The sequence below is a fragment of the Ochotona curzoniae genome, unplaced genomic scaffold (assembly GCF_017591425.1).
Source record: "Ochotona curzoniae isolate NIBS_2020 unplaced genomic scaffold, NIBS_Ocur_1.0 contig_1274, whole genome shotgun sequence".
In the NCBI taxonomy this organism is placed as follows: Eukaryota; Metazoa; Chordata; class Mammalia; order Lagomorpha; family Ochotonidae; genus Ochotona; species Ochotona curzoniae.
Window position 1 is genome coordinate 33,207,316 of NW_024465023.1, and position 72,089 is coordinate 33,279,404.

The 72,089-nt window shown below is 38.8% G+C and overlaps 1 protein-coding gene across 1 annotated transcript; it reads right to left on the reverse strand.

Moving 5' to 3' along the window:
* Positions 1-27,894: 27,894 nt before the first annotated feature.
* On the reverse strand, positions 27,895-51,904 carry LOC121171702 (selenide, water dikinase 1-like). Its single transcript, XM_041003434.1, is given in 3 exon segments — positions 27,895-28,416; positions 28,418-28,741; positions 51,752-51,904. Coding segments are annotated over 3 exon segments (999 nt in total).
* Between the last annotated feature and the right edge of the window lie 20,185 nt (positions 51,905-72,089).

Here is a 72,089-nt window from a genome sequence, read left to right on the forward strand (position 1 = left end):
AAAGATTGAGGGGTAGCCTGGAGTCAGGACTATTTGGATATGGGGCCAAGAATGATAGGGATTCTGACTTTGACATAGATGCACCTGAGAGTATTCATAACATAGTCTTGAATTTTTAAAATCCCCTCTAAAACTTGTGTCCTAACGGCTCTGGCTCAGCAGATGCCCTAGATCACAGAGCCATGAAGTCAAGCAGGCACAACTTGAACCATGTTCTGTTTGCCTCCCATTACCCAGTATTGCTTGCCTCCCCAAACCATGACTTCCTCAAATATTTCATTCTTATTCCTATCATATGTGGAAATTAGACTCACATCTTCCCCTACTAGGATTAAGTAATGATTTGAGAACTTTTGAAGCATGGCTATCATAAGTGCAAACCGGTCCATCCCCAGGTGATATAGCGGAGACATAACGCAGAATATAAGGGAAAGTGACCAGCCTAAGCTCACACAGCTCCTTTTCTTGTCAACTAATGGGATAATTATTTAATTGCTTTGTGCATGACTGTAAAAAATGAGGATAAGAATAGGATCTACTGCATAAAATGCTTTTAAGGGTATAAATGAAATAATGTAAGTAAGATATTTATGGTAGGTAATGTATAATAAGCATTCAATAAATGGTTAGCTAATTTCATTGTTACTATATAAACTTAGAAAGCCATAAAAATCACAAGAAAAGCATAAATGAATTGTAGTGGCTAGAAGGAAAGTGGCAAACCTATGTATATGCTCTCTGCCCCCAAAGGCTGCCAACAGTTGTGGCCGGGCAAGGCTGAAGACAGAAGTTTCTTTCTGGTCTCCTGCATCAATGAGAAAGACACAAACATTCAGTTCATATTTTATATTAACAAGGAATTGATTGGAGGTGAAGCAATAGGGACATAAACCTTTCTTCACATGGGATGCCAGCATCACAGGTTGGGCTACAATGCTAGCCCTGAAATTATTCTTTTTTAAAGATAGATTTTAAATGCATTAGTCAAAAAATGTATTAGTATTTAGAGAATAAAAACCCTTCACAAGTTGATGGAAAGAGGAAGGATCTCTATATATTGGATTATACAGAGGATGCTATTTCATCAAAACTTGAAGGCTATGTATGTTTTAGATAGAAACAGAAGAGATGGTAATGTGAGCCAGCTGGATAGTTCTAGAAGTAGTCAATATTGTGGTTGGACTGTAGCCGTTTTATTATGCAGAGAAGCAGGAGAGGCAGGTAGGTCACAACTCAACTTTGCAAGAATGGCTGCAGGAGGGTTTTTGCTTTTACCTAATGGTAGTGCAATGCATTTCAAAGATTCTGGACAGGGGAGTAATAGGAACACATTTTAGGATTATTGTTTTGACAGCTGTGGACAGGAGTTAGAGTCTGTTCCAATCATTCATAGGAGAGGTGAAGAATATTTGCATGAGAACAAGGTCAAAATATTGAGTTAGTAAGTGTTCTCAAGAAATGATGTGAAGATAGAATCTGTAGAACTGGATAACTGATTGAAATTTAAAAGGGTGATGAAAGGATAGGAAACTTTGTTTTCAGGATGCTAATAACAGTTGTAAGACCATTAGCAAAGTTACAGGCAGCTAGATAAGGTGACACCCTTAAGAAAGAAATTAATAGTTCTGTGCTAGTCTGTTTTGTTTTAATGGAAACATCCTGTAGGGACTTTAAAAGTTATTCAGGCTAACCATGCCACATGATGGCTTAAATTTCCTCTACAATGTCTTTTGCAAGTGCCTATCCACTTACTTTTCACACAGTATCACTACAAGAAGATCTCTGCTTCTCAGGGCAGCTTATTTCCTTTTTGGCATGCCTAATAACTCTTTCTCTTAATCTGAAATCTGTCTCCCATTAGCTTCTAAGCACTTATGTGGCTTTGCTAACTGCAGAGATTAATTAAATCCTATTCATCCTCTACATGTAAAGTCTTTAGATATTTGAAAGCAGTCACAATACCTTTAACCCAACGGTGTCTTCAGGGATTACGAGTGGAGCCTAGGAGACAAACATATAGGGCCTCAGTTTTCAGATTTACTGTCTTGTAGAAAAGTGTATGAACATTCAGTTAAATGGATGATTACTGTCCCTGAGTAATCCACTGCCATGGATGAGCTATTAATCTGTAGTATAGGCACCTTAAAATGGAATAAATTCCATTAAACTATTAACCTGCAGAGATACAGATTTAAGTAATAAATACTTCTAGGAAAAGAGGAAATGTATCTGTAGTTGGCAGAAGGATCTTTAAATCAAGGAAAGTTTATTCAAAGGAAGTGAGTTGCAGACAATTTTGAAGAACCGGAGAATGACTGCATGTTGACAGGTAACAATGGGGGTAAAGAGCACTTTTTTAAAAATTATTTATTTTTATTTGAAAGGCATATTTGCAGAGAGAAGGAGAGACAGAGAGAATTATCTTCCATTTGATGGTTCACTCCCCAAACATCAGCAATAGCCAGAGCTATGCCAATCCGAAGACAGGAGCCAGGAGTTTCTTCCGGGTCTCCCACAAGGGTGCAAGGTCCCAAAGACCTGAGCTATCCTTTGCTGCTTTCCCAGGCTACTAGTAGGGAGCTGAATGGGAAGTGGAGCAGTTGGGACTAGACCTGGCACACATATGAAATGCTGGCACCACGTGTGGAGGATTAGTTTGCTATACCACCATGCTAACTCCTCAAGAGCACTTTTTAAGAAGAGTTCATATACTAAGTTTTGGTGAAAGAAAACTGTCAGGAATAACAGTATTTCTGGCTAGGGTGGCTATTTTTATGGTGGTGTCATTGACCAAAAGGAGCAGCACAGGAGGAATCTGCTTGAAGAATGCTGGTAGGAGGTAAATTGTAAACAAATTTCATTTCAAACCTTTTAAGCCTGGTAGGCAAATAAAAACAAGGAAATTGTACTAAACTACATATAGAATTTGTGTATGTGTGTGTGTGTGTGTAAGTGGCTGCAGTACAAACCCACATAATTCCCTTCCAGCACACATACTGAAAAACAGAGGATATTGAGCTATAATTCATGTTTCCTAATATGTAATGAATAATGCTTTGTGTCTCAATCACAAGATTATTTTTAAGAATCACAGAGTACTGGGAAATCATTTGGACAACATTCTCTTAAAAGGTAAATCTTGCCATCATCTTAGAGAAGATACTGCCATTAAGTCACTTTTGAGTCATTTTGTTAATCTAAAGAAAAAAATATAAAATATCAGAATAGGAATAAACTTTTGGAATTTGTCTACTCTAACTTCTTCACGTTGACACGGGACAGTGAGACATACATATTCGTGATTATTTGAATAGAAAATGAAAGAGTCTAGAATAGGGATTAGGTCTCCTAGCTCCTAGATCAATCCTCTTGCAAGATTGGAAATGTTACATATAAGATCTATTTTGATGAATTTGCTACTTTACCTGTAAAAAATATTTTTGTACAGGCAAAACAAAAGCAAAAAGAAATCATTCAACATCAGAATCAGTTTGAGTGGATGATGGTTCTACCTGATCTGTTTCTCGCCATGTCCTTTTTATGATATACCTGGAATGTGCTTCCTGAACCCTTTGACCATGAATCCTTGCTGGTACTCCATTTGAAATCAATTTAAGGTAAAAATGACACAACATTGATATAGAGGTAAATGATAAGATAATTGCATAGCAAAATAGGTTATTGTGGAGTAAAATAAAATGTAATTGCAAACAGAACTTGAACTCCAGGATGTCTCATTATTTTTATTACAACCTTGTATTTGTATCTACAGATTTTCTGCTTGTCATCACCAGGAATAAGCTCTATCGACTGTTCATTGTTTTCTTCAGAACTTTATCTCTACTTCAGGCAATTAGCATTGAAGCCACTCAATGTACAAACACATATTGCCTTTGCAAAATGATGAAACAACGACTTCCTTAACTAAATTTGTACATGTCCTCCCTCCACAGTGGCCATTGGTTCTACTCAAAGATGAGAATTTGTGCATTTATCGGTTGCAAGTATTGAGTATTAAATATCAGATTAGATTATCTTCAGATATTTCCCATTTATACTGATGTAAGTATCAGGAAAAAAAATCAGAACATTCAAATCCAGATACTTGCTTCCCTCTCACTATTTGACCCAGACCAATATTTCAGTGTGAGTCCTATATTATTTATAAACTAGCAACAGTTCTGCTGAGGAATGAGTGGTGACTTCCTCCTTGCTCCTTACTTTCCTCCCTTTTTCAAACAGGCAGTGGTATAACAAAAGGAATATTTACTACACAGGGTGAGCAAACCTAGTAGAAATCAGAATCATCCCTCACCCCGCATGTATTAAAGAAGATCTCTTGACCGGATCTTTACTCTGTTAGACCTATCTTCAGACCATAGAAGGTCTCCCCAAGAGGCCACTGAACTTATCTGGACAATAAGACGCTGAACTTTATGCTAGGCATGTGTTTGCAAGCAATGAATCTCAACTGAACTTGAACTATGGTTATGCAACAAGGTGGAGGAATCCACCATGGGGGGAGGGGTATGGGAGGGGTGGGGGGAATCCCCAGCGCCTATAAAACTGTACTACATAATACAATGTAAGCAACAATAAAAAAAAAATATATATATATATAAAAAAAAGAAGAAGATCTCTAGCTTTGCCTGTCAATAACAGAGCACCCCTCCCTCCACTTATTAAGAGAATATCCTGGAGAGAAGACATTCCTGCTGCCCAGCAGTAATGAGGATCACTCTTCTGTTACATCAGTGGAAGGCAATGGGAAGAGCAGTTCAAGACATTCATATCTATCTCAGGCTGGGAGGTATCAGTGGAGGCCTAATAGGGGGTCAGAACTTTAACTTCTGTCAAGGAGCATCAAAGAGTTCCCCTTAGGATGGGGAATTTGATTTTCTTCTCCCACACGGAATTAATGAAGGAGTGATGCATCCTTCTTTCCTTTCTAGAGCATAATGAGAGAAAGACAGCTAAAATAGAAGGTTTGAACAACATTCTTAACCTCATAGCAGAATTCTGCAAAAAAAAAAAAAAGTTCAGGTTTCAATAACATTTAAGGAACGGTTAAGATCTCAAACTAAATTTAACATGATAATGAATAATTCTAACACTCAGATAACATAGATGCTGACAGAATTTTTTAAGCAGCTATCATAAAAATGCTGCTATGATCAAGTATAAACACCCTTAAAGTAAGTAAAGAAAGTTTTGAAAATAGAGAAGTTTCAGGACAGAAGGTATGAAGAAGAGAAACCCAGAAATTTTAGCACTGATGAATAAAATGAACAACATGAGGAGTACAGTAAATGGAATCTATAGCAAAATAGAGGATACCAAAGAAAGAATCCATGAAATGAAAGATATACAGCTAAAGACTAAGCTGAGGATCAATGAGAAATCAACCAGTTAAAATGAAAAAAAAAAAATCACAGATATCTGCAACTATAACAAGAACTAGCGTTTGTATTCTTAAATTTCCAAAGGCAAAACAAAAATGTAGTAGCACAGAAAAATAACTTAAAAATAACGGTGGAAAACTTTGCAGATTTGGCAGAAGACATAACTTTGTAAATTTAAGCAGGTAAGGAAATGCCAAATAAGATGCACTCTAAAAACTCACACCAAATTTTATAGGCACAATTTCTTTAGAATTGAAAAATATTTAAAGAACAAAAAATAAAATTCAACTTAGCTATAGATTAGGCACAATAGTATCAATTCTCACCCAGTCGATCTAAAGGCTTGTTGCAATTTCTCTCACAATTCTGACAAGATTTGTTTAAGGTATTACTAAGATGATTGTGAAATTTATGTAGAAGACCCAATGAGCCAAAACAGATAAACTTATTTTCTTTTAGGAGAATAAAGTGAGAGAAATCAATGTAACTAATTTCAAAACTTATATGCTAAACAAGATTGTGTGATATTGGCATAGAGATAGACACAAAAATTAATGTCAAATAACAGGGAACCCAGAATAGACCCACACAATTATGGCACTTATATTGAAATCCTGATTCTAAATGTGATCATTGGAAGCATGGCCTCTGTTGTTAAATTGGGTCATGAGATGGAATCTACATGACAAAGCTTATACCACTTGTATAAGAAGTAGCCTTTCTGTTCAGCTAACCTCAGCTAGTCTTGTCTTCCTATTCTTGCCTAATAAAAGGCCCAGAGCAACTGAAAAATCTATATAAAACACGTGATGACTTAGCATCTTTATGAAAATTAAACTAAAGGTGCCCCTGCCTCAGGTAAAGGCTGCCTTATGTTGTGTATCTTAGCTAAGTGGAGGTTAGAGCTTGAACCTTTATTTATCCATGGAAAAATCCTCCTGATGGCAAGTCCTGGCAAATACTTCTCCTAAATCTCTTTTCATAGACATAATTTGAAGGAGGATGGGAGAGAAATAGAGAGAGAGACAGAGAGAGGTCACCCATTCACTGATTGACCCTCCAAATACCCTCAGGAACTCAAACAGGGTTCCCCACGTGCATGGCAGGAACTGTGTTTATTAGCTGAGACACCATTTTTGCATCCTAGGGTCTATATTAGCAGGAGACTGCAGTCAGAAGCTGGAGCTGGATATTGAAAGCAAGTATTCTGATATGAAACATAAATGTCTTAAAAGTTTGCTGAAATACCTGTCTCTCCCTCTAAAAATCTTAGTTCCATATTTTCACATTCAGTCAAGCACCCTCCAAGGGAAATGATATCACAATTACATTCATTTCTAAAAATCTTCTCTAGCAGATTGGAAGTGGTAAGGGACAGGGAATGCGGCTTTTTTGTCAGTCTTCCCATGGTCCAACATAGGACTTGGAACAGATTTGGTGCTAAGGGACAGTTTGTTGAACCTATTTCCTAGTCCCAGCATCTCCTGCCTTTCTGAAGTTTAAGGGCTGAAAAGTCACTTTATGGATTTAGGTGGGTGGAAAACAGAACAATGTTCAAATAATAAAAGTCCTTGGATTATCGTACTGTAGCTAGCACAGAGACTTCTTAAGGTGCCCTGGACTGAAGGCAATGATGTGGGCACTCTAGACTACATCTTAGAGCTTTTGATAAGATGAATTGAGATGGAGCCATCCATGCCTCAGGCACTCTTTCCCAGTTATCAACCATAATGAGCTGGCCTTTTTTTCTGATTTGAGTTTGAATTTGTATTCCTTCATCTGAAGATCACTTTACCACTCAGCCCTTTATTTATTATTTAGCTCTTCTTTGATTTTTAGAAACATGTCCTCTGCCTTAAAAGCTTGAGGGTAAAAGTCCAATAAAATGTACCATTAATTAAAGACAATTAAAATGATGGACAAGGATCACCATAGAGATGAAAAATAAATAAGACAAAAATAGCTGCCTCATCTGTTGCATGTTTTTTTTCAATACATTCAGACTGGTTCCCAAGTTCCTTGGCATACATGCTTTTATTGAGCTCTTCCCATTTGCAGAGTACTTGAGGAATTTCTGATCAATTTGACAAGAATGGCTACAAGCACACAGAAAAGGTAACCAAAACAACGAGAGGCATCTCTGTAGTCATCTTCTGTAAGCAAACCAACTTTCCTATGGAAAAGATGAAGATTTTCTTCACTTATTGGTAGGAATAGTGGACTATGGTCCTTTGCTGTCAGTCTTCATCAGGGACCTTCTCGGTTGAACCTGAGTTGCGTTACTCAGGGTCATGTTGTCAGGGTCAGGGTGAGGACATATGCCTGAAAGGAGTGACAAATTTGGGGATGTAAATGCCTTATGATGTTGCCCCAACTCAGAAAATTCTGATGGATCAAACCATACTCAGGTCTTACCTCCTGCAAGTTACAATTTCAAGTGTACTCCTAATATACCATCTTCTTGCCAACATGTGGTTTTCCTTTCCACAACCATTGGTGTCTTTTGCCATGGTTCCCAAAGTGGATCTTGAAGATACTTGGCCCTTCTTCTACACTGAGAGTTTCTCATGTACTATGGCTTTATGTTTTTCAGATTACCTGGCCCACCACAGTATGTGTTTAGTAAATTTGGATAGAATCTAATTTAATAGCACTAATGTTATTCGTGAAAGCAACTCATGGTAGGATCTCAAACATCCTTTCTCCCTGCTCTCTGCTGTTACACTTCTCAGTTTAGCAAGCCAAAATGGTGTATTTTATCAGGCTCATTTCTCACATGTGAAAACTAAGACTCATTGAAATTTGCTATCGTCGCTCAAGTTCACCTAGTAAGCAGCAGGGCCCAGGTTCAAAGTAAGGTTTGGCTGATCCCAAAGCTTGTATTTCATATAGCTCCCAAGAGGTACTTGCTCAAGATAAATATTTCTTCCCCAAATGTTTGTGATATACCAGTTTTTTTTTGAATCAGACATAACTTTAAATGAGAATCTTGTTTGAGTTCACTGGAGAGAGAATATCAAGGGGATTTTTAAACATACTAAGAAATGCTATGTGATGAATTATTTTAAAATGATTTGTTTTTATTGGAAAGGCAGCTATACGGAGAGAAGGAGAGACAAAGAAAAGATCTTCGTCTGCTGGTTCACTCCCCAAGTGACCACAACAACCAGAACTGAGACGATCCAAAATCAGGAGCCAGAAGTTTGTTTCGTGTCTCCCAAGTGGGTGCAGGGTTCTAAGGCTTTGGGCCATGCTCTACTGTTTTTCCAGGGCACAAGCAGGGAGCTGGATGGGAGGTGGAGTAGTTGAGACACGAACTGGCATCCTATTAGATCCTGGCACATGAAAAGCGAGGATTTAGCCACTAGACTATCATGCAGGGCCCCTGAGGGATTCTCTCTCTCTTTGTTAATATTAATTAATTTATTTGAAAGGCAGACTGATAGAGAGGGAGAGACACAAAGACCATCGACTGGTTTACTACCCAAGTGGTGGTAAAGGCCACAGTAAATCAGCCTAAAGTTAGGAACCAAGATCTCTATCCAGGTCTTTCACCACATAGGTGACAGATGCCCAAGCACTTGGGCTATTAACAGGGAGCTGAAGTTGAGCAGTCAGGATTCAAACCAGTGATCATATGGGATGCCAATTATCACAAGGAGACTATTCATTGCACCATGATGCCAGCCCAGGAATTTTTTTTTTTAATGTTTGTTTTGTTAGGGCGTTTGTTGAGTCAGTTATTATTTTAATAGATTATTGATTTGGTGCTGTGGTATTGTCACCTGCCATGCAGGCATCCCATATGTGCACTGATTCAAATCCTGGTTGCTCCGCTTCCCATCCAGCTTTCTGTTAACGTGCCTGGAACCACATTGGAGACCCGGAAAAAGTTCCTGGATCCTGCGTTCAAAACAGTCTAGGTCTAGCTATTGCGTTCACTTGGAACACGAACTGGTGAACAGATAATTTCTCTGTCTCTTTGTAAATCTGCCTTTCAAATAAAAACAAATCTTTAAAAAAGACTACTTACTTGAAAGACAGTGACAAAAAGGGAGACCCTGTAACGATCATTCCCGCCCTTCCCCAGAGAAAGAAGAATGAGCAAGTGAATGAGACAGATTGAGAGATCTTCTATCCACTGATTCACTCCTCAAATACATGCAACACTCAAGATTAAGTCAGGTCAAAACCGGGAGTTCAAAAATCATCCCAATTTCACGCGTGGGTGGAAACACAAACAAATAAACAAACATACTGCCTTCAAATGTTTTAGCAGGAAGCTGGATGAGAACTGACAAGTAGCCAAAACTCAAACCAGACATTCCAACCGGAGATGTGTGCTTAACACACTGAGCCATAATGCTAGCTCCTCAATCATTTCTCAACAGATTTTTATTACGAAGTTTCTCTCCCTCCCCCAGATACAAGAAGAAGGTAAGGAAGGTATGGAAATAGTGGTCTTATCCATTTTCCCCCAGTCCTCAACCCTTCCCACCCTAATCAACTATGGAAACACCCTCAAAATAATATATATGTATAGTAAATAGGGGATCAGATAGCAAGTACACCAATATTTGCTTAGTGAGCAACTGTTAATAACCACTGAAATAAAGAAATAAAACATTATAGTTACCTACACCTTTCCTGTTTATCCTCGGAAAGTTTTAATCCTTGCCCCCACACTGACAGTAAAAACAATAATTGACATTGATAACAATAATATTCATACTTTGCTTTCTAGCGCTATATAGACAAATGCAACCTTAAACAGCGCTGAGCAAGGACTGTCTGTCCATCTGTGGTTTGGGGGCCCGGTTTGGTGCACCATTTACTTTTTTTTTTTATCTCAGAATGAAACTGTGAATATTTTTGCACTTTAATTTCTTTTCTCCTTAATATATTAGAAATGACAATGAAAGCTTTACATGTCAAGACTTATGTGATTAAACACAGTAACATGAAATAGTTTCAGCCTTAGCTGCATTACACAAAAGGCAAAGAAGAAAAACAAATTAGCTTTGAAAATAAATCATTGGGCCCAGCGGCATGGCCTAGCGGCTAAAGTCCTCACCTTTGAATATGCCAGGATCCCATATGGGCGCCAGTTCTAATCCCGGCAGCTCCACTTCCCATCCAGCTCCCTGCCTGTGGCCTGGGAAAGCAGTCGAGGACGGCCAAAAGCCTTGGGACCCTGCACCCGCGTGGGAGACCCGGAAGAAGTTCCTGGACCCTGGCTTCAGATCGGCATAGCATCAGCCGTTGCGCTCACTTGGGGAGTGAATCATCAGATGGAAGATCTTCCTCTCTGTATTTCTGACTTTCCAATAAATAAATATATCTAAAAAAAAAAAAAGAAAATAAATCATCATAGATTTTTTTAAAACTAGGAAGCTGAAAAAAAAAGCATTGCAAGGTAAATAGTTGTTTTTTTACTTAAATGTATACCTACATGTGTGATTTTTTTATGAGAATAATTAAAAATAAAGTTAATGTGTGTTCTTTCTCTTTTAATCAATTGGAAATTTTACACTTCTTTAGTAGTTATTCTTAAATATTTATTACATGTTTAAGTTTGTATTTTCTATCAAAGTTTAGAACTTTCAAAAGAGACATGCTGGTTTCTCCTCCATGTCTTTAATTTTACAGTTATCTGGGATTTAAACTTGAAGTTATTATAGATCTTTTAACTTCATTAAAACATCTATAGCTTGTATTCACTTTGTGTCAACTATTGTTTTTGTATTCACATTTTCCTCTTTCTAGCATTTTTGTTTTCAAATGATTACTTCCCACAAAAGGTTCAATATTTGCATATTTAAAGCCTTTATTCAGTTCTCATATTTCATACTTAGTTTGGATAAGGACAGAGTACAAGTCCAAAAAATTTGCCCACAATAAATTAGCATTTTTAAAGTCATCTTCTAGCATGCTAATTTTTTATTCTTTAGTTTAAAAAAAAAAAGCAGTTTTAGTTTTCCATATTTTGATCATTTTAAAAATATTATGGTATTTTTAAAATGTTTTCATTAACAAGTAAAATTCACATTTTGGGGGGACACAGGGAATATTTAAATATATATAGACAGTGTAATATGATTAAAACAGGAAGCCAACCTTTTGCATTTGTTTATCTTATTATTTTGTTTGGAAACTACTGATCCCTTTCTTCCAGTTCTTGAGGCAGTGTATAATATATTATTATGAACTATCCTCATCGCACTCTGCTGCCCTCCGTTAATACTAGAAATTATTTCTTCCTGAGGCTGTGATGGAGATGCCGCAAGCAGTAACTTAACCGCTACATCAAATATCTACGGTTGAAGATAAATTTCTGGAGCATCTCCATTTACGGAAGAATTTACTCTGATTTTGTGGATTCATAAACTTCTTCAGGTATCTGAGAATACTTATTAGAATTTTTTTTTACAAGTTATACTAGAATTATCTTTTTCAGAATCTGTCATTGTAAAATATCACCTTGAGTCTCTCCAATGTTGTTGCTTTTACTTAAATGATTGAAAAACTTGCTTGTCTGTCTGTATATAGAAATCTAACACCATCTTAGTGTGTGAGGAGCTTAGTGTGGTGGGAGATAGCCAGATGCTCTGTATTTTATAGCTCTGTCTCCTTGGTAATTACTTCCAATCAATAGTAAGCTGACTACAGACAAACTGTTGAAGTAGGGAGCCATTATATTGACTAACTGCACTTTAATGATCTTGGTGTAAAAATGGAATTTCAGAAATTCCTACAAAAGTCTAGTATCCACTGGCAACTCTATTTTTTCTAGCATTCTTATAGATTTATTTTTCAAGTAATAAATTGTAAAAGGTATTGAGCTACTTTTGTGGTCTTAGATATGATTTAAAAATAAATGGTCTCATAATACACAGAATATAAAAAATGCAATATGTATGAACAAAATTGACATTTTGAAACTTGGTTCTTTTTTACAGCCTTTGTGTATATTCTTGAGAAACAGGGATTCCTTTTTTTCTACTTTTTTTCTTTACATGATAGAGTGTTAAGCCTCTGAATGTGAAATGAACTGAGCATATATATCATCATAAAAAATACTAATAATAATGGAAGCGGGAGGGTGAGTGGGGAATCCAGGTAGGTGAGAGGGTCTTGGTAGGGAGTACCATCATGTTCCTAAATTTGTGAAATGCATGACATTTTCCATGTTTTTTTAACTTTATATATACAAAACAATTCATCAAAAAAGATCCTATTATTAGTAGCATTTATTGTTATTATTTCTTTGTTTATTTGAAAACCTGGGAGACAGAGAGGTCTCCCAACTTCTGATTGTCTCCCCCAAAGCCCACTGAAGCTGTTGCCGAACTGATCAAACGTAGGATCTGATAACTCATCTGGTATCTGCTTGCTAAGGAGACACCAGAGACCTCATCTGTTCCTCATAGCAGGTTCCTTAGCAACAGAGCAAAGCCAGGATGTGAAACCAAGAAGCATCACGTGGGATGTGAGCATCCTAAGCAGGCATCTGTGTCAAGCACCCATGCCATACTTGTTTCTCTTTTCTAGACCCATTGATTTGAAAGGCAGAGTGTGCATGTGTGTGTTTGCAAAATTTATTCTTATGATTTTTGTGCTTTATTTTTATAATTTAATTTACAGTAATTATTTTAACATTTGTCATTTCCACTTCTGTACTTGACAATATTCTGGTATGATTATTTAAGAATATTTAAAGTCTTAGTGAATTTGAGAACATCTAAAATGATTTCAGAACTTTTAAAATATTTCAAAAGCACTCAAGTGATAAAAGACATACTAATGCTAGTTTTTGTCTGTGCATGCATGAAAGTATTTTATGTTGTTCTGCAAACAGATATAGGAAAAGAATTTTTAAGTCACAAAAGTTTTTGTCAAAAAAGTTATAAGATAAGCCTAAATTTTTACAAATTTGTAAGTAATTTTGTGTACAGAAATCATTTCAATATCTTTTTTACCTGGGATGAGAAAAATTTTTTAAAAAAGTCTCTAAATATAGAGGCTAGATGGAATAGGAATTTTTTCATTTTTAGTGTAATTTTAAGGGACTTCTTAATGCATTGGATTCTCAGGGTCACAGCAAATGTGTGTATGCATCAGAACATAGAACATAGATTTATCCTTTTGGGATGCAACACTGTTCAAGCAGAAAGTACTCCACTTTAATTTTTCTTTTTTAAATTTATTTATTTCATTATTATATAATACAGTTTTATAAGCTCTGGGATTTCCTTTCACTCCTCTCCATATCCTCTGCCCCACACACTGATTTCCTTAATATTTTTACAATAGTATAGTCTTTCATACACAGTCATAAGTCCATCATTCTGCTACTTAAGTGTATTCTGACATTGTAGGTATGGACGATGCAAGAGAGTCCTAAATCCTATTTTCAAGATATATTTAACAGGGCCCAGCACAGTAGTCTAGCAACTAAAATCCTCACCTTGAAAGCACCAATCTACAATATGGGAGCTGGAGCAGGGCTGGTTCTAATCTGGCAGCCCCGCTCCAGATCCCTGCTTGTGGTCGGAGAAAACAGTCAAGGATGTCCCAAAGCCTTGGGACCCTGAACCCGTGTGGGAGACCCAGAAGAGGCTCCTGGCTGCAGATTGGTGCAGTTCTGGCCATTGTGGCTGACTGGGGAGTGAATCAGTGAACAGAAGATCTTCCTCTCTGTCTTTCTCCTCTCTGTATACTGACTTTCCAATAAAAATAAATATTTATTAGGTATATTAGGAATCCAACCTTGAGATTGAAGTAAAGATCCACACTGCACTGAACATTTACACATCTGGATATGACAGTCTCTACTATTCAGTTACTATACATCCTCTTAAAGGAATAGCCATAAAACAAAATTAATAACAGAGAGAAAATAGAAATTTAAAACAACATAAAGTCAAATAACATGTTACTGAATGACCAATGCGTCACTGAAGAAATGAAAAAGAAAATCAAAAACCCTCTTAAAGAAAATCATGCTACTACATGACCCATGAGTCAGTGAAGAAATCATTAAGAAAAATAAAACTTTTTTGAAAAAATGGAAACCAAAACATCAAAACCCATGATATGCAGCAAAAACAGCACTGAAAGGGCTACTGATCTTATGTTTTGTATGTAGGTTGCTTTACATCAGAGAGAACATATGGTATTTGTTGTTTTGGGATTGACTTATTACACTAAGCATAATGGTCTCTTGTTGGGACTGTTTGGTTGCAAATGGCAGATTTTCATTCTTTTTAATAACTGAGTAGTAATACATGGAATAGATGTTCCAGTTTATTCACTCCTCTTTGGACAAGCATCTGGGTGTTTCCATGTCTTTGCTCTTGTAGATAGTGCTGCTGTGAATATCGGATTACGGATCCCTTGCTCATATGTTGATTTCATATCCTTTGGATATACTCCGAGAAGGGGAATTGCTGGGTCATGTGGTAGATCAATTTTCAGTATTCTTAACACTTTCCAAAATGGCTTCCATAGTAGTTGTAATAGTTACCGACAGTGAAGGAGGCTACCTCCTTCACATCCATCCCAGCAGGTGTTGTTAGTTGAGTTCTGAAGTTACACATGTACAACAGTCTCATTGGAGTTAGGTGGAATCTCAATGTGGTTTTCATTTGTATTTCCCTGATAGCTAGGGAGCCTGAGCACTTTGTCATTTCTATTAGCCATTTGGATTTGTTCTTTTGAAAAAATGTTTGTTCACTTCCTTCTTCCATTTCTTCACAGGGTTGCTTGTTTTGCTGTTGTCGTGTCTCTGAACCTCTTTGTAAATCTTAGATGTTAGTCTCCTATTGGTTGTGTAGTGTGTAAAGGATTTCTCCCATTCTGTTTGATGGGAAGTGGAGCAGCCAGGAAGTGGACCAGTGCCATTGTGGGATGCTGGAGCATGTAAGGCAAGGAACTAGGAACCAGACCATCACTCCATTCCACCACTTATTTTTTCAATCAGAGTTATGTTTGATGATCCAGTTGAAAAGTCTTGACCTGGCTATTACTAGTCATTATCTGGATTTTTCAACTAGAGAATGAATACTATTACCTTTTCACTTCAAATTGAAGTGCATGATGTACTGCAACAAGCTTTATTTTCATCATCATCTTCTCCTTACCTAAAACAAGTTATCAAGGGAGAGGGGGATGATGGTACAGCATGTTTAGCCACTGCTTGTGACGCCAGCATCATGTATCAGTAGTTTTCCCTCTGCTTAGGATGTAGCCTCCTGATAATGCACACGAGAGGCAACAGATGATGTCATAAGTGCTTGTTTTGGCATCATCCATGTGGAAGACCTAAGTGAAGTTCCTGACTCCTAAATTTGTTGTAGCAAGGCCATTTCTGTTGTTGGGGGTTGAGACAGCATTGCCAGTAGATGAAAAAGCTCTATTTCTCCCTCTCTGGCACTTTGACTTTCTAAAAGATGAGTGAATCTTTAAAAAACAGCATAAGTTATCAAATTATAAACTGATCTTTTGAGAGACAAGTATATTGATTGCCCTTTTAAACTTTTTTGCAGTTTTGATGATTTCATCATTCTTCCACTCAAGTTTCCCCACCAATTTGCTAAGTATTCTTGCTTCAGTTTGAGCAGAAGTCATGATAGGCAATCTTGTCTTACTGCTTCAAGCTAGATCCCTTTCAAACTAGTTCCCATTCCTATTATTTAAAAAAAATGTTATGAATTTATTTTGGTGCAAACTTTTTTGAAATCTGTACAAGCCTTTTCATAAAATTCATTTTCCCTTAGCTCCTCTGAAAACCCATATATCTTTGACAATGTTTCATTTTATTCATGTTTCACTTTTAGAAATATTAGTAAAACACTTGAAACTATTTGATTATTCCTGAGCCTGCTGCAATTACTCAGTGGCTAAATCTTCTTCTTGCAGGTGTTGGGGTCCCATTTGGGTGTCAGTTTATGTCCCAGCTGCCCCACTTCCCATCCAGCTCCCTGCTTGTGGTCTGAGGAAACAGTGGAGGATGGCCCAAAGCTTTGGGATCCTGCATTCACATGGGAGACCCATGAGAAGGTTCTGGTTCTAGGCTTTGGGTTGTCTCAACCCCATTCTTTGTGGACAATTAAGGAGTAACTAGCAGACAGAGATTTTTCTCTTTGTCTCTCCTTCTCTCTGTAAAATCTGTCTTTCCAATAATAAATAAATAAACCTAAAAAGAGAAACTATTCTCTTATTCCTTTTATAGCCTTGCTTTTACTGTCCTTTGATTTTTAATTATAGGTTTTCTTCTCAAAATTGCTTTTCTTATCACTGATTCCATTCAACACAACTCTACCATCAACTCTATTTAATTTTGATTATTTTATTTTTGGTTCTCCAGATATCTTTCTTGATATTATTTCTTTTTTGTGTGTGAGATCTTTTTGTTTTAATTTTTTATCTTAACTGACAGGATTGCTTGCTTTTGTGTTTTACTTTTCTTGTGATTTTTTTTTTGCATGTTAATTTTGGATTCCAGAATTTTCCTATTGCTTTTCTTTTGGATCCCAGAGTAGACTTTTTTTTTCCCCAGGTTAAGATCACTCAGCACAAAATTTGAATAACTTTACTATGTTATATAATTGTCCTCATATAATTTGTTTTCCTCATTTCACAGAGATTTATCATTGTACATTGTGAAGTTTCTCCTTATATTCTAGACATTATTGTATATGCCTTCTGAAGAACATTTTATTTTTTTATTCTAGCTTCTCAATATGTCTTACATTTGTTGTTCTGATTTCTATACAACTCAGTGAATTTCATTATGCTTACATATATGTGTCAAATAATTATTGTGCAAAAGAGTTGTCCCAGGCAACACAGAATTTCAGAACATTTTATCACACCAAAAATAAACTACACTCGTTAGTAGGCACTTCCAATGTCCCCATGCATCTGTCTCTAGAAAATACTAATAAATAACTATGTGACTTTGCCTTTTAGAGATATTTCATATAAAAACGGTATTGCAAATCTGGTTCAGAAATTAGAATTTCTGTGTTGTATATCATAACACTGGTTTCAATTTGAACTGCCATGCTGACTTACAAGGAAACTGCATTAATTGTATTCCCACCAGCAAAGTATGAGAGTTAAAAATTCACCAACACTTCTTTCGAGATATTTTTTAAAAGATTTATTTGTTTTTATTGGAAAAGCAGGCTTACAGAGAGAAAGAGAGACAGAAAAAGATCTTCTATCTGTTGATTCATTCCCCTAAGTGGCCAGGAGACAGGAGCTTCTTTGAACTGAACTGATCCAAAGCCAGGATGGTCTTGCTGGTCGGCTACGTGGGTGCAGGGTGCCAACAATTTGGGTATCCTCCACTGCTTTCGAGGACAGCTGTATGCAGAGGATTAGACTGTTAAACTGTTGTGCAGGCCAATCTTTCTGAATTTTTATTAGACCTGTGATAATGGTTGTGATTTGATGGCTAATAGTCTTTCTCAGTTCCAGTTATCAGTTGTGTATCTATTTTCATAATTGGTACATGTTTTCTCATATAGACTATCTGCCTGTGGTTTTTATGCTTTTTATTTATTTATATTTTATTCCTGAGGGAGAGCAAGAGTGAGTGCAAGAGCAAAAGCAAGAGTGAGAGACAGAGAGAGAGAGGCGGAACCTACTGTTTCACTTCCCAAGGGTCAAGGAGCCAGGGACCCAATAACGTCTCCCAAAATGAAGGACAGGGATCCTGTCTCCCTCAAGACATCACCTGCTGTGTCCCAGGTACATGTCAGCAGAGGATGCTATTGGAAGAGAAACTGGGATTCAAACCCTGGCAAACCTAATATGTGCATCAAAAGTGGTGATTTAACCACCGTACCATGGTTGACCCAGTTTTCTGTGCTCTTAATGAATTTATGTTTTTTTTTTTTTTTCATATCAGGTCTCATAGAATAAGTGAGGAAGTATTTTCTTTCCTTCTACATTTTGGAAAATTTTGTGAAAGACTGATGTTAATTATTGGTCTTTGGCAAAGGGCACAAGTGAAAATGTGTGGATATGGAATTTTTTTACAGGAAGCATTTTTTGTTTGTTTGTTTAACTTGGTTTAACTTTTTATTCAATAACCACCCCCCAGTCTCGTTTGTGTACTATAAATCTATTAATATTTTCTTTTTATCTAGTTTGTGTCATTAAAAGAGTTTGTCCATATCACTTAGATTTAGCTATACATGCATTTTATTTAATAAAATATACATTTGGTGTATACAAAATACTTTATATAAAATCTAGTTTCTTATAGTCCTTTGCATTTTTATGATATGGGTGGTAAAGTTCTTGTTTTGCTTAATTTTTGGCGATCTTTTGTTAGTCTAGTCAAATGCTCATTAGATTTATCTTTTCAAATAAAACACTTTATTTTCCCTAATTTTATATGCTCTATTTTTCCTTTAGTTTCAAAAAGTTTTCTACTGATTTTTGAAGCTATCTATTTTGAATAAGATAAGGAGAAAATAATTTTAAAAAATAAAGTCTATCAAAAATATAGGATTCTATTAAATAAATATTTGTATCATAAAAATGCTTGAAGAAAATGGGCCTGGCTTGATGGCTCTGTAGCTAAATTCTCACCTTGCAACCACTCGGATAGCATATGAGTGTCAGTTCATCCCCTGTTGCTCTACTTCCCATTCAGCTCCATGCTTGTGGCCTGGGAAAGCAGTAGAGGATGGCCCAAGGCCTTGGGACTCTGCATCCATGTGGCAGACCCAGAGAAGCTCCTGTCTGCTGGTTTTAGACCTACTCAACACTAGCCATTTCGGCCATTTGAGAAGTGAATCAGCAGATGGAAGATCTTTATCTGTGTCTCTCCTCGCTGTAAATCTGCCTTTCCAAGAAGAATTAAATGTTTTTAAAAATGTTTGAGGAAGATAATGAAAAAGATATTGAAAAATGTATTGAATGAAATAGATTTGAAGAACATCCCAATGTCTTGAAAGAGACACGGACATACATAAAAAGGATGCTCAAAGCATCTATCAGAGCTTCATTAAAATTTTTTTGACCATTATGTTCAAATGGTCAAAAATTCAGGATAAGGAGAGGATCCTATGGGCATTGATGGAACAATGTTAAGTTCATATAAAGTAATGCCAATTTACAAGTCTTCTCAGTAGGAGTCCTATTGGCCAGAAAATATATTCAAGATCTTGAAAGAAAAAGGCATTTAATCAAGAATATTATATCCAGTGAAGTTCTCCTTTTTAAGTGAAGGGAAAATAAAGTACTTATCAGACATACCAGCATTTCAAATTCATCACCACAAAACCAACTTTATAAAAGAAAATTCCAAGAGGGATCTTACATTCTAAGTAACCATCAGGAAATGAACATGGCACTCACTAACAGAGCCTGTATAAAAGGGTGCTCCTTCTCTGATCCAGCTCCCTGCTAAAGTACCTGGGAAAGCAGTGAAGAATTGCCCAGGTGCTTGGGACCCACCACCCATTCGGAAGATTTCAAAGAAGCTCCTGACTCCTGATTTCCCATCAGTCCAGCTCTGGTCATTTTTACCACCTTAGGACTGAAGCTGTAAGTTGGAATATTGCCTCTGTCTCTCTCCCTCTGCCTCTTTCTTTGTAGCTCCACCTTTCAAGTAAATAAATAAGTCTTCTAAAAACTATGAGTGGAAAGATACTCTGTGCTGACCAATTGGAAGAATGATGTCATTAAAATGTTCATACCATCTAAAGAAATCTTTAGACTCAATACCAGTATTTCAAAAATACCAATGGCATTCTTCACAGAATTATGAAATAAAATCCTAAAATTCCTATGGAATCACAAAACAGTACACCGCACAATTCTTTTGGGAAAAATTGGATATAATTATGCTACCTGATTTCAATGCATACTGCAGAGTTATAGTAATAAAAGTAGCAAGATACTGGTATAAATATAAACATAGAGATCAATGGAACAGAATGTAGGTTGTAGAAATTAATCCACATGTGTATTTGTAGCCAACTGGTTTTTGAGAAAGATGCCAAGAATACACATTGGAAATGGGAGAGGGTTTTGAATCAATGGTGTTGATTAATAGCACTAGTTTTGCTTCCAGTATTCTGCTTCCAATATTCTCTCGATTTTGACAATTTGACTATTACGTGTCTAGATGTTTATATCTTTGAGTTTGTTATTTGCAGTTCCTTCAACATCTTACATGTGCTGGGTAATACTTTTATTTTTTAGTTTGGAAAATTTTTGACAATTATTTCTTCAAATAAAAAGTCTTCTCATTTCTTTCCTGTGCTTATGAGATGGCATTTTTAAAAAACAATTATCCTTTGACTATTTCAAACATTTATTTCATCTCAGAGGTTGAACAATGTTTATTTGTACATCTTTTTTAAGTACTGTCATTGCTTTTTTTTAGGGAGAGCAGATTTTCAGAAACTGTCTCTGCTATTCCAGAATTTGCATGTTCACCTTGTTGTTTTCATGTTTGTGTTACTATATTCATGCAAAATATTGATTTGAGCATAATTATATAATATAGATAATCATATCTATATGATTGATTGATTTACTTACTCTAAAGGAAGAGTTACAGAGAGAAGGAGAGACAAATATAGATCTTCTATCCACTGATTCACTTCCCAAAAAGCTAGACAAAAACCAGGAGCCAGGAGCTTCATGTGGATCGCCAACAAGTGTGTGAGGGCTTAATGGGCTTAGGTAAATAATCTGTTGCCTTCTCAGGGAAAGCAGGAAGTTATATCAGAAGTGAAGTAGCCTGTTTCGAAACCCATATGGTGCTGATGTTGCAGGTAGTAGCTTGATTTTATGTGCCATTTATTTATTATATGAGAATTATGCTGAAATCACTTTAATAAATAAAGAATGAGCCATTATTAAAACATGTTTCTACTATCTTACATTTTTAATTAGCAAATAGTGAAACATGTTAGTGGAAAAATAGCTTCAAAACCCGCTTAATTTCCATTTTGTCACTCTAACAATGTGAATCTGTTGTAGACACTTAAACACAAAAATATTATTCTTAAATATTTGCAATTGTAGGAAGTATTCATCTTTATAATAATTCAATTACTGAGTTTCATAAGAATTTTTCATGTTTACTCTATGGTTTGCCTTATTGCAAAATTGAATGGATTATTAACATTTTCTTAAGGATATATATATCACAACTTACTTTGGCAATTGTCAAGCATCCTTTGAGATATCGCCATGATGATCAAATATAAGCTTACAGGCTTTTGTTTTCCCATTGACTTTTTCTTGGTGGAGCTATTGGAATAAAGTGTAAGACTTTTTCTTTTCTGTATGGTATTGCTTTGTTATCTTCAAAAACTTTCCAAAATAATTTCAGTTAATGGATTTGTCAATTTTAACTCAAGATAATGATAGGTTGTCCTATTTTTAAAAATATTTTGTTCTTTTTTTTTTGACTTTTTGTTATTTATTATATAATCCTACAGGCACAAGAATTTCCCCTTCCACTCTTTGTATCTATATTTTTGTCTCTTACTTATCCCTTATTTTGAAATACTCTAAGCAGTATAAAGAATACAGATTTCATGTATTTCATGGATACAATTATTTTGGTTAGGTGTATGTTTTCATCTGTTACCATGTTTCTAGTTGAGGGTCTTAATTTCACAATTTTTTTGATTTGTTATATCTGTTTGAGGAAGAAGTAAGAGATAGAGAGAGGGGGATTTTCAATCTGCTGGTTCATTCCCTAAATGGCCACATTTGCTGGGGCAGGGACAGGCTGAAGTCAGAAGTTGAGAACTCCATTTGGGTCTTCCATGTGTGTGGCAATGACTCAAATGCTTGGGACTTCTTCCAATGCTTTCACTGTACATTAACAGGAAGCTGGACTGGAAAAGCAGCAGCTGGGACTCCAAGGTGCTCATCTGGGATGCTGATGCTGCAAGTTGCAGCTTAACCCACCCACTGAACAACAATGCAGACTCTTAATCTATTCTTTCTATCTATCTATCTATCTATCTATCTATCTATCTATCTATCTATCTATCATCTATCATCTATCTATCATCTATCTTGACAAAATAAGTCTACTGATAAAGAATTGTTTGGCTTCTTTTATGTCTGAAAGTGTCTTTATTTACCATTTTGTGTATCTTTATTTATCATTTATTTCATTTATATTTTCACTCTATGAGTAATTCCACATGATAGGATTTTTTCTTCCAGTACATTATTTGTTTTTTTCCAGGCACCAATACCTTGACTCAACAGGTTAATCCTCCACATGCAAGTGCTAGCATTTTATATGGATGTTTATTTGTGTCTAGGCTGCTCCACTTCCCATCCAGCTCCCTGCTTATGACCTGCGAAAACAGTAGAGGATGGTCCAAAGCTTTAGAACACTGCACCCACGTCAGAGACCAGAAGAAGCTCGCAGATCCTGGCTTTGGATTGGTTCAGCTCTAGCTGTTGCAGCCAATGGGTTAGTGGAACATTGGAAGAAGGACCTTTCTCTCTTTCTCCCCTTCTTTCTGTAAATCTGCCTTTCAAACAAAAATAAATCTTTTCAAAAATTTTTATTTATGTCATTCGCAGTTCCTTATATTAAATATAATTTTACCATTTTCTTTCTTCCTCTGCACACAGTATTGCACCATGATTTGTTCCTCATAAGTAGCTTGTTTAGAATCTAGCCAACATGTAATTTTTATTTCTTTTCTGTATACTCCTAGGAGCTGGATAGCTAGATCATATGGCAGGTTTATTTGTAATTCTCCAAGCACTCTCCATACTGATTTCATATTGGTTGTGCTAGTCTACACTCCCACCACCAGCAGTGAAGGAGGGTACCTTTCTCTCCACACCCATGCCAGCAGGTGTTGTTAGTTGAGTTCTGAATATAGGTCAGTCTCACTGGAGTTAGGTGGTACCTCAATATGGTTTTTCATTTGTATCTCTCTGATGGCTAGGGAGCCTGAGCTTGTTTTTATATGTCTGTTGGCCATTTTGATCTGTTCTTTTGAAAGATGTCTGTTCATTTCCTTTGCCCATTTTGTTACAGTTTTTTGTTTGTTTGTTTGTTTCTGTCCCTGGGTTTCTGAAGCTCTTTTTATTTTTAGATCCTGGATATTAGTACCCTATCACTTGTATAGTGTGCAAAACTTTCTCCCATTCTGTTGGTTGCTTTTTCATTTTGTTAATTGTTTCCTTTGCTGTACAGAAGCTTTTTAGTTTGATGTAGTCCCATTTGTTCATTTTGGCTTTGATTGCCTTTGCTTTAGGCCTCTTTTCTAAGAAGTCTTTCCCCATTCCTATATCCTGGAGTGTGTTTCCTATGTTTTCCTTTAATAGTTTGGTGGTTTCTGGGTGTAGATTTAAGTCCTTGAGCCAGTAAGAGCTGATTTTTGTATAATGTGACACGTGCAGGTCTTGCTTCTTTATTCTGCATTTGTTGAATAGACCAGTTTTTTTTTACCTGGATTGTTTTCCGTTTCCTTGTCAAAGATTAGTTGACTATACATGTGTGGATTCCCTTCTGGTGTTTCTATTCTGTTCCACTGATCTTCTTCTCTATTTTTGTACCAGTACCAGACTGTTTTGATGACCACTGCTCTGTAGTATGTTTTGAGGTCTGCAATTGTGATTCCTCCAGTTTGATTTTTATTTTTCAGGATAGCTTTGGCTATTTGTGGTCTCTTGTGTTCCAGATTAACATTTGTATCATTTTTTCTATTTCTGAGAAGAATGTTGTTCAGATTTTGATTGGGATTGCATAGAACCTCTATATTACTTTTCATAATATGGACATTTTGATGAAATTCAAACTACATATGAGAAGGGGAGCTATAATCTTATGTTTACAGCAGCACAATATACAATAGCAAAGACATGGAAACAACCCAGTTGCTCATCCAAAGAGGAGTGGCTAAAGAAACTGTGGTGCATATACTCCATGGAATATTATTTGGCCATTAAAGAGAATGAAATTAGACAATTTGCAGCTAGACAGTCTGAATTAGAGAGCATTATGCTCAGTGAAATAAGTGTATCACAAAAAGAGAAATATCATATGCACTCTCTAATATAAGGAATCCATCATGCAAATTGGAATGTATAGTGGTGGAGTAATGAAGACTACCATATCCAGAAGTGATGACACAATGCAACATGCATTGTTGGATATATCTAGAAAATGGGATGATGGATTGTCTGACATCGTCTGTACCAGTAATGTCAGGGCACACTTTATAGCAGAATGATGGAATTGTAACTCCTTATGAAGAGTTGTGACATTATGAGAAAAATTAATCAGGGGCTAGAAAATGGGGGAAGGGGAATCCCAGACTATACAGAATTTTAGGATAAATGGCAAAAATAAAAATTAAAAAAAGAATCTAACCTACAAGGTGATATTAGGAGGTGGGGCATTTGAGAGGTGATTAATTATTATTAGTGCCCTTGTAGCGGAAACCCCAGAGAGCTAGCTATTCCCTTCTACCATATGAAGACATAGGTACAAGGTACCATCCTTGAACCAGAAAGCAAGTCTTGACTACACATTGAATCTACTAGTACCCTAATCTCTGACTTCCAGCTTCCACAAGTGTAACAAATAAATTCTTTTGTTCATTAATTACCTACCATATAATATTTTCCTAAAGAAGCCATAATGGACTGAGACACATATTTTAGTTCCTCTAGATATTTTAAAGATATACTATTATACTTTTAAAATTTAATTTTAATGTATCATTTTTTATTATTATTGTGATTAAAGTTCACTGAAGTTGTACAACCTGTAGATTTTAATATTTCATTCATTTGGGTAATTTTAGCCATTATTTTCTTCAGTTTTTTTTTTTTTTTTAGCCTATAGGCTACAACCCCCCTGTTATTCAATTACTCCCACTTCACAAATAATTTGCTAATTAAACTTATCCCACGATCTCCTCAATGTTTTATTTCTTTTTGAAGTCTTTTATCCTTTTTTTGTATTTCATTTTGTTTAGTTTCTTCCTATGCCCATTTTACAGATGATATTTAGAGGAAGAAATTCAAGATCACTGAGAATGTACCCTGGGTCCCAGGACAATACTTTTCTGTCTCAGACTGTAGACAAGATGTGCACCTAAAACAAAACAAATTGAGATAAAAATAAAGTTTCAATTGGCGTCTGTACTTTACATATGCAAAAGTATAATTTTATTTTTCAAATAATAAATTGTCAGTGTTGGAAAAGTCTATACAAAAGCATTAGCTTTCACCTCATTTTATTTACTTTGAGAATTTCAAATGGCAGCATTGAGACACAATTTCTATGAAAATCGTCTGGAAGATTCAGTTCCACAGTTCGATCCTAAAAGGAGCATGGAAGTTCTGTTAATGTGTGATCCAAAATCACTTAAATCTGTCACTTTTCTTCATCATGAGAGGATGTAAGGAATTGTGATATGTGGCTGACACATATACAAGAGTTGCATAAAGGTTCATGTTTAATTCTTTTAGGGCATGTCTCAAAATGTCCATCAAAAATAGTCTTGAAAAATTAAATACGAAAAGTTTAATTTATAGACCAGGCCTCTTTTTTCTCATTTCTTTCGACTTATGGAATATAATATGTATTAGACGTTCACAAGAAATCTAAAGATTTTTTCTTATTATATTCCTAGAATTCTACTACTATGTGTCAAGGGCTCCCATCACTTACCCTCAGTGACCTTCTAATCCAATGGAGGGAGAAAGACTATGATCACCTAGATCCATAGAGGAGCACATTTAAAGCTTGTAAACAAAATTACAACTTGTAAAGGTGCTTCAAGGGAAATCAATATAGCAGTTTTAGAGAATGTAAAAGCTGTGGAAGAGATTGTGGTGGTGCTGTGTGGACAATTAGGAGAAGGTTCTAAATTTTTTATACATCTTGGACTTAAAACCTTTATCACAGGCTGATTCACTCACATTTTCCCTCTTTCCTTGTAATCAGTTTTGTGAAGACTTTATACTGCATTTACAGATGGTTAATAGGCATTTTTTTTATACTGCCTATCTTTTTAAATGCAAAGGTGTATCATCTACCCCTTAGGTCTTATGACTTGCATCTCAGCCTGAAATTCCAACAACTCAAACATATTTCACATGGGCGTTATTTCATCCAACATCTTACTTCCCACACCAAATTCTATTCTTGGTACTCAGCCACTTCGAGCTTTCTGGCTTTCATGTAATTTTCTTATTCCTATGGGTCTATGACAGAGTTCTTGGGTGTCAAAATTCAATGTTTTATTTTTTCATGAAAACAAATCTCATCTAATCAGTAATCCATATCAATACACCTGAGGAGACTCAGTCTAGACTGCAGGTCTGCTACTCTGTCTTTGAACCAATCCCTCTCTGTTTTGTCACTGTTCCTTCTTCATATTCTCCCAGTAACAATGATTATATTGTATTTTTTAAATTAAATACTTATTTGAATAACAATTTTCATTTGAGCCGCAATGTTAGCAATGCCAGTTTTTAACACAGGTCACAAAATGCATGCACAACAAAAGGACTGGTGCAAGGGGCAAAATAATGCTAAGAATTAGGCTAAATAAGCTGCTGAATTGAACAAAAGGCTTGTGATCACCACACAAAATATAAAATGTATTCAACACTACCATCCACAACAGTCTTTATTGTTGATTATATTTAAAAATTATTTGCGTAAATATATATTGAATTGCAAATGAGTATTATACACGAACCCCCTCTTGGAAGGCAGTTCTTCGTTGCACTATAGAACATCTAATTACATTGCAAAAATATCTTTTTTTTTTGGCTACTGATAAAATAATTAATGATACTACTGTAAACACCACGAAGGCTACAAAAAAAAAAAAGAAAGAAAATAAACTTTCATTTTCGTCTTCAAAGTGCTTTACATGCAGAGTGAAGCACTTGACTTGCTGAACTAAATGCACTACTGCAGGATGTCCTGGGCCGGAGAGATGCTCTTGGGTGATCCGACTCAGAGCAATCATGCAACCCTCCTATAGCTTGGAAGCCATCATGTCACACTTACCAAATCCTTCTTTCCAGAATGCCATTCAAGACACTTAAAAAATGATGAGACTTCTTTGATAAATACACATAAAACGAAGACACAAACTGCTCTCGGACACTACTTACTGGTAGTGTCTGTGCTACATGAAAGCACCTTTAAAAAGAGCCTATGCGGCAAGAGATAAGTGTCTAAAGATTCAACATGAATCAACAGTGTTGGATAACAATATAATTCTCAACTCAGAAGCTGCCTCAAGATTAGGTGCATCTTCAGTTGATGTAAGAGGAAAAAAAGGCCATGGGTTTTATTAATCGTATCCACTCACGAATCGACCTACGGTCACCAGATGTGAAGACACAATGAGATTTTTGTTGTTGTTTATAGTCTTTGATTGAAGTGATGATAAAGGAAATAGATCTATTTACAAACAAAAACAAACAGCTACCTCTGCCTAGATTAAGAGGTGGCACCGGGCGTGGGGCTCACATTCTGAGTGGCCACAGGTGGTGCGACTTCAATGATCCTGGGTTTGTCTATGATTCTGGCGGTACAGTTGCCCTTCTCTACAATCCCAATAATCCATGCTTGGTGACCTTCACCATATTTGGGGGACTTTATCTCTGCACAGAACCGAGCTGCTTGCTCACGTAGTAAACAGATTAGAAGGCTTCCTGATGTCTCCAGGCAGGTCCCATGCATGAGGTCAAACATGTTTCCACAGGCTTTGCTCACAGCAGCCATCTTAGCCAGCACAGGAAGGTTGTGAATCACAAATGACACCTCGTTCCTCTGCTGCTTGGATAGGTTCTGTGCGTGGCCCAAAATCCCGAAGCCAGTGATGTCGGTGGCAGCATGGGCGTTGAATGTGTGCATGAGTCCTGCAGCTGTTCCATTGAGCCTGACCATATCCATCATCGCTTCCTGGTAAGCCAGCTCCACATCTTCTTGGGTGACCACTAATTTAATTTTATTCCATTTTTTCAGCAATGTACAGCCACTGATGCACTGCGACAGCAACTTGTGTCCCCAGGGGTTTCGTTAACACCAACATGTCTCCTGGCACTTCATTATCTGGCATGATAAATTCATTGGGCTGGCAGACAGTTGTAGCGACTCCTCCCAAAACGATCCAGGGGTTTAATACCGTTTGGCCACCTGTTACCGACGTTCCTGCTTCCTCTGCTGCATCTTTAAAGCCCTGTATAAGTAGGGGGATCACTTTATCCCTTTCCCTGCCGGTGATTTTATTACTGACCCCGAGGAGCATCAGCATATTGTCACATTCCGTGACCAGGGGCCGGCACTATCCACTAAGTTCCGCACCCTAGCAGCAGTGGTCTGCAACCTATTGGCGCGGCACAAGGAGGACAACCTTAAGTCTCAGGCTGCCGCCTTTAAAGGCACAGCAGGCCTGGGCACACTGCTTGTGCCCCGCCCTGCCATGGGCAGGCAGAGGGGCGGAGGGTTGCCTCGCGGTGCCCCCGGCTGGGCCGTGGTGGCCACGGCGAGAGGACTGGGGTGCGTGGGGTGGGGAGGCGGGGAGAAGGCAGGGGCACCCCAAATACCCGGAGCGTCCGTCCACGGGCCCGGAGGGGCCCAGAGGGACCCGGAGGAGGAGCCTCGGGGAAGGCGCGGGGGGGGGGGGGGGGAAGGCGAGAATCCAGACAGGAGTTTCCCCACTGTGACACGCCCTGGCTCCTGATTATATTGTATTAAAATTGCTTTTATTGATTCTGTTGTATTAAAATTGTTTACTTATATCATTTCCCTTTCTGGTGTGAGAGTTTCCAGGGTTCTAGCAGGAGGCTTGATGAATTAAGGATGTGTGAAAATTATTGTACTCATATTTTCTGCAGTTTAAGAGCATTCACGTCATTTTAAAACAATAAAGACACACTCAGAGATACAAGCATATTTGTATATAATAATTATCACTGACATGTTACTTAAAATTGTGGAAATGGTGAGCAATCTAAATAGCCAATAGTAGAACAGTGAAACACAGGGGTGTAAATTGTAATTTTGAAGACTTTCAATATAGAGAAAGATACAATATTTTAAATGAAAAGGTTAAGTTATTTTAAAAATTCTGTATGCTCAATGAACTTAAGCTTTTTTAAAAAAGAGGTTTATTTCATTTTTATTGCAAAGTCAGATATACAGAGAGGATAGACAGAGAGGAAGATCTTCCATCCCATGATTCATTCCAAAAGTGACCTCAATGGCTGGTGCTGCACCGATCCAAAGCCGGAGCCAGGAGCCTCTTCCAGGTCTCCCATCTGGGTGCAGGGTCCCAAGGCTTTGGGCCATCCTCCACGGCTTTCCCAGGCCACAAGCAGGGAGCTGGATGGGAAGCAGGGCTGTATGAATTAGAACATGTGGCGTCCCAGTGCGTTCAAGGCAAGGACTTTAGCTGCTAGGCCACTTCGCAGGGCCCAATGACGGCAAGTTTCTAAAACATGCTCACACACATGTAATATACATACATTCACAGGAAAAAAGGAAGAAAACTGGAAATAGCCCCTTATCTGTACAATGACATCTCAGCAATCATCAACTTATTTTCCTTTTTATTCTTTCACATTAATTACAATTTTTTTCACCAATATGTATTTTCATAAGTGGAAGAAGCCAGTTTTAAACATGTGAATATCAGAACTGAGTAGTATTTGCTAAGTGAAATTGGATTTATCCAAGGGAGGAAAGCAGTGCGATCATCTCCACTGCTCTGAGACTCACAGATCCGCCAGGTGTCCTCTGAAAGTTTGTGGAAAATACATATTATGAAAAAGCTATGTGCAGATTTTAGAAATTCTATGCCAAAATACATTTATGACATGGAGGAAGAGTTCATTGCAGTCTTAGAATAAGGTCTATGAATGGTATTGAATTTCTTCTCTGTGTGTTAGTATCACAGTAACTTGAAAATTGATTAAAAAACAGAGAAGAAACCTGATTCAGGAAAAAAAAAAAAACAAACCAGTAAACTTCATAGAACTGAACAAATAAATTTAAAAGAAAATGTCACATACTAGAATTCATTTAAAAAAAAACATTGTCACTAAAAGACATAAAGAATTAAAATGCAACTCATAATTTGAAAAGAATACATTCATGTAATATACAGTATCTTGAATTAAGTTTGCATGTTTAAAGTCAATATATTTTATTTAATGTTACAAATAGATTTGCAAAATATAATAAAAGTTAAAAATAAGCTTATAACTTCTTACTCCATGAACTTATATTGATGCAGTCTAAATAAAGATGGGGTTGGCAGGTGGCCATATGCCACCTCTCACACTGTTTCTGGCATGTCATCAATTCTTTTCTTAATCCTTTAAGACACTTATATCTGCTTTTCTATATTGTACTTGTGCAGAAAATACCTTTCTTCTCTTTAGGTGTCAACTCATTGTATTCTTTTCCTTGTTTCCTATTCCTTTGGCTAAGGAGACTGTCCTTTCCTCCAATTGAACCTGCTTATTTGAGGTAGTTATGACATTGGATTGTCATGACTTAAGCTAGTGTTTTGATCAGAAAAAACAGAAACATACAAATCACTTAAAGCAAATTAGTAAGATTCAGAATGTGTATTTTTTAAGATTGTGTGCCATTTATTTTTGTTGGAGAGGCAGATTTACCAAGAGGAGACACAAAGAAAGATCTTTCATCTGCTGGTACACTCTCCAAAAGGTTGCAATGGTCAGAGCTGAGCCAATCCAAAGCCAGGAGCCAGGAGTTTTTAAAAACTGCCCAAAGGGTGCAGGGGCCCAAGGACCTGGGCCATCCTCTGCTGCTTTCTCATGCCATAAGCAGGGAGCTATATGGAAACTGAAGCAGCTGAAGCATGAACCAGTACTCATATGGAATCCTGGCACTTGAAAGTGGAGGATTAGCCTCTTGAGCCATAGCACTGGCCCCTCAAAATCTGTCATTTTAATTAAAATAATCCAATCAATTTTATATCTGTTAAAATTCTGTCTCCAAGCCATTTTAACAAAAGTAAACTGGTACTAAGATCAGAACAGAACACAACCTTTTAGAGCCGAGACCTAGCCCAGCCAGTTCTACACCTGTGCTGGCTCTCATGAATATCAGTGGGTGTTGGAGTCTAACCCATTCTGGTACTTCCCAGATCCAAACCACACCCATGTCTAGGGAGACTGCAGCCATGTGCAGCCTAGACCATTACCCCCATTCTGGCTCTCACTTACCAGTAGGAATCCCTACCCAGATAGTGTGGCCTCTTAGTACCACAACCAGGCCTATTCCTGGTCACAACTCTTGCACATGCTAATGGAGATTATTATTCCATAAGAGTGAGAACCGATATGCCCCTACAAATTTTGCCTCCAGTCCTGATTCACTCACATGCAGCTCAGTGTCATGGCCCACCCAGCCACACATTACTCATTCACTGCTCCGACTCTCACTGGTGGATACCTTGATCCAGCCCTACCAGGAGAGTCCCCATCCCAGCCTCAGTATGTGCCTGTGAGTAATATATGATGATGATCGATGTTATCTGCTCCAGCTCAGGCCTCCTAGGTGAAATGGTACTTTGGTTTGACTCTTAAAGTTCCTCCTGTTCCCTTCTCCAAACAACTCAGTCTCAGCACCCTTGCTTACCTGCTAGAACAGTGACAATGTCCATGGGAATCCCTTGGAAGTCATTCACCTGCACGTGAACTCTCAGGTTCCTACATGTTCCCATCTGGCCAAGCACAAGGCTCCTTATAGGCCCACATCTCCAAGTCCCCAGAGTTTGTCACTGGGTGGCCAGAGGGCTTTATCCAGGTGATACCAACTATGTTTAAGCAGCTGGTGGGATGAGATTCCCAGATCAGAAGACTCATCTTATAAATATTCTGTAAGTGAAATATTAGTGCTGTATTTGCCAAGAAAGCCAGGCATGGAAGATGACGAGTAGAAAAATAAGTAAATCCCACCTGCCTCCCATCGTACAGATGGGAATGTAGAGACAGAGGCAGACAGAAAGGTGGAGTATATCTCATTGTCTCCCTATCAGTGTGGAAGCTAGATATGGAATTCAAGGTCTTACCTTCAGTCTCTTTTCCAAGGGAAAACATTTATCAATTAGTCTGTTATGAAATGTAGCATTTCATAAAAACTATTATTTGGTAGCAAATCACATTCTAGGCCTATTCTAGAGATCATACATGTGAGAGGAAGAACATGATCTCTTTTACCACATAATCACTCTAATCCAACTCCAGGCCACTTTCGGTAGACTCATTTCTAGTTAAGCCTGTATTTCTCCCACCCCCTTTATTTATTTATGATGCCCCAGCCTCTCATCTCTTGTTATTACTGTGGGATGTACTTCCTACTCCTAAATGAATTTTTGTAACCCACTATTGCCTGTCCCCCTGCCTCCCCATGTGGAGCTCATTATAGTCATTGGTTTTGGCCTTTGAAGGCAGCCTACAGTTGCACTTTATTGCCTACTTTTATACTTTTTGGACGATTGGCCAGAGAAAATGTTCAAGTGCTCATCCCATATTAAAATGATCTGATGAGATTCTTGGCACAGGCCTTCGAATAAGCCTTTGGTGACAGTAGGGCGTATGTTTGTGTGTGTTTGTGAGTGTGTGTGTATGTGTAGAGGGGCATGAAAGCCATAGTAAGTGGTTGACTCACCTTCCAGAAATTGGCTGTCACTTTATTCCCTACCCTCCTTTCCTCATGAGGACACCCCTTCAGTGAATCACCAAAGGGATTCTGGGTGAATCACCAATGTGGGTTACGATAGGCTACACAAAAATGCTTTCTTCCCCACTTTTGTTTGCCTTTTACTTTCCTTCTTAGTGACCAAGTGAGGTTTGCTGGTTTCATGATTGCTCTAATTCCCTTCCTTCTTAGTTTATTACTGTCCAGTGGTGAACGGAAATATTTTAGTTAAGTCTGCTGATAGTGTACTTCAAAATAGTAATTTCTTGTTTTCTGCTTCATTGACTAGGACAGGATTTGTAGTTAGTCCAGGAAGATGTAACCCGGATCAGATTCTGTTCTTATCAGCTGTGTTAAAAAATTGGTTGATGCAACCACTTAAGGACGGACTCCATGAGTAGAAGGAAATTGAATGAAGAGAATATTTCATGGTTTTTATCGGCATGACAAGTTGGGAGGTGGCCTGAGATAAAACTTCTGTAGGGAAATGGGGGGGATGGAAGTATTAAGTAGCAGGGGTGGGTTGCTGGAAAATATCTCAGCTTAAACCTGATTGGTATTATGTAAATTTTATCGATTTGAAAGTTGAAAGGCATGTGTTTGGCTATGTTTGAGTGTGACTCAATCTGCATCACATATCTCCACTATGACATTCTCCATATTTAAGCTTTGCATCTTTAATGCGAATTTGTTGAAATAGATGGTTTGTCAAGGGCACTCCCAGCTTTGATCTTTGAAGAGTCCTAGAAATGACAAGAGCAGGTCTGGTTCTGCCACTGTGTTTGGCCTAGGAAATCTAATCTTGCAGATGATAACTGCCAAAGCTTAAGCAACAGCAGAGAACATAAATTTTCAGTAACTAAAACTGCCAGAATAAAAGTTCAGTGAGACACCCTTAGTTCCACAGAAGTGCATGGAAGTTGTAGAAGGAAAGAAAAGGAACAATCACAGAGAGGCTAGAGTCAATGAGCTCAGACAGAAGCAGACTGATTGTTGGGCTCTCATTTGTGGAAAGGGCATGCTATGTGAAGACTTTTAGCTTCAGATAGTAGAACGTTTGTGGCATGAGGCCTGAGTTGGAATGTCATTGGAATCTATTCTTAACTTTGTAGTACAAATCATAATGATAAAGATAAAAGAATGAGGTTGTCAAACATTTTGACCCAAAAGTCAGTTTAGGGCAACTGGAAGCAGGACCAGAGGGAACAGTGTTGGCTGCCCAGCCAGTCATCTCCTGTAACAGAAACTGAAAGTCCCAGAAATCAGGCTCTGGGGAAGACAGAGAGAACTTGAACCAAACCACTGCTCTTTGTGATAGATCTTAGGAGCTGAGCCACAAATTAGAAGAAACATAGAGTAAAAACTTCTGTGAGCAACCAATGGGGCCAGGTGATAGAGCACAGGGTGAGCCCACTGAACCCAAAGAGGAGTCTCTGTGCTGAGGAATGGTGAACCTGATCCAGGGACTCAAGTATTGGAAGGTGAGAACTTCCCAACGGACCGAAACACATAAAATATTCATGCAACTTATAAGGTCAGAAGACAAGAGCCTGGGTAAAGAGAGCTCATTGCTGAGATACGCAGTAACCATGTTGGGTACAGAAAAAGTTAACAGTTCTATGCTAGAGATATGTTGAGCTGCTGGTAGAGTACTGGAACTTACAGAACCAACTGAAGCTCCTACAGTCAAAGCATAACAAGAGTAGGAGAATTAGTGACCACCTGTTTATGAGCCGAGCCGAGCCATCCTGGCTTGCAACATGCTTGACAAATTGTGTTGCAAGTCTCAGCAGCACAGTTACGCTCACCAGGAAGAAGGGATGTGGTGAACCGGGAGAAGGAGGGGAAGTACAAGTTGGTGACCTTGACACTTGTAGTTGATGCTGAATACCATTCAGCTACAGACGAAACACCAAGATAAACACCAATGCAAGCTGTTCCAAGAGAATATGGAACTGCCCATGGCTCAAGAACCTGACTGAGCAACAGGATCTGTGAGAGCAACACATTGATAGTTTTCAGATACAAGGATGTGCAGCAGTAGCTGCATATGGCCTAGGTGGTGCTGAGGGAGGCAGAGGAATGAGCAACAATCAGGCTGAGTTTGAGATGCTGAGGAGAAAATACTCGAGGACGAAGAGCTGGAGGAACCGAAAATGAGAAAACAGTTGCTTGATAAACTGTGCTAAGAGCTGAAGGCAGAAATCGATGATCCAACAGGGTGCAGAACCTGAGTGCTAAAGTTTGTTACCTACCAACAGCACTTAGCAGAGGCCAGAAGCTCCCACGGTCTCCAAGTATCAGGATGGTGAGGGGCCCATGGCTCAAACATTCAACTCCCCCAGAATAACAGAAGTTCCCTTGCTCCCTTGCTGCCTGGGAGCACAGAACTCAGCAGTACACAAGCTTAGGACCAAACATGGACCCAGGAGCTCACTTCTGGTGCTATCTAGAGAGCTGGGTGAAGGGGGTGTAGTGGTAATGGAATAAGCAGCCCCAGTTATGCATGCCACATTCAGAGTTCCTACACTAAGCAGCCAAGTGCTATAACCATAATGGTCTGACCTGTTTGGTACTGACACTGCAATTTTGGATTTTGTGGATCAGGTTTACATATACATGGCATGCGTGCAAGGCCTCATGCATTTATATCTTTAAGTGTACAGTCATTTTGCAGTGAGGGTGGGGATAAACACAGGTGAAGTCAGCAATTCCTCTTCTCTAGCGTATTAAAGTGCATGTGTATTCTGCATCTATAGCTGCATTAAAGTTATCTGGAAAGATGAAAGACTGGAACTTTTCTCTTCCGAATTTGAAGTTTAGTCCTACTTCAGCTCATCACTCCTGCCTTGACTGCATGCAGGCTTGAACAGCTTGGATTCCTGTTCACCTAGCCACTCTGTTGCTGTCTTGAATTGCAACCCTCTGACAGCCTTGACAGTATACTTGCAGCTGGTAACTGAGCTGCTTTCCTTCCCAGGACAAGGGACCTGGAGAACATTTCTCTATGAAATGCGTTTATCAGGAACCCCTTGGTAACCAATCTCCTGCCCTTCTGTGGTGATAGAATCAGGCTAATGATACTCAATAGCTCTATCACTACAAAAGATAATCCTCAAATGAGGGGGAAAATTTAACTGGCCCATCCTGGCTGGAAAGGATTTATTTTTATATAGTCCTAAATCCCCTCCAATCAGCTCAAGATAGAGAATCGGGCATGTAGTTCTATCATTTACTTTCTTTCTATAACTTAACAGTTCAAGAACTCCAGAAGCTTCTTATAACTTCTTAATTAATAATGCTTAATACACAGAAGGTAATGCTTCCAAGTCTGATGATTTTTGTTGTTTTATTGAAATATTTATTTTGAACGGCATAATGGAAGAGAAATAAGGGAAGAGAGTTGAACAGAGAGAGAGAAAGAGAGGAAGAGAGAGTAGAGAACAAGTGAGACAAATCTTCCATCTTTTAGTTTACTCTCCAAATTCCCACAACAACCAGAGTTAGACCGGCAGAGCCAAGTACCTGAAGCCAGGAACTTGGTCCAGGTCTCCTACATGTATGAAAGGGAGCCAGGTACGTTAGTTACCACTCGCTGCCTACCAGAATAAACATTAACAGGACACTATATTGGAAGAAGAGTAGCTGTGACTCAAACAGGTATGTTATATAGGATCGAAACATCCTAAGCAGGACTTTAACCACTCTGCCACAACATCAATCCCTCTCATGTACTTTTATTTCCTAGTTCTTTGCGTATAGATTGATTTCTGCTCTTAACTTTGGATTGGAAATCAGAAAATCAGAGTTGTGATGTTGATACTGCCGCCATAGAATGTGGAATTGAGAAAAACTGTGTTGAGTATACCTATTACATGTTAAAAACCATTATATTTTTTTATAATTTTTTTCTCATTTAATGATCATACAACCTTTTGTGAGTAAACTATTGTGTTCCTTGAATTATGGTTGAGGAAATGGATGTTGAGAGAAAAGGAAAGTTCTAGCCTTGATTGATTATTCAGGGGATCTTTGACAGAGCAGAGCTCTTAAGTGCATCTTTCCTCTCTTCTGAAAAATGCAACAGTTGATAGAAGAGAGAGTAAATGGCAATGGGTTTAATTGAAGCAAGATGAATTAGACTTATATAAGAAGACTGCAGACTTTAACACTGGAACAAATCTACCAAGATAGATAGATAGATAAAGACAGAGAGAGAGAGAGGGAGAGAGAGAGAGAGTTTTTGTTTCAAAAAATTTTAACAAATGAGCCAGGGTCCCTATACTCTCTTAATTTTTTTTTTAAAACCTGATATTGGAATAAGCTATAATTATCACAAACATCTTCCCCTTGATGTTAAGGGAGTCAATAGGAGGGACAAAACATATTCTTGAATTTCCTTCTTTCACAATCAATGCTTGCAGAAAGTAAGTGAACTATCGTTGGGATAATACACTTCACTAGATTATTATTGGGCTGGGCATGAAGACGTGCAATGAGGCACCTGCATAGCTACAATAGATTGAATTAAGCCACATGAGTTAGGACTTGGGAAGAGTAAGACAACAGAGGATACTTTATCTGTAATAAGTACCTATTAGGGTCATGGCAAGACATCTAGGTACCCCCAAGCACAAATAAGATTGAAAGAGATCCTCCTCCAACACTTAAATTTTAAAAAAATCAAGCCATAAATAAGGGAAATAATTCTGTAATTTTCCTCATGATGAGTAATAGTAAAAAGCATAAAAACGCCTCTCTTTTGTTTAATAACCACCGATTGGCTGAAACAATAAGCAACAAATATGGTCTGCCCATGGGTGGACCCAGCATCAGGCTCTGTTGGGTTTCTCCCTTTATAAACACATAAAATGTTTCTCTCTTGCATGAACTCTGAAGCACAAATCCCATGACTATCTACTGGAATTTTTTTTTTTTAGTCTGTTTTCTTGTCTCCAAACAGGATATATCCCTATTCTTTGAGATACTCCTTTCTTTGGGTATCTGATACATTTACTTTAAATGTGCTCAGTGCTTTTTGAATTGTTCCTATAAAGTGCTTGTACCTTAATCAACAACAGACATGAAGGCTATTTTTTCAGTTAAAGAAAGAGGGCCAGAATTACAGTGCTGGCAATTTAATTAAACTACTCCACTAAGGGCTAGATTCGAATTCGGGCCATGCCTGTCAACTCTGAACTCTCAAGCAGTTGCATGTCTTAGAAAATTTTACATTTGGCTTAGGTAGAACAAGCAAAACTTAAAGGATCAAATGCCTATCTTAAATGGATACTTTTCTAGCCATAGCTAATCCTCGTTCAAGTTGTTCATCAATAGAGACCACATTTCTGTGTTTTAGAGAGGTTTCTAGTTGCTAGTGTCCTAGCCTTAAGGAAACGGGAGATGTGCTTGTACCAATACCTCAACTGCAAACTGTCAGGCTGAATCTTCTCCTTCAGGAACACTCATAAACCATGGGGCTTAGCGCTAAGATATTGTTCGAAACTTCTAAAAGCTTATTCTGCTCTGACCTTTTAAAAGCTTGCTTATATTTTTCTTTAAACTCCTGCTTGGAGAGTATACTATTTTCACAGGTGGAGCTAGGGCAGGCCATTCCCTTATTTGCTCTAGAAACAAAGAGCTGACAGCAATGAGATGGGAACAAGAACCTTTCTTCTCTGCTACCATTTCGTCCATAGGCTTTGACATCTAATAAGGTTACACTTACTTGCTGTGTGACTTTGATTATTCACTGCAAATCTCTGAGCTTGGTGCAAACTGAAACAGAGTGTTCCAGCACAGGGGATTAAGCTGCCACTTGGGGTGCCTGCTTCTTGTATCAGATTGCCTGGGATCAAATCTCACCTCTTCTTATAATCTAAGTTCCTGTTAAGATGCACCCTGGAAGGCATCACATGATGCTGGAGCCCACTCGAGAGACCCTAAATGGAAGTCTTAGCTCCCGACTTTTGCTGATCCAAAACTGGCTGTTGTGCATCCCTTTCTCTCTCTCTCACTTTCTCACACACACACATGCAATTTCAAACAATGAAAATGAATAAGTTTTTCAAAAGATAATTAGGGAGTGGTTGTCACCTATGTTCAAAACCTAAAAATCTAAACTTCTTTCTAAGTACTGAACTAAGCTCACGTTGTTTTCTTAGATCCTTCCTGCATTTCCAATGAGAAACTCTTGTCTGAGGTCCAGTTGGTCCCTGAGAGAAACTGACCTGACTCCAACTCTTGACATCTGCAATGAAAAACGGCCATGTTTTAGTGCTAGAATCTTTCCCACCTCATGCTAATCACTGTTTTAGTTCAGCCCAGCAATTTTGTGTTGATTTAGGTGGAGGAATGACCAACATGCCATAATGATTTCACTCTTAGACATGAGGTCTTACAGAAAACACCCAACTTTTAGTGTGCAGAAAAGAAGGGATGGTGAGAGGGCAATGGAAATACTAATTGCTGGAATTTCTGAAGGTATCCAGCTCTGAGGGAAGATGAATAGATAGGGAAAGGCTATTAATGGGGTATGATAATAGAGGAGGTTGTCAACCTTGGCAATGGAGAGAATTACAGGTTAGGAAATGTGGCAGAATCCCAGTCCCAGATCTTGCACTCTCCAGGTGGTTCTGCCATCCAACTTGACAGGATTTGTCCCAGTCCCAGCACTTGCCAGCTGTTGTTGCGGCAAAACCCAACCAGCCTGTACTTACTCTGGCTCATGCATGTACCAGTAGATACAGATGGTTAGCCCATCCTGGCTGTCCCCCCAACCCAGTTCGCATGCAGGCCAACAGGTATTGTAGTCCTGCCCTGCCTGGTCTGTCCACAGTCCCAGTTCTTACACTCACTAGTGGGAGAGATGTTCCAACAGGGGATCCCATGCATGTCCAGCTCAGATCGTGGCCCTCATTCTGGTTATTGTGCTCAACAGTGGGAACCACTGGGGCGCCACTTAGTTGCTCAAGCAGACATGTTCTCAGCTACAGCTCTTGTGCATGCCAGTAGTTACTCTGACCCAGCTCGGCATAGCCCATCCCCAGTCTTGGCCTTTGAGATCAGATGCTTCAGCCTGGCCTGTCCCAGCCCATCCCCAGTCCTAACTTTAGCTGGTGGGTGCTACAACCTAGTCCTGCCCAGTCTATTCCCGTTCCTGGCTTATGCAAATTGGTAAGTGTGATAGCCTAACCTGGCATGACCCACACTGTAGTCTGACTCCTGCACATTCCAGTGTGCTAAGGTTTGGCTCAGTCCTGCCCAATCTGCCCACTGCAGAACCAACCAACACACTTGCCAATATGTGGAGCTACCTTGCCCAGCATGACCAAGCATCAGGCCTGAATCACATGCTTACCAGAGAGATATATGTCCCAACAAGGAAGTTTCCCAAGTTCCCCCACCAGGCCCACTCCCAGACCTAGATTCCATACACACAGCAGGCACTAGGCCCTTACCCATCACAGTCTGTTCCCTCTGATCTGGTCTTCACATGAGCTAGATGTTTCAGCCTGGTAGGCCCCACACCCTATTCTTTGGTATGTCTGTGGGTGCTGCAGCCTGAACCAGCCCCATGTGTTCCTAACGCCAGTACCCATGAGTGTCAGAGGATTCCATGGTCATGCCTAGCTCAGTCTGCCAATACCCTCAGCTCTTAAACATATCAGTGGAAACTGCAACACAGCCAAGCATTAAAGGCAAATATCTGGGCAAATGGAGACCCTAGGGTGGACTATGTCAGCCAACGGTCCTTGGAAGGATTTCTTCATCCTTGGATTGGCAAGATCAACAGCATTTCAGAATTATTGAAACCACTTAAGCAGAACCCTTGAAGAATGTTCCACATTAGGGATCCTGGAATGACATTGGGTAGCCATTGCCCATCCCTAGGTACTGAAGCATTTGGGAGGCTAAAGGTGGAGTCTCCCTTATCTCCCTCTTTCCCCAGAAATAAGAGGAAGTATAAGAAAATTTGGAAACAATGCTCTCACCCACTTTCCCCTAATCCTCGACCTTTCCCACCCGGATCAATTATGTAAATATCATCAGAATTTTTTAAAAATTAAAAATATACAAAATGGAGAGAAAAAGGAAATGTGACAGAGAACAGTGCTGTGTATGAAAAACACATGAATCACACAGGGGTGTGATGTAATACCTCGGTATGGTACTATGGGACAGGTCTGCATTTGTATCGCACAAAGGGTAGAACCAAGGCAAGAGGTTTGCACTCCCTAGTCCAATCAATTCTCACAAGTCAAGTCAATTCTACCTCTTAGCCTCACCTTTTTAAAGGAATTGGAACATGTTGTTAGTAAGATTCAAGGAAGAAGCAGAACTCAGCTATGTGGAGCAATAACTGAAAGAATGTTGTTTTCTTCTTCTACTTCTTCTTCTTCTTCTTCATTTTGAAACCATAGTATGTGGGTTTTGTCACAAGGAAAATGGAATATGCAAGTAGATATATTAATTCATTCACTAACGTAAGAGCTACATTCAGAAAAAAGATTTCAACTCAAAACAAGAGCAAGTTCAGCTATACAATGTTGAAATGTAGGGCCCAGCATGATAGTTTAATGGCTAAACCCTCACCTTGCATCCTTTGGATCCCATATAGGCAGTGGATCCTGTCCCAGCTGCTCCACTTCCCATCCAGAACCCTCTTTGTGGCCTAGGAAAGTATTCGAGGACGAGCCTTGGGACCCTGCACCTGCATGAGAGACCAGGAAGAAGTTCATGGCTCCTGGCTTTTCGTGGCTAAGCTCTGGTAGTTGCAAATACTTGGGGAGTGAACCAGCAGACAGAAGATCTTTGTCTCTCCTTGTCTCTGTAAATGTGTCTTTCCAATAAAAATAGACTTAGGCCTATAAGACTTGAACTTAAAGGAAACTAGTGCATCCTTCTAGCTCTGGGACGAGTATGTTTCTGTGAGAAAAAAAGAATCAATTTTAAGTAAGCAGATCCTGACACATAAGGCAGAGCTCTATGACTTCTGCTCATCCCACTTTTATTTTTTTCCTTAGAACACACAGTCTGTTTTTCAAACGATTTATTAGGTCATTTACTTGAAAGTCAGAGTTATAGCAAGAGAGGGAAAGACAAGGAAAGAATATATCACTCTTGGTCATTCTACTTTTATCTCCTCTTAGAAGACACAGTCTGTTTTAAAATGATTTGCTATGCTATTTATTTGAAAGGCAGAGCCATTTGCTATGCTGTTTATTTGAAAGAGAGAGACACTGAGAGAGAGGGCCGGGGAGGGACATGGAAAAAGTAAGATCTTGCACCTTCTGCTTCATTCTGCTCTTCCTCACAGATGGGAGAGGCCCAAGTGCCTGGGTCATTTGTTGATTTCCCAGGGCAGTACCAGGGAGCTGGATTGAAAATGGAGCGGGCAAGATACAAATTCAACACTCATACCATATGCTAGCATTAAAAACAATGCCTTAACCCACTGCACCACGACACTGGTGCCAAGACATTGTGATGTTTAGCAATGTGCTCCCTAAGAGACAGCTGGAAAAGCTCAAAAATGTTGTTTATTTCCTCATACTTTCCCTGACATTATTCTACATAGCTTCAGGATCCACTCTGGGGAATCTGAGCTTACAGGAGAATGCAATTATCTCAGGAAATGACAAAATGCATATTTAAATGCAAGCATTTTTCAAATGTAACTGCAAGTTACTAACACTGAGAAAGATGTTGCACAGGTGAATGTGTCCTGTGTCCTGTTAGGGAGAGAGCATTTGACACTGAGCCAACCTTCATAGTCCTGTAGCCATTGGCATGAAGCCTCAGATATGTGTATGAATATGGGGGAGAGTTGCACCTGATCTTTCTGGAAAATTCAGGAACAGAAAGTGCCTCTTGCAATTTTGTGAAAACTTCTATATAGGCTGTGAAAGGGGACTTGGAGGTGGATCTTGGTGGTGGGTGGAAGTTACAATGCCAAATTCTAAAAAGCAGTGACTGCTTGTTTACCATTCTTTTCCTTCCTTTCAACCCATGGTCCTTGGCCCTGGTTAAGCAGGAAGCAAGCAGGAGTCTTTTGTAAATAAAGCCAGAATTAAGTGGGAAAAAATTGAGGGTCTTACCTAGTTCTTTCCCTTGAGACAATGGGTGGTCACTGCAGAAGGTGGAAGGTCACCATGACAACACTTTGGGAGCCTAAATCTGACAGCTGGATCACACATAAATCTACTGCTAGCACACACTTCCAACCCAGCTCTACCCTGCCCCATGGAGAATAGGAAAGAGGGGAATAGAAAATTCCTGGAAAAATAGAAGAAGGATTGTTCACATACAAAAGAGGCTGCCCTGGATTACAAACTACAACGGAATCAATGCTCACATGGCACAGAAGACACCAATTCCCCCCGCCCCCCGCCTATTGCATTCAGGGCATAAACATTTCATTGGATGGGTTGGGGTCTTTCTACGGAACACAGGTACCCCTTCAATTAAGCCCTGTATCACAATGGGGAATCCCAACAAAAAATATGGCAATAGTTGAAATTAAAATCTTTTGGGTTTTGGCTCAGTGGAAGAAGTGAGACCCAGGCAAGAGCAATCTGATTGTTCTGATTGCCGTCCTCCATCCTCCCACTGCTCACTACCAGATAGGAGGGCTAGAATACAGGTCACTTTCAGTAACCTGCAGATTGTTTCTGCTAAGTTCCTCTAGGGAAAAAAAAAAAACTGTTTTTTTTTTTTTAAGAAATATTTGTCAGCTATGCAAACATGTCAAATAGAAGTGTCCACGTAGTGTTAAATCTTTCAGCTGTGTAACTACACCTCTTGCTGTTGTTTACCAACATCACTGGCCTACCGTCGCTATGAAAAAATACCATGAAGGGCTCAAAAATCAAGTCAAAGGGGGTCCGGTGTGGTAGCTCAGTGGCTAAACTCCTTGCCTTGCATGCACAGAGATCCCATATAGGCGCTGGTTCTAACCCCAGCGGCCCTGCTCCCCATCCAGCTCCCTGCTTGTGGCCTGGGAAAGCAGTCAAGGACGGCCCAGAGCCTTGGGATCCTGCACCCGTGTGGGAGACCCGGAGGAGGTTCCTGGCTCCTGGGTTCAGATTAATGCAGTTCTGGCCATTGCGGTCACTTGGGCAATGAATCACCAGAGGGGAAGATCTTCCTCTCTTTGTCTCCTTCTATCTGTATATCCAAGCTTCCAATAAAAATAAATAAATCTAAAAAAAAATCAAGCGAAAGATGAGAATATCCCTGAACAACACTTTAGTGAACCCACATATCTCATGAGTTACTTTTCTCGCCCATATTTTTGGATGAGTTGGAAATGGTAACCCATTACCCCTCTTCTCTTCAGGATGGCTTCTTAGTCATACTTTGAAATCTGCTTCAGTGTACTACTAATGAAATTCTGCTTAAGCCCAGCACTGATTTCTTTGCCCCCCCTTGCTTTCCATGTAGATTTCCTTGTGCCTGTAATTAGAAAAATTTGTAGTAGTTGTTGAGGAAGAAAATGTAACAGATCCTTGGCAAGTGGAGTATGTAGATCATAAATATTCTTGATCTCAAGCCAAACAACATGATGTAGTAGAAAATACAGAGCTTCAAGAGCCAGACACATCTATGTTTAGTGTCAAGTTCTACTTTTAATAACCGTTATATGGCCATTTGTTAGCTTCTCTAAATCTCACTTTCCTCATCTTTAAAATGTAGTTTAACAATGAAAATAATAAAATGCTTGAGAATAAACCTGAGAAATATATTTGTATACCACATGACTCAGCTATGTTACTTTTATGGGTTACATATACAAATAAATTGAAACCAGTCAGAGACCTCTGTACCACCAAGTTTATTATGGCTAAACTTAGGATAATCGCAATATAAAATCGACTTAGATGCACATTGACTGACAAAGACACAGAACATTTGATATATAAAAATAATGGAATATCATATAGTCATAAAGAATGAAACCTGACATTGCATTTTGCTGTGTTAAGTAAAATCAGCTAACAACAGACAGAAAATATCCTCATTTGCTCTCTCATACCGGGAAGCTTAAAAAATATCTAAAAAATTTAATGGCAGTTATGAGAGTTTAGAGATTGGGAAGGATTCATAGAAGTGACATAAAGGGATGTTGAGCAACAAGCAACAGTTGGAAGTAATAAGATGCAGAATTTCATAGCACAGTGAGGGGACTACAATCCACAATAATGTATGATGCTTTGAATAATGAACTAGAAGAAAGAATCTCAGAGACTTCAAACATAGACAAGGAAACAGAACTCCTCCTTACCTGATTTGACCCATTGATGCCACATGTGTGGGATGAAATATTACACTGTACCACATAAAATGTGCAAGTTAGCTAATAATAACAATAATAATAAGTCCACTTTAACTGGGCACTAGCCACATGTTAAAAAAAAGAAGAAGAAGACATACTTTCCATAAATTAAAAGTAGAAGTTGAGAAGGGCCTTTGGTCTCCTGCTTCAAACACTATTTCGGTTGGTCACATGCTATATCAGAATGTCTTGTTTCGAGTCCTGGCTCTATTTCAGATGACAGTATTTTGTGAATGTGCAATTTGAGAGGCATTGAGAGTAACTGCTTGGTTTCCTGGGTCCCTGGAATCCATATGGAGGATCTGGATTAAAATCAGGAAATGACACGGGTTGGCAGAGATAAAATTGTAACCCTTATACACTGCAGGGATTATAAATGGCACAGCTACCATGTAGGACTATACTTTTCTAATAATGTAGGGGAAAACAGTGAGGGGAGGGGGGCTGGGGAGGGAGGAAGGAGAAATCTCTGAGCCTATGGAACTGTGACATGAAAAATAAAAGTTAAAAAAATTAAAATTTTTTAAAAAGTTGAAATCAGTGCCTCAGATGTTTAATACCCATATTCATAGCACAATTATTAACAATGGCTAAAAGTTCCTAGCCAGGTGTCTATTAGTGGCGGAATGGGTGAACAAAATAAGACATATGTAATGGAATCTTTTTAAAACTTAAATGAAATCCTACACATGCTACATGAATGAACCCTTAATATGTTAAATCCAACAGTCCATCCAGTCTCTATCGGACAAAGCATTAAGTAGTTATAATAGTCAAACATATATACAAAGTATGTATAAAAATATGTATGAAGTCATTAGGATAGTCAAATTCATAGACTGTAGAATGGGGAGTTATTGTTTCATGAGTACAGAATTCAAATTTTACACTATTAAAAGAGTTCTAGAGATGGATACTGGTGATGACTACACAACAGTGAGAATGTCCTCAATACTAATGCCAATGAAAATCACATTTTCAATTCCCACCATATTTCATCTCATGCCTTTCTTTTACCGCAGTAAAGGTGGTTAACATAGCAACATAAAATCCTCATGGGATTGTGAGGTGTAGTGTTATGACACACGTAAAATACTTAGCAGAATTCTGGGCTCCCTGTGGTTGCTCAATTACTTTCTTCCCTCTTTTCTTCTATGTAGTCTCCTGCTCCTTTCTCTGTGTCTTGCCTGAGACACTGTCAAAGCTCACAGTTCTCAACACATACTTTCTCCCTTTTTTCCTTGCTTCCTCTCTTTTCTCATTTGTTTATTATACAGAACATCCAAGGTTTCTGGGAAGGATGCCTCAACTCTTGCCAGGTGACAAAAATCACACTGTTCTCTTCCAAATTCCCCCACAAGTACACATTCATATATTATGCATGTCAATCAGTATTAGTGGTTCTACAAAGCTGCTGCATACAATTGTGCAGATTGTTCACTTCACAATGATATCTGGCTGAGAAGATGAATTGGGTCAGTGTGCCCTGGTATAGTACTGAATTCAAGGAGTGCCAATTGCTAAATTACAGTAAGTCATTAGAAGGACTAGTGCCAGCACTGTGGATGTGTAATTAAGGCACGGTAATGCTTTTGAGGTTAAACTTGGGGTACTCAACCTCCAGAAAAATAAGTAATACTTGAGGGAGAAATAAGTATCCTGCCTATATTGATGAAGTAGAAATCTTGAGATAGGGAGCAATTAGATCAGTGTGTGTGTGTGTGTGTGTTAATGTTATTTGCTTGATTATGCTGGAAAGGGAAGAAGAGCACAGAGAGCAGCTGCCTGGGTATCTACTGCCTCATTCAGATCGTCTTCCACAGAGAGTAAGCAGGGCTATTCCTGCCTACCTTATATATAAACTTTTAATCACAGCAAGGCATGGAGTAAGCTGTCAAGCTGAGACTACACAATTTGTCAGGACATTTGTGTTCTGATCCTGGAAAAAACACTTCTTGCAGAATTTCGTTGGCCAAGGATACTTTGACAGTAGTGTCATTATTTAGATTTGGGAATTAAAATAATAGATCTTTGCATGAAGGAGGAAAAGAACTTCTTGTACACTCCAAGGATAATGGGAGATGATAGCTCTTGTATCTTAGCAAGACAGTGACCTTTCCCATCCAGACTCAGACTCCATATCAAAGAGGGGAGTTGTATAAACCAGCATAAAATTGGAAAAGAGCTTACTTCTGAAACTATGAACTAATCTTTCAGTACCAACTTAGTAGCAACTTCTCTAGTGATAACTTATGCACCTGGGGATGTCTCCAACATGACACAGAATGTAGTCTGCCATATCTAAAAAAAGAAATCCATTTTGAGTAATGTGTCTAGATTTAGATGCTGGGTTTGGAAATATATACAAACATTCCCATAATTTGTTCTCATCTAATTTCTCTTCTTTCTTTTTTATCTTAGTATTTAATAAATTTCTTCTTAAAAATACATGGTCATGTATATGCCAAGTTAACTGAGCTCAGAATGAGGTCCATGGAAGAGTGAAATGGAAACTCTCCCGCAAAACCCAGGAAGATTTTACTTTTTTCCATCTGGAAAATGGGCCAAAATTCAGGATGTTGGTAAGTATGAGCCCCTAGGCAAAGGTTCTTTTTTGTTGTTGTTGTTGTTTTCATTTTCACAAGGTTTACTTATTTAGTTTTTCTTTGGAAGGCAGAATTACAGAGAAAGAATGAGAGACAGATCCATCTATTGGTCTGTTTCCCCAAATCTGCAAGGCACCTGGATAGTCTTTCAGATCTCCATCCAGGGAGCTAAGGACTTGAGCAATAGGAGTATTTCCTTCCCAGACCATTAGCAGTAGGCAGCTGGATTTATCTTGAGCAGCCAGGGTACAACTGACAGCTGCACAGGATGGCGGTGCCGCAGGCTGAGGTTGAAGTTGCTACATCACCTTGTAGACCCCTAGCAAAGATCCATAGCTTGAGATCTGTTAGGCACTGGAAAGGTATGCAAAACTGCATTTACATAGCATATGTGACTTTTTAAATAAAGATTTATTTTTATTATTTTTTTATTGGAAAGGCAGATATACAGAGAGGAGAGACAGAGAGGAAGATCTTCCATCCGATGATTCACTCCCCAAGTGAGCTCAACGGCCGATGCTATGCTGATCCGAAGCCAGGAGCCTCTTCTGGGTCTCCCACGTGGGTGCAGGGTCCCAAAGCTTTGGGCCGTCCTCCACTGCTTTCCCAGGCCACAGGCAGGGAGCTGGATGGGAAGAGGGGCTGCCGGGATTAGAACCGACGCCCATATGGGATCCCGGGCGTGCAAGGCGAGGACCTTAACCACTTGCGCCACCGCGCCGGGCCCCATATGTGACTTTTGGAGATAAGGATAGGTCTGCAGTCATCTTCAGAACCAAAACACAAAGCTCCAGCTTCCCTCAGAATCCAAAACCCAGGTACTTTGCATGAAACATGGGATGAACTTTTGGAGTTTTGGTTTTTAGAACGAGCTTTGCCACTACCTTGCTGTTGAGACCCTTTGTGCCCGAAGTTATAGCTCTGTAAAATAAAGCAGCTAGATTACACAGTCTTAAAGGGCCTTTAGAGCTCTAAAGACTTTGTAAGAACGAATTGCTGTGATTTGCCATACCCTTGGGATGACTCTCCAAGTCCAATTTATATAAATGAGAGCTGGTAACACATTGTTCACGGTTTCCTCAACAGCTGAATTTATTGCTTTTCTTTTTTTCCCTTTATCTGCTAATGCCCCATGAAATAGGAGGAGGAGACGGGAGGATTGGTGCTTTCAACTCAGCCTGTGTCTACATGGGGTGACCAGATGAGCCTTACATTAAACTGGCCAGACACACTTTTTTTTTTTTTTTTTTGCTCTGAACTGACTCAATAAAACACTTGCTGTGGGACAGACAATAAGTCTCCAAATCAGTTTATTCTTCTTTTCTGGAAAGTTTTTCTGGTCTCTTCAGTTTTCAGATACAAATGGCAAGGCTTTCATCAGTGCCTATGTGGATAAGACAATTAGTTGAGAAGATCCTACAGGACTAGATTGTGCTGCAAGGTAGAAGATAGTAAAGAAAATAGACTTAGCTTCAGTTTCTTCCTATTTCTCCTTCACTCAGACTGTGATTAAAAGTGCAATGTGGCACAGCAATAGAGAATATAACCCTTGGTTGGCTCACTTTCTAGCTTTCTCCCTTCACATGAGGACAAAAGCAAAGAAAGGCTGAGTGAGTATTTCATGTTTTATACAAAAGGCCTTCTCCACTATGGCTGTCCCTACTCTGTTTCTGATGAGAGATTCTAAAGTAAACCTGGAAGATACTCATCTGTTTCCAAATTAGAGATTCTGGGCTCCTGCTCATTTATGGTTTGAAAGCTATTCACACAACCTATTCCATGTCCAATTGAATAACTATATACACAACTATGATTGCCCAAATATTCAGGCAAGTGGTGCGGCTTTAACCTGGAATTCTAGGAGAGCCGGCTCCTTCAAGCTATTGGGGATAGAAAGAGGTTAGAGTTCATCTAACTGTATTTGTAAATTGGGTAGTCATTCATTTTCCTTGGTCTTCTCTCTATCAATACGAAAGTGAGGAATGAATATTTAACAGGTGAATGAGTGCAATTAAAGAGTACTCGTTCTCCCTCTCTCTCTCTTTCTTTCTCTCTCTCTTTAACACACACACACCTGCATATAAATGCACATACATACCTCTCCCTATTAATACACCTAACTCTTCACTTAGTAATAAGTATGAATTTGAGGTGTGCATAGTGCCTCTTCCCCCCCGTTGAACATGCCATTTGGGGCTGCACTCTGGTATGGGGTGTTGGTGTTGGCCTGGTTGCCAGCCAGCCAGCCAGTTGGTTGCCTTGCCTCTCATTGCTAGGCCATGGCGCCGGGTCCGATTTTACACTTTAAAAAGGTAACTTTACAAGGAATCAGAGACCCTAACTGCCTTTTCACATTACCACTCCCACAGAAGAATGGGCCCCAACTGCTATTAGCAACTGGGAGGTGATGACCACTCTAGCTGCTTGATGTTGAAAAGGAGCGTTGAAGGGCTGACAGCAGCAGGAGGTTACTCAGGGGGCTAATCTAGAGGTCCCCAGTAGAATGGAAAAAAATCATCAGAAGTACCTGGTGTGCTTCTCCTTACTGAAGTCTAGATAACAAAACATAAGACATCTACAATCTCTCCCAACCTAGCTCACCACAGGTTCCGTTTGAAACTTCAATTTGAATAATTGAGCTTTAAATGTAAAAGAATAGTCAGATTTTAACCTTTGTCAAAGTAAGCATTAGACCTGCGTAGCTTTAGACTATGAAATAGATTCATATTGGATTAAGCTAACTCCTTTTAATCTCAAATTTTGAAACTATCTTAATGAACATAATAGAACACATGAATCTTTTCTGAGCTGCATAAAATTGCTAACCCAGATCAGTCAGAAGGCACAGTAATAATAAACATCTTAGTATCTAACATCAGGATATAAACCGACCTCAGGACAGGTAAATGCAAGCTGACTTCTTGGTTAACATGACAATTCTTGCATTTAACTTTTGAAAATGCTACAGTAGTTCTGCATCCAGGTATGGAGCAAGCAAGCGTTAGGTTTTTTTTTTTAATTGTATTTTACCAATTGATGTAAGCCCTAAGAGTCTCAGGAAGACACTCATTCTAGAACATAAAGCATAAAACTGAAAACATTCTGTTACAAGACTTATCTGGATCACAATACAGATGGAGAAAGATTTAAACTAGTTCTGATTTACAGTAACCTGGCAGTTTATACAAGATTTTATAGAACTTTATAAAATCTTTGGAACAGAGGTAAGCAATCTACTAGCTTATAGTTTAACAAGCCATGTATTGGCAATTGAAGAACACAAGAATCTTAAGTAGATGAGCAGAGAAATCCCAAATAATCTGGAAGGTGACATGAGCAGACTTCAGAGCACTCACGGTGTATTACCCCAGTGAAGTCCAGCAAAAATGTGAAATGGACATTGGCAAACAGTCTTGTAGGGAGCCTAATCAGTGGTACAGACTGAGCAGTTTAAAGGCCAGCTAACTTTGCCCTACAAAAGCTTCTTTTCTGGGTTTCTGGATTAGCCTCTGTTTCTGCCACCTGAGCTAATTTGGGCTTCCTGAGAGACATCATGGCCGTTGCAAGAGAAGAAGGTGGGCCAAAACTAGAGCAAAGAGCAGACAAGGCTACTCCTCTGTGTCCCGAAGGAAACTTTAAGGTTTCCCTTTTACTGTGACAACCACCCAAGCCTCACCTGATACGTGACTGGAGCCTGTGGAGGGCCTGGGCTGCATCGGTCCCTAATGGAAGATCCACTAGAAGAAAATGGCTGACCCCAAAGTTCCTGGCCTTCGGGGGCAGCCAAATCTCCATGATCTCCTTGGCAGTATTTCTCTGCGGCCCTCATCTGTGAAGGGTTTATTCAAGTCAAAAAAAAGAAAGATTTAGGTTAGCAATCCTCAGTTATGAACATTTTTACCTATAAGCCGATTAACATAGACAAGCTAACAGCTTGCTTCATTGACATGTACAAGCACACCAGGCAACACACATCACGGAACAGTAACACAGTTTGAATCATAGCTTTCAAAATCTAAATTTTTAAATGATCCATTCTTTAGAGTTATATCTTGCTTTTAGTAACCTGAATGAATCATATCTATATTTTAATCGATAACTTTAGCTTTATCTGTCATGGATACAATAGGTCAGTTGGAACCTAGAAAACAAAGTATCCGTGAATAGAATTGTAAAACATCAAACAGCTTAAGACATCTTTATTTCACGCAGCACTGTGGAACCACCTGTAGGATTTTACACATGCTTGCACTTTCTAGGCCTAGGGGCATAACCATCATAACTAATAACATCACAATAGGACCACTAAACTCTTATAATCTTTCATCTTTCTTTTAACCTTTACATTTTTTTAGGACATTTGCATCAATAGCACTTCCATATGAACACAATTTAAAATTTAGCATGATTCCACATTTTGATAACATGTTGAATACAATCCGAAGAGCAAAAATAAGTTATTACCTTTACTAAAAGAAAGATAGAACCTTTGACAACACATTCTTTTGACTTTGAGACTCCCAAGGGCCCATCTGGAAATCCCCAAATCATAAGGGTTTTAAATCTATTAAATATGTCAAGAGGTCTTAAAGGATCTGATTAAAAATTCCTTATTATAAACTAATATCAGTCCATTTTGTCAGGCTGATTAAAACAGTAACAGATCATTTTTTTCACTTATACAATGACCATGCAAATATTTCAAAGTAAATACATATCAGCAAACATCCTTTAAAACCTAGCTCCTTTCAAACCATGCGAATTTAACAGATAGCAGAGAACCCAAGAGATTACCTTACTGAAGGGAAAATGTGCATTTTTTAAAAGATTTATTTCATTTTTATTGATAAGTCAGATATACAGAAAGGACAAGAAACAGAGAGAAGATCTTCTGTTCGTTGATTCACTCCCTAAGTGGCTGCAATGGCTGGAACTGCACCAATCTGAAACCAGAAGCCAGGAGCCTCCCCCAGGTCTCTCAAGTGCGTGCAGGGTTCCAAGGCTTTGGGCCATCCTTGACTGTTTTCTCAAGCCAGAAGCAGGGAACTTGGTGGAAAGCGGGGCTTCTGGTATTAGAATCAGCATCCATATGTGATCCTGGTTTATGCAAGGCAAGGACTTTAGCCGCTAGGCTCCGGCACTGGGCACAAAATGTGTGTTTATTTAGTCAGTCAGCAAAAAGGAAATAAAACCTTAAACAGAGGAATTAACAAATAAAATCATCTCATAACTTTCAAGAATTTAACAAACTTAAAGTTTGGGACAAGAATAGAGCTTACAGGAGCTGGCTAGGCAATTTACACAATCATCAATTAACAAAAACTATTTAAAGTTCAATTTTTAAAATTTTGTTAACAGATTTCAAAATCAGAGATTTCCTATTTTCAGATATTTATCAGCATTCCTATGTATGTACACTTCAAAGATCTTCTTGCAAACATATTAAATATTAATGATGTAGCAGTATCTTAAAATTATAGCCAATTATATTACACATAAACTTACAAGATTAATTTCTCTCAAATTTTCTGTGACATCCCCACTCTCTTTCAACATATGTAAACCTTGAAGTATTTTGTCCTAGCTTTCTCTTTCCATTCTACCAAATTCTCCTGTAGGAAAAAATATTCTACAAGCAATGTTCTTCCTTTAATCAAATAATTCTTCTCTCATAACCTATCCAAGAACACATTCTCAGGCTTGTAATCATTTTCCATCTGCTAATTCTCTTGATTTACATTTTAAAGCAATCACTTAAAACTCCAATTTAAGGTATTTTCTAAATAAAAGCCTATCAAATTTTAAACACAACTGCTTCAAGTAATCTTCAATCATTTCTCATATATAGCCAATTCATGGAAACATTTTTTAACACAAACCCAAATTGTCCTTTTTTATATAATTTAAGAGACTAGAAATCATTTTCCTCACCTACCTTGCCTAATTTATACTTAACCCGATTTTTGTGTTTCGTGACCAGCAGACACAAAAATCGACACACGCTAACAATTTAAAAATTTTGATAAATCAACTCTAGCTGGAAGAATGATATAAAGTTCAGATCTACTACAAGACCATTTCTCATTGAGTCACAAGGGGCGCTGAGGACAAACAGTGTGCTGTAAATGGCATGTTTTGGAGCTCTTATGCCACATAAACATACAGCAGGGACAGGACGACAATGACCACAGACAGACGCTAGACTAGTAGCCACCAATAACTAGAATCAGAATAAAACACAGCAGAGGACATGAGGCAACATCTTGCCACTGGGCTGGATTTGAGAAGTAGTGCCGCCCTCCCCAAACCCACCTTACCTCTGATTTTCAGGACCTAGGGACAGCTCTCCCCTCCAGGTGACTCCAGGCGGCTTTAGTCTCCCTGGACTCTGACTGGCTCCTGCTGCTGGGGTTCAGTCACTTGGGGGCTGAGGAACCAAGGGGAAGGAGGAGGCAGATGTTTCTTCATCCATCTAGGGTCCCAGTCAACCTGAAAAGAGGGCCACTGGACAGAACAAAGAGTTGTTCATTTCCCTTTAAAAACACAATCTCCAGATTCGGCAACAGCTTTCTCTTTGAAATCCATGAACTGTAATTCGATCAGGTCCAGTGGGCTAGGAATGGAATTATTTTGACCGATGTTATTGAAGGACAATAAAACAACACAGACAGATAACACAAGAAACACACTGAAAACACAGGTGGGTTAGAGATCTCAAGGCCAGTAGGCCATGGCAGCTGCTTAAAGGTGGGATCCCTGCCAGATGAAACCAACCCAAAACAAGTGGGGTCCCCTGGCATTCCAGTAGAAGCTCTGACTCAGGATCTATAGCCGCATCCAGCAGACCCTTTTGAATCCATATGGTGCACGCCAAACAATCCGGAAGAAGGATCTTGTTTCAGACCTTTAACGTTCCTGGTCAATGCACCAAAGGTTGCATCTACTCCACTGCTGAAACAGAATGTTACATTCACCAGTGACAGCCACAACAAAGTTTTATCACAATGAGAGAGGCAAGGCAACCAACTGGCTGGCCAGGACCCACAACCCTTACCAGAGTACAGCCCCAAATGGCACATTCACAGGGTTTTTTTTTTTTTTTTTTTTTTGTAGGGTAGTTTACAACAGCCCCAACGGGGCAGTTTACAATAGCTTGTAGGGTGAGGGAGGAAAGACTGTACATTCACTGCCTATCTCAGCTGGGTAACATACATACAGTACTAAAAGCATAATGTATATGAGTGAAATTCACTCGTCCTCCAAATATGAAGAAAAGGATATTAAAAGGGACAGATTATAGGAATTAAAATCGTAAATGATCATACCAAGGAGACTGAAAGGTTCCATGCAGAAGAAAGACATGAGCAAAAATCAGGATTCTATAAAATAGTTCTGTAAACATTACGAAACATATATTGAAATGGAGAACAGAAGACAAGTTAAAAGATAATAGCAATGGCCCTGGGGAAAAAAATTATGACAGCCTGCTACCAAAATGGTGACACTCCCAGTTTATTTGAAAGGAAATATCTGAAAAAGAAATAGGAATTTAAGACATACAGGTTACTAACAATGTTAGTGTGCTGTTGTTTAAGATACGTAGGGTCTGTTTTTGAAAGAATAAAACAAGGTTAGTTTGGGTTGAGTTGAAAGTGCCCATTGTACTCTTTTCAAATATTCACATTTTAATTTTTTCTTTATTTTCACTGGCTTAGTCATGAACATGTCTGAACATTATGCCAATTTATCCATATGGAAGATAAAGTCCTCTGTTCTATGTTAACATAAGTTGGCCTTGAAAAGTTACTTGCCCAGTATGAGTAATCATCTCTCTTTAAAGAATATTGAAGAATGTATATTTATTAGAATAAGTGCCAATGCAATAGCAACAAATCATAGCCAATCTTTTTTTGAATAAGTTGTAATTAACTACAATGATACTTTACACAACATTTATAATCATTTTAGCATGATCTATCACTAATCATGTCTAGCACTTTGTAATATACTAAGTACTTTTCTGTCTATCCATTATAATAATCTTGTAGATATAAAAGGCAGACATTAATTTTATTGCTATGTGAGGGAAAAAGTAAACTGAGATTCAGAGAAGTTAAGTGGCTTTTATACCCTCAGAACTAGGACTCAAACCCAATTCTTTTCACTCCAATTCTAATTTAACCACTCCATGCCTCAGTTTATCATTTGTAATCTATCCCTAAAAATAGGGTCTACCTCATAAAACTGATTTGAAGAACAAATGTCACAAGGCATGTAAAGTGTTTGGTATAGAACCGGTTAGAGAATCGCTTCTCAGCTTTTTGGCTGAGATCAAATATAGGACCAATTAGAGAATAAGTATTCAATGTAGGATATCATCAGCAGCACCAATATTCACCACAAATATTATGTTCCACATCATAATTACTGATATTACCTTATACAGAAAGTATTTTAATGAAGATGATGAAGAGATAGACCTTGTGCCTATGAGCAAATCTGGTTATAGCTTAATTTGAAGATTGTTTTATTAAAACACAACCCATTCATTTGTTTGCATATTGTCTATGATTGCTTTGGTGTTAACAGTGACAAAGTTGGTTATTTCTTTGTGGATCTCACTGTACAAGCTATTCATTATCTGACATGTTGCTGGAAGTTTTCCAACCACTCATTGAAAAAGTGATTACACAAATACATTTTGTCACCGTTGAAATCTGGATCTCATAGTTCAAGCTATTCATTATCTGACATGTTGCTGGAAGTTTTTCAACCACTGGATGAAAAATCAATTGAACAAATACATTTTGTCATTGTTGTGATCCGAAAATCTTTTTCTAGACATACATACACACAAGATTTGTATTATTGAGGTTGTACTGTTTTCAAGAAGTGACATTATGTTGATGGATTTAAATGTGATAATGATAGGCATATTTGTATTTATATTTTAGTTGATACATGAAATAGTACATACTTATAGGGTAGTGTGTTCTGTTTCAGCATATATACATGTACAAAAAATAAATATATATATATATTCCAATAACTTGGATCTATATCCAAAGGAAGTAAAGTAAATTTGATGAAGAAACATCTGAAATATAATATACACTCTTATAAACATCTGTTTCTTCAAACATTTATTATTTGTGATGAGAACATTCAAAATTAATTTTTCTCACTTTTTCAGAAATATATAGTACATTATCAACATTGGTGATGATTCTACTGTGCAAAAGAACCCTACAGCTCCCTTTCGTTATTTTTTAGCCACTTGTAGACATTAGATTGTACAAAAGAATCTGACAACTTATTATTAGTATTTTTAAGGATTTATTTATTTTTATTGGAAAGGCAAATATACATAGAAAAGGAGAGGCAGAAAGATCTTCCATCTGCTGGTTTATTCCCCAAATGGTAACAAAAGCCAGAGCTGGGCTGATCTGGAGCCAGAGCCAGGAATCTCCTCTAGATCTCTCATGCGGATGAAGGGTACCAAGGTCTTGGGCCATTCTCAAGTGCTTTCTCAGGTCACAAAGATGGAGCTGCATGGTTAGTAGCAGCTGGGACATGAACCAGCACCCTTATTGGATCTAGGCACTTTCCAGGTGGCTATTTAGCCATTGAGCCATTGACCCGAGTCCATAATTAAAATTCAGTACCTGATGACCAAGTTCTCCATCCCTGCAACCAATATTTTACTTAGCTTCTGGTAGCAACTGTTTTTGTCTGAAGTTATATGACATCAATTTTCTTATATTCTGTAGGTCATTGAAATGATGAAATATTTATCTTATTGTTCTTGGCTGATTCATCTCATCAACGTGATCTCCAGTTCCAGTGTACTGCCACAAAAAGCAGGGTTTCACCCTTTTATGGATGAAGAGTATTTTGATTATGTCACATCACAGATTCTTTATGTATTCATCGGTTGATGAACACTTAAGCTGATTCAACTTCTTGACTACTGTGAGCAGCGTTACAATAAACAGGAATACAGATATTTCTTAATCGAATTTACTTTGTTTCCTCTGGATATAGATCCAAGAGTAAAGTTATTGAATCATAATATAAGAAACAACTTGCATAATGAAGAGACAACATACAGAATGGGAGGAAATATTGAAAGAGTTCAACATTTCATCTTTACAAAAACTCAATAGAAACAAAACAGGAATCATTAAAATGTGCAATAGATTTAAATAGCCATTTCTCTAAGGAAGACATAGAAAAGGACCAATAGGTAGACAGAAAAATACTAGCATTACTTAACATCAGGAATCTATGAATTAATAATAGCTATTGCTATTATGCATATTAGGGAAAAGATAAAGTATAAGAAGTGGAGAGGATACACAGAAATTGCAAACTGTTGCAAATAAAAATTAGCACATTGGTTACAAAAAGGAGCGTGGAGGATGGGTGTTGTGACACAGTTGGGAGTTAAATCACACCAGGGCTGCCCACACCGTGTATGAGAAAACTGGCTGCATATCCTAGCTTCCCTGCTTCCAACCCAGCTTTCTGCTAATGCATATTCAACTGGTACATCCTTGACTATTTTGCTTGTTGTAAGTAATTTGGGGAGTGAATAAGTAGATGCAACATTGACTCATTCTGTCTCTTTCTCTTTATTCTCTCTCTCTCTCTCTCTCTCTCTCTCTCTCTTTCTCTCTCTCTCTTTACCTCTTTCCCTCTTCTACTTGCACTTCCTCTCTCCCTTTGTTTCTTTGTTTAAATTAGCAAAAAGGGGGCCAGCACAGTAGCCTAGTGGCTGAAGTCCTCACCGTGCATGCACTAAGATCCCATATGAATACCGATTCTAATCCTGGTGGCCCTGCTTCCCATGCAGCTCCCTGCTTGTGGCCTGGGAAAGCAGTCGAGGACGGCCCAAAGCCTTGGGACCCTGCACCCACATGGGAGACCTGGCAGAAGCTCCTGGCTCCTGGCTTTAGACTGATGCAGCTCTGGCCATGGCGGATGCTTGAGGAGTGATGCAATGGATGGAAGATCTTCCTCTCTGTCTCGACTCCTCTCTGTGTTTTCAATAAAATAAATAAATTTTTAAAAAATAGCAAAAAATAAAAATAAGCAAATATTGGTTCTCTGTGTGGCATCTGAATCCAAGAAGTAAGTGTGGCAAAATTTCTTTTTCAGGAACTCTCAAAAGTCTTTTGTAACAGGATGTTTCTTTCCATTACAGTGTTTCTTAAAGAGCAGGAGTAAGCAGAGGACATGTTCCTAACATCTCATATACTGCCTTGCCTTCTGGAGTCAGGCTCATCCTTTCTATTGCTAGATGTCATCCCTCATTTCCTGACTCGCTGTGTGGAACTTACAGAAAGTTAGAAAAAATGGTGACCTTACCCCTGTTTTGTCCCTAGTCCCCAATATTACTACATAGTGCATTAACCATCCTTACACATTTTTCCCAGGAACCTAGAATACTGAAAATTTTTGAGCCTGATGAAAGAGAAGCATCCTTACCTCCAAGTGGCATGCAGCAAGACCCAAATGGGAGCTGTAGCCCTGTTAATCAGGGCTTTCTTGGGTTTCATTCAACTGTCTCTTTACTTACAACCCATTGTATAGATTTCATTGATTTCTTTCTTCTTGGGTCTCCACAACAGTCCCAATGTAGTTGTCATTGTTCCCTTGTAAATGATAGAACTTTGATACTAAAACCATTTGCTATACAGTTTTAAGTAGTTCAGAACTAATAGGTTGAATCAACATGGAAGAGCTCTGACAAATGAGTGCCTTTAAAAAAAAAAGTAAATTAGGAAGAACACTTCAGGAGTTGGAAAACAAAACAAAAATAATAATAATAAAAAAACTCTCCCAAAATGCGTGACTAGTAGCACGTCCTATAGTCTCTCATTTTTCCTACTTTTTCATGAAAACTGAATCTTCGATATTAATTATTGGCTCAATTATGTGAATATACATTTGGGAATATTTCTCCTGCAAACTACCAAAGGTGACTAGACCCCTAGAAATCCACACCCAGAAAGAGAGTCCTAATTTTCCATAGAAAGTGTGTCATTTACTCAATATAAACCACCATGCCACTTGGGAAAGCTTCAGTTAGAACACAAGCCATATCAAAGATTAGTCTTAAAACATTCTCATAACTAAGGACCTTGGAAATGTCTGATAATTCAGTACTTCCTCATTATGTTTTCTCTAGGATCTGGTCAACATTCTTTTGCAAAAATAGTAATGACATCTGTATAAATTGTTCAGGCCACATATGAGACAGCTTTCAGAGCCTTTTATAGTTTAAGTTCAAGAGCTCCTTTTATTTCTCAGGCCGTTAAACAGACAGCTGGTTTTTGTAAGTTCAACAACGCCTCTTTCTAATCAGAATGTATGATGCAGCACTAATTGCAGAATTTAGATTATTAAATTATTTGCAAACAGTGTTTTTACAGAAATAATAAAGTTACAGTGAAATCAGAAGAGTTGGTCCTAATCCGATGGTAATGTTGTCCTTATAAAAAGGAGAAATGTGGACACTGAGACAATCATGCAGAAGAAGGCTTTATTGGTAGACATGGACAATGTCTTGTGAAGACCATAGGTTGGAATGATGTATCAACAACATAGAATAACATAGAATGCCAGCAAACCATTATAAAGAGGGAAGAAGTAGAGACTCTTCTCAGCAGCTTTTAGAGGGAGTTTTGTCGGTTGATACTTTGACTTTGACCTTCTTATTGCAGTAACTGTGAGACAATAAATTTGTCATGGTGGCCCCAGGAAATTAAAATATCTGATGTGTAAATATAAGAAAAAAGAGCTTTGCTCATGGTTGAAGGGATCAGGGAAATAGAGTCCTATCTATCATGATATATCATTGCTTCTGAGGCATCTCTGTACAATCTTAAACAAAATAGTGAAATCCTGTCATTTGCAACAAAACAAGTAAAATTGTAGGGCCCGGCGCGGTGGCGCAGTGGTTGAGGTCCTCGCCTTGCACGCCCGGGATCCCATATGGGCGTCGGTTCTATCGCAGAAGCCCTGCTTCCCTTCCAGCTCCCTGCCTGTGGCCCGGGAAAGCAGTCGAGCACGGCCCAAAGCTTTGGGAACCTGCACCCGTGTGGGAGACCCGGAAGAGGCTCCTGGCTTCAGATCGGCATAGCATCGGCCGTTGTGCTCACTTGGGGAGTGGGTCATCAGACGGAAGATCTTCCTCTCTGTCTCTCCTCTCTGTATATCCGCCTTTCCAATGAGAAAATAATAAAAAATAAATCTTTAAAAAAAATAAATCTTTAAAAAAAAAAACAAGTAAAATTGTAGAGCATGGTGTTGAATAAAGAAAGCCAGACACAGAAAGACAAATACCAAATATTTTCCCTCATGTGTGGAAGCTAAAACTAAATTAATAAATAAACTGCTTTGGAACACGGAATGATGATTGTTATAAGCTGGCAGGGCAGGGGAGATAGATGGAGTTTAGTACTTTGAATATATTTCCAGTATTACACATTGTCGTACACAATAACCTAATCTACACTGTATGAGCAAATGGAAGAAAGAAGTTTTCAAGTCCAAAGAATTATCAAAGGGGAAACGGTAATGAGTTGGATTTGGTCAATACACATTGTAACATGTACTGAAACGTCACATTGCAGCCCAGAAATGTGTACAATTCTTGTTAGCCAATTTAAAAGACAATGCTTACCCAACTTGTAAACCACTAATTTAGCTCCTGTTTTTCTGGAGGGCATACTTTTTTAATATGATGAACTGCAATTATTATCCACTTTAGTTTAAAAGAACTTTATTTGTCTTCCCATGAAAACAATATTTGACATACAGGAGGGAGCAGAGTGGCCACACACTGCTTTACTCCTCAAGTGTCCACAGTGGTGAGGGCTCAAATGAGCCAAAGCCGGGAGCTAAGAATTCAACATACGTCTTCCACCTAGGCATCAGGAATCCAATTACTTGAGCCAACATTGCTGCTTCTCGGGGTCTGTATTAGCAGGAAGCTGAAGTCAGGGGTTGGAGCACTCTGACATTAAGGCATTTTGCTATGGGACAGAGACATTCCAACTATCCTGCCTGTTTATTCCAAACACTCTGATTCATTTACTACTGTACCCTAGAGGGGGAGTCCCTTCTCAATGGGACTCTTTTCTCCCTCTGTTAAATCTCTTGAAGTCCTAAAATCTAATTATTTTAAATGATGATAGGAAATAATAAATGCCAGGGAAATCATTTGATTGAGCTGAATGAATTCGGAGTTCCCCCCCCCCCCCGCCATTTATAAACCAAGAGCTTGTTGCTAGTATTTCTCACAGATTCTTTCTGAAGCTCATGTATCCTGTTCTTATATTCTGGGAAAATAAGTCATGATTTTCATTAATCTAAAGAAAAAGAAACACAGTTCCTCCATATTTGTTAACTGCCATGGATTCTGTATGGAGTATGGCAATCAGTGCTGGGGTTTTGTTTGTTTGTTTGTTATTGTTTGTTTTGAAATGGGTGTGTGAAATGCTATGAATTAACATTGGAGGACAGATGAGGAAGACAACTTACATATACCCCCCCCCCGAGAATTCTGAATAGATTGGAAGTAAAAATGAAGCTTATTTAAAAAAGGGTTATGTCTTTGTGTACTGGAAGCAGACAGGCAATAGAGAGGAGATACCCTAATTGAAATTCAGATTGGTATTTTACAAGAAGGGATTCTTGAGAGAGCACCTAGGGAAGGGATGCTCTCTTCACACTGTGGAGTTGAAAGTAGCGGTGATAGTTACAAATGCTGTCTGTATAGTCTCATCAACGGGTAGGCATCACATAGTCTCACGATTATCCCTTTGTTTAAGATGAGAAATTCGAAATTTTGTGAGGATGAGTAACTTAGCCAACGTCACAGAGATGGACATTGGATAATCCATGTTTCTAACACGGTCAGTCTGATCCAAAGGTTCATGTTTTTAACCACTGTATTTTATGTATTCTTTTTAAGGAATCTAAAAGAGACACATGTCTGAACTATAGTCTTCTCTTTCAGAGTACTTTCAGTGGAACCTGAGCCTGAGTCTCCTTTCAGCCAATGAAAGGTGGGCTTCTGGGGTCCTCACACATATGACCTTGTAGGACACTGTCCTGACAACCATCAAATGGGACAAAAGATAATGGAGAATTAAGGCCTCTCGTCAGTCTTTCTGAATCTTCAATTACGAGGATGAACATTTTTTGTTATGTTTTGGAGACAGAAGCTGAGGAGCCGCTGACCCCCTATACACATATGAAAACACAACTGACTTGGACACAAAAGATGATGTGGTCCATTTAGCAAGCAGCTCAGAATATGACGTGGGGATGTGTAAAATAAATTTTAAGAACTAGAAACGTTTCATAAAGATACATTTGACAAAATTGGTGTTTTGCATGGGGAAGTGTAATCGATGGGGGCATTTGGGGGTTTTGTTTTGAAGATTGCTTACATCATGAGAGCTAGGACAGAAGTATGAGAAGAGAAGACAACCAACTAACTGGATGAATCACTTTACTTGAAAAGTGTAAGATTTATGAATCGGTTTGAAAGGTAGAGAGAGAAGAAATGGGAGAGAGAAATATGAATTGAGCATGTGTGGCTATTGAGCACTGGAAATATGCCTGGTTGCAATGCGCTGTAGAATCAAAATACACATTCGATTCTGAGAACATAGTAGGACAAAACTTCTACAACGGCTTATTGCTACTTTGTATTATAGTTCAGATTTTTAAATAATAATTTTGGTATTTTGGGATTCAAGTGGCATATTATTAAAACAAATTTTTCTTATTTTAACTTTTAAAGAATATTGCTAATAGAAAATTTAAAATGTGACTTATTATTTTTTCTGACATTACTGGCCTACACTATGTATAGGTATATGGGAGAATTTTTTATGGTGTCTTAATTTGATACCTCACATGCCTTTCAAAAGGGCCCCATATTCGTTTAAAAAAATACACTGATAATATACCCAATTCAGTTATCAGGCAGAAATTCTATTCTAGGAATTCTAGAAATCAGTAAAAAATAAATTTGTTTCAGTCTCATAGGCCGAAAAGCAAGTTGAGGGCCAATGCTGTGGCACAACGAGTTGAACTTCTGCTTGCAAACCTGGCTTACAACCTTCTAAGGAAAATGTAGATTTCTTTCCTAACTTCTACTTGCTGAATTCTTTACCTAATGATGTTTCTTTGGTTTTTTTTATAAGATTTGTTTATTGATTTTTATTACGAAATCAGATATACAGAGAGGAGGAGAGACAGAAAGAAAGATTTTCCATCTGATGATTCACTCCCCAAGCAGCTACAATGGCCTTAGCTGAGCCAATCCGAAGCCAAGAATCCAGAGCATCTTGCAGGTCTCCCACACGGGTGCAGGGTGCCAAGGCTTTGGGATGTCCTCCACTGCTTTCCCAGGCCACAAGCAGGGAGCTGGATGGGAAGCAGAGCTGCCAGGATTAGAACCTGCGCCCATATGGGATCCTGGTGCATTCAAGGCAAGGACTTTAGCTGCTAGGCTGTGCACCAGGCCCTACTTAATTGAGTTTTAAGCCTGTGATTGAAAAGTGAACTGAAAGTATGCTGTGGCAAATAAAAAATAAAACTTAAAAAAAAAACAGAGTGGGCCCGCCGCCGTGGCGTAACGACTAATGTCCTAGCTTTGAACATGCCTGGATCCCACATGGGCACTGGTTCTAATCCTGGCAGCAGCCCTGCTTCCATTCAGCTCCCTGCTTGTGGCCTGGGAAAGCAGTCGAGGATGGCCTAAAGCCTTGGGATCCTGCATCCATGTGGGAGACCTGGAAAAGAAGTTCCTGGCTCCTGGGTTCAGATTGGCTCAGCTCCGGCCTTTGTGGTCACATGGGGAGTGAATCATCAGACGGAAGATCTTCCTCTCTGTCTCTCCTCTCTGTATATTGGACTTTCCAATAAAAATAAATAAATCTTAAAAAAAAAAAGACAGACAGACTGAGGAGTGTGGGTGGGCACAGGGAACCCAAAATGTATTGTGAAGTTCATGAAATCTGCTAACTTTTTAAGGAATAAGATGATTTTTAAAAACAAATAAATCTTTAAAAAATAAACAGATCATAAAAAAAGAAAACGAAAAGGAAGTTGACAATCCAGTCTGCTCAAGTTTTATGACAGGTTTCTATTATAGTGATATCTCATCATCTTCTTTTGTTATTTGAGAGACAGTCCATTTACTGAGTCACTGTGGCAACAGCCTTGAGGATAGAAGGGAGTCGGACTGGGGAGAATGCCAGAGGCAGGTATTTCAAATCATGGTAGGAACCCAACTCCTTCAGAAATCATCGCTACTTCCTAGTGTTTGCATTAGCAAGGGCTGTGATTAGGAATCAAAGCTGGATGCAGAGCATCAGTACTCTGATAGGGGGTGTGAGTAACCTACTCTGATAGGGGGTGTGAGTAACCTAGCAATCACACAGGCAGCCTGTCAGACTGAATGCCCACTCACACCATCTTCTTGAATGTGGTGGGGAATACATCACCTCCTGGGAGAGTTTATTGTTTACAATGACTTTAAAGCTTTTGTTGCCCATTATTATTATTTTTGCCTACTGATGATATGCAGAGAAAAGTAATCCTTCTTTCAAGGAACTATAATGAAGTTACTTGAAAATCAATGCTGTGTGCTCCTATTGAGTTTTGCCCATTCTAACCAGCTCTACTTCTTGCAGGTATTGCTCGGGTTATAATTTCCAGCACCTTGTTCACTATGTTTGTCCTATTGTCGACAGCCTTCAAATGATCATTGCGCTGCATCGAAAATGGCACATAGAATTATATTTAATGTAAGACTACCACCTATCATACTTTGAGCATTATGTTTATATTGATGTATCCCAACACGGGCAAAATTAGTTCCTGGGAAACAATGTATTTTATGTTCAACCATCCTGAGCTGAAATCCTAAGTTTGCTGCTGCTTATGTGCTCAACCATTAAGCATTCTCATCAGTTTGCTTTTTCTGTACTCAAGGATGGGAGGGATTTGATTTTTTTTCCTCTGTGAAACTTCATTTTGTGAGTTTAAATCTATCACTTCAGTCTTAAGTGCTTTTGCGGATCCTTCTGTCACCTGATTAATTTTCTTTCTTGTTTTAACTGATTGACATATCAGAGTAGCACCTGCTACTATTTCTCTGTGTCTAGGGATCTCCCCGTTGCCTGCACTTCTTTCCCTGCCTTCCTGGAGTCCTGCTTACTGAATGCTTATGGTGCTCGTGCTATAGTTTGCTGGCACCGCACTGCAGGTTATTATTTATTTGATGCTGAGCATCAGAAAAAGTATACAGTATGCCTCCTGTCTCACTTTCACTTTCCATTCTGTAATTCTGTGAGAATCTTTTCCTCACAGATCTAGCAAAGATAGTGAATCATCATGAGCCTTACCTCAATAGACAGTGGTGCACAGCAATAAACTGGCTTTGGTAAACCTGTCCTGTCACTGGTGAGATCTTTCTAGAAGCTAGTGGTAGGACTGGCTCCTCTATTCCCACAGAGTATTGGAATAAGACCCAGCCCCTTCACTTGCTGCTCTGGTGACTCATCCTCCACAGGATTTGCTGATTTTTTTGATAACAGAACATGGAATTTCCGGATAGTAAAACAGGGACAAATTCTTACGCTGCTTTCTCAGCAGATAGACCTTTGAGAAAGATATTATAGGGATTCAGACTCCTCGGTTATCTTTCTCAGCATTCCTTGAACACAAAGCCATCACCCCATGGTAGCTGCTGGCTGACTCCCTCTCTGAGTTCATACAAAACTTAGAAGATTGATTTTCGTGGGATACTTTTCTCATGTGTTTAGAAGCATATCCTGAATTCGGATTCTTCCGTTAAACAAGATTCACTAGGCAATCTACCTCCACAGAGACTCAGAGTGGCTTAAGAAAACATCATTCTTATTGATCAGTCAAACGTGACACTACTGGGCATATTTAGAATGACATATAGTTTCTGCAGAGGAGATAAGCATGTAACAATGCGGAAGCCAGACAATTATGATGTCTTTATATAGACACACGGGCGTGTCCAGAGTGAGTGAAGGGACTGAATGAGAATTCCTTAAGAAGAATTGGAGGCAAATATATTTATGTTCCGTGGACAGTGGGAAGCTGACTTACAACTGGAGTCTCCTGATGGCAGGAGCCATAAGGCCTTTGCTCTTTGGAGTGCACAATACTGCCTCATAGGGGAGCGGCAAGACTTGGCATAGATAAGGCATTCAAAGAAGAGAGAAGAACATGCAGGAATGCTTCGGCATATGAAGTTGAAGGGTTTCTCAAAATCTCACAGTCGAAAGGATCACGTCAGATTTCTGCTTCTTTTATCTGAGGTGGAATATGAAAGTATAGAGAAGTGAAAAAGCAGAGGAACTTGATGCCTTTTCTCTTTCATGATTGGGATCTGCGCTATGGCTTGGAAAATGAGATGAACTTGTCATCTGAAGTCTGGAGAAAGAATGATCCAAGGGGTCCAGGTGTAATGCCTTGCTGCTTTGGAGGTAGGTTTTCAGCGTGGTGCCACGGACTCCACTTGAGACATCCACATCTCATAATACAGTGCCCATGTTCAAGTCCCAACTCTGCTTCTGATCTCAGCTTCCTCTTAGCACACATCCAAGTAGCCGAATCCTTATCACACACACAGGAGACCATGACTGAGTTCTAGCCTCCCAGCTGCAGCTTGGGGAGTGACTAGATGGGTATAAACATTTCCTCCCACCGTCCATCCTCCCCCCCCCCAACTCACACACTCGGTTTCTCCCTTTCAAACAAAATGAAAATGGTCAAAATTAAATGAAAAAAAAATTGAAGCTTTTTCCTAATCCTCTAAGTCTTTCACAGGGCACAAGTTAATAAGTAGAGGCTCTCAGACTATGTTTTATACGCTCCCTCCTATTTCAGGAATGTTTCAAAGGATGGGGGGTCGCTCACTCAAGGCTTCTTCCTGGTTTCATTTTCACTCCCATAGAGTGTGTCTCATTGTTCTCAGATACAGATTTAGGGGTCATAAATATCTAGTCCCTTTAGTACATACCAGATCTGCCGTGTCACAGGCAACAATCTATGAGACTTGTCTTTTCCCCAAATAAGTCTTTGTTACTTCAGCTCTTTCCATCTAGACATTGTTTAACTTGAAGCTTAAATTTTTTCTGGATAAAGTCTAGTTTGTTATTATTTTTCATAAACATACAATTCAGAACTAAATGAAGGACTCCCAGGATATAGAATATTGATCTATCTAAAACAGAGAAAGAATCTAGGAAGAATGCAAGAACTTTTTCATAGCTACCTGTGCTACTGTTTGAGAACTCAATTTAATAGAAAATTTTCACTGGGCCTACATCTATCATCTTACCTTTTTAATCTCTACTTTTATTCTGAAGCATATGAACTCACCCTTTGCAGAGACTGTAACTCTGCTTACCGATCTTCTAATTAAGTCCAGAGAAAGCAATTCTTAATCCTTCATACTAGGCCTCTTTGTCTTCCAGGGCTGGGGTTGGGGGACAGGCTTATATTATGATAGTCTGCATTACCTACAGAAAAATAGCCTGGGATGATATATACACGTAGGGCCATGGGACTGAGCACTGATGCTCTTGGGTAAAAGTAAACAGAAGATTCCATAGACCCGAGAGCTTGCACATGAATTTTTGTGTTTGAATTCAGCAAAGACTTTACTGCCTTGACATTTGTGTTACCTCATACATTTCCCAAAGAAGAATAGCAATAAACTAAAGTGCCAAGAAAGAGATTCAGAAGTAGCTTGAGGGAAGTGCGAGGAGCTGTACAGAAGGCTGGCAAGAAATAATGATAGGCAAAAGAAGGGAGTTAAGCCATGGAGTGAGTGGTGGTAGTATTGTAGGTTAAGGTGATGGTGGAAAGACATAGGGACAACACAGGGGGAAAAAAAAAAAACCCTAAGATAGGAGAGTTAACAGGTTGAAATTATCCTGAAAATCTTATCAACTAGGCTGTGTGAAATCCTCTCAAACTCTTACATTCAGTCTCCCTTGTCTTCAAGAACTAGACTTTGTAGCTGTCTCTGTTTGACACCTTTTGTACAATACAACCTCATCTTTTTCCCTGGAGAAACCATCTCCTAGAAGGTGGTTCTCTTTTATGTTCTGCACAGCTGTTTTCTCAATTCAGCATCCTATCAAGACCTCAGCAACAGTTCAACTTTAAGTCTACTTCGGAGATGAAAGCAATACTATCCTGTGCTTCCTTCTGGCTGTCACCCTAGATCACCAAGTTCAGAGATGTTGCACTGGTTACAGGTCAGAGCAAGAAGGCAAAAAAAACCTGGTCAAGGGAAGCTTAGGGAAAGAGCCCACAGAAAGCAAAGCATAGAAAGAAGAAAAAGTATAATGTAGAATTAGAGTAGATAAATCCAAAACAGCAGGAATGAGGAAGAAAAGGAAAAGGAAGAGAGGAAAGTAAAAATGGACTTGTGTGTATGTGAGTATGTGTGTGTGTGTGTGTGTGTGTGTGTGCGTGTGTGTTGTTACAGTGCTGAGATACAGTAGAACAGTGTGTCCCTGGCAAAGCTAAAGCATTGGGCTCCAGCCAGATGGTTCCATGCTAGTGACCTTCAGATAGCTAACCATGTCTGCTCAGCAGAGACTAAATTGGTAAATATATAAATAAATTTTAAAGACAAAAAAAAAAAGAAGAAGAAGAAGAAAAAGAAAGAAAAGGGACCTGAGGGAAAACAGCTCAGTAACGGGGAGCTGATCAAAGGCCTCTCTTCCTCACTATGGCCTGCGGGGAGCTTGCTGTTCCAACCTACAATTGCCTCCCCCCACCAACTTCCCCTCCAAAGCTTCCTAGGAGGAGGGGGAGGGATGATGATATGGACTGATAACTCCAGAACCTGCCTTCTTCCTTCCTCTCCTACACCAGCAAGGCTAAATGAAACAAGACAAAACAAAACAAAACAAAACAAAAAAACAAAAACAAGACAAAACAAAACAAAACAAAAAAACCCAAACCAAAACAAGAAGGTTTGATCAGGAGAGGAGCTCAGGAAAAGGAGATAAGTTCTAGACTGCAACCAAGAACTTTCCAGATTGTAGGTGACTTTAGGGTGGCAGAAGGAATCTGGGGGTTACTGATTCTTTTCCACACTTCTTTCTGACATTCACTGGTGAGTTTTTACACTTGCCACATTGTTTACTACTGGTCTTTCCTCAACTACAATCTTAAACTTGTCTGCCTTTCTTCTCTAGCTGTTTCCTAACACTTCACCAAGTGGCTTTTGTTCTTCTGGAACCTCTATAGCTTCAGAGGAATTGATGTTTCCTTTACTTTCATCCTTTAAGGCACAGACAGCAACAGGTTGTGGTGTTCTATGAAGTTTACTAAAAGAAATAATATGAAAGAGGAAATCCTTTCAACTGGATTACTCGTAGAGTCCATCTACCATTGCCCAATTCCCTATCTCATTTCACATGGGAGGAGAGTGTTGCTTTCTGAATTTGTCCATCCTCAAGAGAAACCAGGACCCTAAAGCTCCAGACAGAAGAAGCCAGTCCCAAATCCCCACCAAAACAACCAAAAGATTCAAGCTTAGTTCTTCATCATTTGTGCCAAATTCAAATCACGGTTTCAAATTATGGTTTCGAATTGTTGTAATTGTGAAGCCTATAACGGCAGTTCTTAAAAAAAAAAAAAAGGACTCACATTATTACATATTATTTGAATTCTCTGGTCCAAGTAATACCAACAATCAAGAAAGAGTGGAATTTATTGTACAGCTTTCTTCATAAGGGCTCCATAAATTTAGGTTAATTTCTGGAAGGAGATACTAGAGTCACCCTTCATCTTGAGTAATGGCCATAGCACACTGTGACACATGGGAAGGCTGCTACAGAGCTCCGTGAATTCCTTCAATCCTTACCATCTCAAAGTAACCAAAAGAGCTTTTTCTTTTTCCAAGCCTCTTTCTCATCACTTAAGTTCTTTTTTTCATTTCTTTTTTTTTTAAGATTTATTTTTATTATTTTTTCATTGGAAAGGCGGATATACAGAGAGGAGAGACAGAGAGGAAGATCTTCCGTCCGACGATTCACTCCCCAAGTGAGCGCAACGGCCGATGCTATGCCTCTTCCGGGTCTCCCACGCGGGTGCAGGGTCCCAAAGCTTTGGGCCGTCCTCCACTGCTTTCCCCGGCCACAGGCAGGGAGCTGGAAGGGAAGCGGGGCTGCGGGATTAGAACCGGCGCCCATATGGGATCCCGGACGTGCAAGGCGAGGACCTTAACCACTTGCACCACTGCGCCAGGCCCTCATCACTTAAGTTCTCTCAAAACTTTTAAAAACTTTAGGAATACAGGAACGGAATGGCACCACAATGCTTGGATATCTTTCACAAGAGAGGTTTATTGATGGAAATCATTATAAAAGTCACAATGTTCTGGACTCCAATATGAGTTGCACTATTTCTCTGGCTTATAGAACTGGGCCTTTGTTTCCACATCTATAAAAAGAGAATGATACAACTTAATGACCATGTTTACTGTGAGGATCAAGTGCCTATTGAAAGACTAACACAGCAATTTGCACATCAAGAGGGGAATATTTTTCTCAGCTGAGGACGATTTGAATAGTGTAACATGAGCTGTGGGTAATACAAATCTATCAACTTAAGAGTTAACATGCTATAAATGTATTGAATTTGGAGTCCCACATGTGTGCTTTGGCAGGGCCAGACCAAATGATTTTATAAGTTTTACAAAGCCTGCACTCCAGAAATTCTCAAACCCTGCCAGTAAACAATGAGCCACTATAGAGTTAAAATCACAAGTGAAGGTCTTTTGGTTTTATGTTGTTTTCTTTAAGAGTACAGTGTTTCAAACAAAGTTAACCCCAAAACCTAGCAGGAAACTTTTCACTTGCTGGTGGCTCCAAATTAAAAACTCTGATGACCAATTCCATTTACATTTCCAACCTAACCAGTCC